This window comes from Aedes aegypti, chromosome 1 (assembly GCF_002204515.2).
Source record: "Aedes aegypti strain LVP_AGWG chromosome 1, AaegL5.0 Primary Assembly, whole genome shotgun sequence".
Taxonomy (NCBI): domain Eukaryota; kingdom Metazoa; phylum Arthropoda; class Insecta; order Diptera; family Culicidae; genus Aedes; species Aedes aegypti.
In genome coordinates this window covers 216,037,248-216,109,336 of record NC_035107.1, presented here as the reverse complement: position 1 = coordinate 216,109,336, position 72,089 = coordinate 216,037,248, and positions in this window count along the sequence as shown.

Sequence of the window (72,089 nt, the reverse complement as noted above, 5' to 3'; positions counted from 1 at the left end):
CGCAAAACTGAACTGTCCTGCTTGGGCTTTACGAAGCACTAGCCAGCAAGATGCTCCAATACAGGAAAAAAAAAATCTCCAGCGACGAAAACACGCGCGAAACCGTGAGCTAAATCTATCGGACGACGCAAAATCGAACTGTCCTGCTTGGGCTTCACGAAGCACTACCCAGCAAGACGCTCCAAAACAGGAAAAAAAAAACCCAGCGACGAAAACATGCGCGAAACCGTGAGCCAAATCTATCGGACGACGTAAAATCGAACTGTCCTGCTTGGGCTTCACGAAGCACTACCCAGCAAGACGCTCCAAAACAGGAAAAAAATCTCCGGCGACGAAAACATGCGCGAAACCGTGAGCCAAATCTATCGGACGACGCAAAACCGAACTGTCCTGTTTGGGCTTCACGAAGCATACCGCAACTCGCGTACCTGCAGAAATAAAATAGACCCCTTTGTGCGGTCCTTAGCCTCTTGCCCAGCAACTCCTATCCCTACCTCCTCGTGGTACTGGCCGGGGTACGAGTAACCTTGGGGAAGATCGGGTAACCAACCCCCGGTGGGAACTTTGGTCGTATGCTGACAGGGAAGGGGGGGGGGGGTTGCTTTTGCAAACCTGGAGCGTCTGTACTCCATGTTAGGAGCGGCTTACAACAGCGTCTGTTCCCCATGTCAGGGGCGGCTGATCATCGTCCGAGTGCCAGAGAAGGACTCTAGGCTAAACTGCGCACTATGGCCCTCCGAACATTTAGGGGGAATGGTCCTCCGGAAATCTAGGGGGTTGGTGTCAGGCCTAGCAAGCCAACCGTAAAAACACATCAGCACAGGAACGTCAACGAGAGAATACGGACCGGAACAATCGGCAAAGACCACAGCGACGAAAATGGACTAGCGATTGGAAACTCGGTACGTGGAACTGCAAATCTCTCAACTTCATTGGAAGTACTCGCATACTCTCCGATGTACTGAAGACCCGCGGTTTCGACATCGTAGCGCTGCAGGAGGTGTGCTGGACAGAAAACATGCATTGGTGCGAACGTTTTGAGGTAATCATACCATCTACCAGAGCTGCGGCAACACACGTGAGCTGGGAACAGCTTTTATAGTGATGGGTGATATGCAAAGGCGCGTGATCGGGTGGTGGCCGATTAATGAACGGATGTGCAAGTTAAGAATCAAAGGCCGATTCTTTAACTTCAGCATAATCAACGTGCATAGCCCACACTCCGGAAGCACTGATGATGACAAGGACGCATTTTACGCGCAGCTCGAACGCGAGTACGACCGCTGCCCAAGCCACGACGTTAAGATCATCATAGGAGATTTGAACGCTCAGGTTGGCCAGGAGGAGGAGTTCAGACCGACGATTGGAAAGTTCAGCGCCCACCGGCTGACGAACGGGAACGGCCTACGACTGATAGATTTTGCCGCCTCCAAGAACATGGCAATTCGTAGCACCTATTTCCAGCACAGCCTCCCGTATCGGTACACCTGGAGATCACCACAGCAGACAGAATCGCAAATCGACCACGTTCTGATCGATGGACGGCACTTCTCCGACATAACCGACGTCAGAACCTATCGTGGCGCTAACATTGACTCCGACCACTACCTGGTGATGGTTAAACTGCGCCCAAAACTATCCGTCATCAATGATGTACGGTACCGACGCCCGCCCCGGTACAATCTCGAGCGGCTGAAACAACCGGATGTCGCCAATGCGTACACGCAGCATCTTGAGGCAGCGTTGCCGGATGAGGGCGAGCTCGATAAGGCCCCTCTTGAGGACTGCTGGAGGACAGTCAAAGCAGCCATTAACAACGCTGCCGAAAGCGTTGTCGGATATGTGGAGCTCAAGAAACGATTGGTTCGACGAGGAGTGCCAGGAGGTTTTAGAGGAGAAGAATGCAGCGCGGGCTGCAATGCTGCAGCATGGTACGCGGCAAAACGTGGAACGATACAGACTGAAGCGGAAACAGCAAACCCGCCTATTCCGGAACAAAAAGCGCCGCCTGGAAGAGGTGGAATGCCAAGAGATGGAGTTGCTGTACCGTTCTCAAGAAACGCGGAAGTTCTATCAGAAGCTCAACACATCCCGCAAAGGCTCCGTGCCGCGAGCTGAGATGTGCCGGGATAAGGATGGGAGCATCTTGACGGACGGACGCGAGGTGATCGTGTGGTGAAACGCTGCCATCTTATGCTGGAACGAATGATTCGATGTGTATGGGGATGACTCGCTGGGTGTTTGTAGGCTTCCTGTAGATTTCGAAATTGTAAGATGAACTTTCTTCCCTGGTGACATATAGATCTAAAAATGGTAGTTTTCCATCCTTCTCCTCCTCGTGGGTGAACTTGATATCCTTGTGTTGATTGTATCCAAAATTTTAGCCAGATTGTTCCACTTGATAACGCTGAAAATGTCGTCGACATATCTCCACAATTTATCCGGTAATACTCCTTGTTTCTTTAAGTTTTCTTCAAAATTCGCCATTCGAAATTTCCTCGAAATTGAAAGTAGTTTTCGTCCATGCTTGCCAACCTCATGTACGTCCTAACCTTTCCTTTCCATGCTGCATCCGTCCTTTGGGGTAATAACCAGTCCTCGAGAAGATTCAGGGAATCCTTTACTGGAACGCTGGGGAAAAGATCATCCTCGATGTATCCTGACTCTAATAGTTTCTGGGAGAACTCCTGGGTGTTTTTAACTGACCTAGTGGGGAATGGATTTGGCATACTCTGGAATTCATTGACTAATCATTTTGCCAGTTTATGAGTGGGGGATCCGTCGGCCGAAATGATTTCTCACATTTCCTTTCCCGGCTTGTGAATCCTCGGTAGTCCTTTAATCCGTGGAAGAATGGGGTTTGACTGTTTGAAACGAGCCTCGCTTCGACCTTCAGGGTTTTGTCCGTGAGCTTGATGAGTCCGGATAGTGGATCAACTCTCAAATGTCGGTAGGGGCCTTCGTTGTCTACGCTGTGTATGATGACTTTGCTGAAGCTTCGATAAAGTACCATACGTTGTTGCAGTTGAAAAACTCAAAAGAATGGGATTCCCAGACTGGATAACGAAATGGTTTTTTTCTTATCTCACTGGACGCAGTTCTTCTGTTAAATTTGGTGGACACTCTCAGTTCCGTTCCAGATTGGATCCGGAATACCTCAAGGCAGTATCCTAGGACCCTTGCTGTTTGTGCTATTCGTCAACGATCTTTGCACGATGCTTAAATCTCCAAAATCTTTGTATGCTGATGATCTGAAGTTCTACCGGGTAATCACTACGTTAGTAGATTGCTTTGCGCTACAAATCGACATTGACATTCTTTTGAAATGGTGCGATTCTAATGGAAAGGGAGTCAACTTCAATAAGTGCTGTGTGATTTCATTTTCCCGATCAAGCACACCGGTAACTTTCGATTACAGGATAGCAACAACAAGTTTGAACCGTACACACACGGTCAAGGACTTGGGGATTCTGATCGACAGCAAACTGGTTTACAGAACATATATCTGCAGTAACAGCTAAGGCTTACGCTATGTTGGGGTTCCTTAAACTCAACACGAAAGAGTTCAGAGCTGTGTACTGCCTAAAGACGCTATATTGTTCGCATGTGCGTAGTGTTTTGGAATATGGCGTACAAGTATGGGCCCCATACCATGAAGACATCCAGCGATTAGAACGGATTCAAAGGCATTTTGTGCGGTACGCTTTAAGAGGTCTGAATTGGAGAGATAGGGCCAACTTGCCACCTTACGAAAATCGATGCTTACTGATAAATTTGCCCACCTTTTTCAAGCAGACTAATCTTTCTCCAGCGCATGCTCGTGTTCGATATCTTGACTGATCGCATTGATTGTGCTGATTTGCTAAATAAACTCCGTTTCAAGGCTCTACCCCATTTGGCATAGGAAGTCGTCACTGAATTTTTTAGTGACTATCTCGGGGATGGGATTCGATCCCAGGTCCTCGGCGTGAGAGGCGTGTGTTCTAACCACTACACCAGGTCCGTCCCCTCATTGGTGTTTTTTTTTCTGACGGCTTAGAAACCAAATATAAAGTACTGTTGATGTTCTAAAGAAGGTCAATCTCAAGAGAGATACTTTTTCTTAAATGCTAAAAAATCAGTTGATAATGGTTAATAATTCAGTGGGGCTTGAAAATCGTTGAACGGCTGAAAATATTGCCCAATTTTATAACAGTACGTGTATTCCTAATGACGTGATCTAAAATTAGCGAGCCTTTGGGCATTCAACAATTGGCGAATCAATTGGAAATTATACCTTCTTTCAAACATAAACTGTTCTTTTTAGTTTGCTGCGTAACGAATCGTAGGCACGTCAGGATCGAAGTTTATTACATCGATTGCCTTGGTATCGTGTTGATTCGAATTGCCCGGACGCTTCGAATCATGGACACTGGCCTTAATTCACACAAAAATCTTTTTTTCGGCTACATTTATGCACGGATAATGTAGAAGAAGTTGCAATTATGGTGTTTAGACAAAAAAAAACACTTCTTTTTATTTCTCTGGGCCTGTTGTTTGTTAAATTTCGGTTGGGTCTAGGATCGAAACCTTGAAATTCCTACGCCCAGAGAGACAGCAACACACACCTGGGACCCTACATATCGAACTCATCAGCAAATGGGCTGGGACCAAGGACTTTTTTTCCCTTCCAAAAGAAGACGCGATCAGGGAGTTAATGGCTCAGAAAATCCCGACGGCGTCGACGAGAATCGATACCCGACCAACTGGGATGAGAATCAATCACGCTTACCACTACGCCATCAACACCGCTACCAGAAAGTAGTCTAAAAACACCTAGAAACAGGCTACTACCCGGCATTCAAAATGTCTAACAATTAGAAGCAGCACGATTTAAAAGTAAACCCCACCAACGCGTAATTTTCATTTCTGTAAAATTTGAAACAATACGGCTGCACTTTTTGCAGGTTCTGCCACTTCAACTTCTACTCTAGATCTAACGTATACGTGAAATTAAAAAAAAAATCCAAGTGAGTACTCAGCCGTACATGGAATTTCATAACTTATGGGAGTCATTTTTTTCATTAGATCAAATTGTACGCAACGGTGTTTGCGTTTCAACACACTCAAACTTGACATTTTTCTAATGATGCTATACTGAAATTGATTATCCCATATGCTTGGATCTCCATCTACACGATACCTCTCCAGCTGATGTGACTTTACATTGCTGATGTTTTTGTCATCTGCCTCAAATGCACACTTCGTGACAACGACTCTTTCTTAATGTGTTTCCTTGTACTTCACATTATTCATTCAAACTAAAAATCATGGTCAATATTTTCCCCTTCTTCCAGTAAACTTTACTTGTCTTAGACAAATATTTCAAGCACCAGTCTTCGAAGATCATCTTTCTACTCTCAGATCCAAACAAGCATGCTTTGAATTCATCTCAGTTTGCAGGATCGTTGTGAATCTTGTTTTTTTCCGATCTTAGTTAGCGGGATTTGTTTTGGGATTCAATCCCAGGATGGAATCCTCATGAATGAATTCCCGACTAGAGGCTTGTAACAAAAATATAGTAAAATTTTATCAAAATATGATATGCATATCCTTTTATGATATAATTTTGTTAGGCTCCGTTATCCATAGAACATAATAAAACAGAAATATAACATAATGTGTTTTATTTCCCTTTAAGATATTTTTTTGTTCATTTTTAACAACTTTATAACAAAATGAATAGATAGTTATGCATTTCAATAATATACAATATTATCGTACATCGAACAGTATTATAATTTTGATACTTTGTATCAAACATCATAACTTGGTTTGATATGTTTTTGATAGAATTAAAACACATTTTGTTATGTTTATGTTACTATTCATACACTTTTTGTTATAATTTCAGTTATTTTAACAACATCCTGCATCAAATTTGTAACAACCTATGTTCGAAAAAAACTTATAACATAATAACATATACTGATATAATTTTGTTATGTACCCTTAGTCGGGTTGTCATTCTCTTTCAGCAAACAGGTGTCATTTTAGGTTTTTCACGAAGAAAAATATCCTCCATAGACCTCCTATTCTCCAGCAACTCCGCTTTCATGGGGAAAGGAACAGATAAACCTTGATTATTCCGCCTGATGGACGACCGATGTTTAAACATGATGAAATGTTGAACCCCAAAAATGTCTAAACGAACTGTCCAGCAGTAATATCCTTGTTTTCAACAAGCCATTTTAGGAGTTTTTCATGGGAATTCAAATGAAAATGGCTCGATGAGCGATCTTATTATATTTTCATAGCTAAGGCGTTAAAAACTGTAAGATCCTGTAAAAATTACATACCATTGTTGAGCGTTAGCACTTTACAGGAAAAAAAAATTAAAAAATGAGTAAAATGGACCGTTCCGAATAATTTACATTACTAGTACTGTGTTTTGCATACAAGTAATGTGCACTATTTTTTATATTATTTTTTCGTTGTTCATTAAATTCCAAACAACTCTTCCCTTTTAACTTTCATGAAAAACGAAGGGTCGTTTTGCTTAGTTACTCAATTTGTGTTCAAAGTTTTCTAACAAGAAGTTTAAAAAAGGCCAACGCGCCGAGAAGGAAATTGACGAGAGCATTACAAATCAATATTATTTCTACACACATCACATTTTTATTATTATTATTATTATTTTTTTCATTATTTCACAGATAATTCTTTCCAATCATTTGTAAATTCGTGAATTTCCGAGGCCTGACCCTTTTTTTGCTTCAAGCATATGATCTTCGGTTGATTTACTGTAAAGGAAAAAATATGAATTTTGAATGGCCTCAACTTTTACTGCGACAGGCATAATATACTGTACCAAACATTAATCGATACCGTTGGACATGCCATACCCGCCCCGCAGCTACAGCTGTAAAACATAAGGGGAAAATGTGAGCATAAAAACTATAAAAATCATTTGAATAGAAATACACTGAGACGAGACTCGCGAAGACGGTTTTCTTTTTCTGTGATTGCTGAGTTTTTTTCTTATTCCACTTTGTGTTGATACCAATTATGCGCATGCTGTTCTAATTCTCACATGAACCTCTCAGCAAAAAATGATTGAGTTTGCATAACATCGAATCATAAATAGCCGTTTGAGCGAAATTTCATGTCAGCAAACGTAGCAGACATTAGAAATAATTAATCTTCTGCTTAGATTTATCAGCAACTTTGGAAAAACCTGCTCTGCCGACTGAGGTTTTCAATAACAGTTTACTTTGAACACAATACTTTTCACTTTTTCAGCCATAAAAACGGTGGGCTGCATTTGACGTTTCGTGAGAGGGGAATCTGGGCTGCATATGACGTTGATATTTTTCCTCTTCGCGAGTCTCTCAGGAAATGCATACTTGGTCAAACGTGTGTCCTGTCACAGATATGTTTTTAATTTTTCGATAAATTATCAAGGTTAACTCGATTCATTTCAATAATATTCATCAATCAAGGATCCAATCCTGGAATCCAATACTCCCATACAAGGCGCATGATTCAATGCATGCCTGGATTGAACTATAATGTGCGCACGCAATCGATCTTGTTCTGTGGGTTTCAAATCTCGGCAGCTCTTGGAGTGAGATATTTTGAAGACTGTCAAGCACCAAAATAATCGTTTTGAAATGTGAGATAAAAAAATATTTTGATTAATTATGCCAAATGGCCGTTATGCCAAATGGCTATTATGCCAAATGGCCATTATGCCAAATGGCATTATGCCAAACGGCATTATGCCAAATGGCTTTATGCCAAATGGGGTAGAGCCTCGTTTCAACGCCCCTCTAAGATCAATTCGTGAACCTGAATTCTTTGAATTCTTTGAATTCACAATCCTCTAGAGGTTTGTTGTACCCGTTTCAACGAAGTAGCTGATATTTTTGATTTTGAAATGTTCAAAAATGTGTTCAAGTTAAGGATTAGTTCATAAGTTACTTTCGTGCGATGTTTTTTTATATCGAAGATAAATAAATAAGTAAATAAGTATAAGTGCAGTGCAGTAGTAGAAATTTTCAATCAATTGATTCAATTAATTTTAAATAATCAGATTTATCTGCTTTGACGAAAATCATTTGCTTCAATGTTTAACGCTACTTTCATGGAAATTGTTTGGAACGTTTAGAAAAAGTTTTTATTTTGGTGATGGTTGGATAATTCCTACGTACCCCGCCCAGTAAACGCATGGTCGTAAATGATGTGGTATAAGACTACAAATGTGGAGGCGATATACGTGCATTTTGCATGCAGCTTGATGGCGCATGTACGTATATCGCCTCCACATTTATACTGTTATGTGCTATCGTATACGAGTTAGTGTTTACTGGGCGGGTATACACATATTTTGGGGCAAGTTAGATCATAGATATTTTCATATGAAATGGAAACACGATACCTTTTTATTGCTTATAATAATACTTTAAATTGTAGCCTACTGATGGTAATTCGATTTATAACACAGTTTTTTTGCGAGTTAATATCTTTAACTTTCTAGAAGAATACCCCCTAAAACACCATCTTCATAGTCAACATAATTTTTCCTCCGAATTTTGCGATCTGGCCCAATGTGCGTTGTTGAATTGCTGCTTGTTGGAGGTTGTTACGCGAATCTCTTCTTCGAGTGCTCGGAACAGCGACGGTGCGCGATCTTCGGGTCGCTTCTTTTTTTACGGGCGCTATTATAGTTCAGAAGGCACTAGCAGGGGTTTTATTTTTTTCTCTTCTATGCATCTAATATTTAGTATGAACGTGTATTTTCAGTTGCTTCTTTACGCCCCTGTCGTTTCGTCTCCCGTCCTAATCATCATCAACGAAATCGTCGGATATTGCAGATTTGTTTGGATCTTCACAGTATGTTTTAGGTAATAACTCGATGATGTTTTGTTTGCACGATGTACCTACATGAAACTGCATTTGCACGATGGAAACATTTCAAGTTGGTATAACAACAATGGAAAAGTTGGCTTTTGGGGAAGCGACTTTTGAATGTCAATGAATGTAAATCGAAACGGGGTCGTGTAAAACACTTTTTTGGGACATTTGAATCTTGATTTAATGATAGTTCGAATTTCCATTTCAAAAAGCTTACTTTTGTTGAATTTATGGTTTTGATGGCTCATTCTTAAAGTTGGTGTAATTTGAGAGTTTTTACTAAAATTTGGGATTATTTTAAGTTAAATTTTGTAAACATTAAGAAAAATATTCCACTTTTGAATATTAAGAAATAATATCCAAACTTTTGCAATCTACTACAGATGATATGCAGGTTTCGTTCTTTGGCAGGCAGGCCTGTGTTATCCACAAACAAAGGTTTATGACATTCGTGAATAGACTCAGGTAAGCAAGATGTGAAAATATTGAACAATTTTGGTCCCAAAATGCTGTCTTGAGGAGGAACATCAGATCTTACAGGATGTCTGTCAGAATTGGAGTTCTGATATTTATTCTGAAGTGTACGATTTGACAGACAACTTTTAAGTATTTTAACAATGTATGTTGGCAAATAAAAGTTTTTCAATTTTATAATCAAGCCTTCACGTCACACGCTGTTGAATGCTTTTTGAAGTCCGGAAGAGCAAGACCAGTAGAATAGCCTTCAGATTTGTTGGAACAAATCAAATTTGTTACACGTTAAAGTTGATGAGTGGTCGAATTTCCATATCGGAATTAGAACTGTTCATTGACGAAAATTGAATTTTCGTTGATGTGGACCATCGTTCTGTTCAAAATGACCTTTACAAAAAGTTTACTGATGGAGCTGATTGGCCGATAGCAAGAAGCTCGTGCAGGATATTTGTCTGATTTTAAAATTGGTACAACATTGGCATTTTTCATTTGTTAGGAAAATATGCCATATGAAAACATTTGTTAAAAGTATCGACTAAGAATGATAAGCTACTTCCCGAAAGTTTCTTGATGAGGATGTAGATAATTCCATCATCGCCAGGGGCTCTTATATTTTTGATTTTTTTCAAATAATAGTTCTTACTACTTCCAAATCAGTCTCCAAGGAATTTTCGAAAGCGTTCTCTTGATTGAGAATGTTTTCGAAGTCCTGAGTAACTTGATTTTCTATTGGACTAGTGAGTCCTAAATTAGAATTGTGCACGATATCAACCTGCATAGCAAGTTTTTGAGCTTTTTCGCAATTATTAGTTGTTTATTAGTTATAATTTGTTTTCCTTTGTCAATGCCGGTATTGGCTTCAGGGTTTCTTTTTTGAAATTTTAGGTAATTCCCAGAAGCTTAGAGCCAGGGACCTATTGAGAAATCTTATTTTCAAAATTTTTGTTTCTTAAATCTGCAAAACATTTCTTGATTTCTTTCTGCAAATCCTGCCATATAATTTTCATAGCAGGATCGCGAGTGCGTTGAAATTGCCTCCTCCTCACGTTTCTAAGGCGTATCAAGAGTTTAAGATCATCGTCTATGTGGTAGATTTGCATATCTTACAGTAGGCCGTGTAATTGAAAGTGATCATTATCATACAAGTTTTCAACATAGAAACATCACATTGGCGACGAGTGAACCCAGTTTCGATTGAAGTTCACCAAAATTCGGATTGCACATCAAGGGAAGAATATTTCAAGAGAACAGTAGTAGCCTGAAACTGCCTGAACCTCTGATCCGTCGACGACAAAATAGTTCGATATGCAATGTATTTAATGCAACAATTGGAAAATGGATTGTTATAAGTATATGAGAGTAAGTTTCCTAAAAAAAACTTCGCCTTAGAAGGGAAGTTGCCTTAGCGGCGGATTCGATCCGTCGGGTCAGGCTGTTAAAAAAAGTTCGCCTCAACAGGGAACTTAGGGAAATTAAATTGCTCGCCTTAGAAGGGAGCAGCCGTAGCGACAGTTTCGAACTGTCGGGTCCGGTGGAAGAGGAAGTTAAGTGCTCACCTTAGAAGGGAGCAACCGTAGGTCCGTAGCGACGGATACGATCCGTTGGGTCCGGCCAAAATTGAAATGCTCGCCTTAGAAGGGAGCTGCCGAAGCGACAGTTTCGAACTGTCGGGTCCGGCGGAAGTTGAAAATATGCTCACCTTAGAAGGGAGCAGTTTAAATGACAGTTTTGATTTTTTCAGGAAAGTGCTCACTTTAGTAGGGAGCAGCCTACTATTGTCGAGTGGTCGTGAAAATGTATGGCCTATTGGGAAATTGGCAAAACTATTCAGAGACTTTGGTTTGCAGCAATAAAACAAAATAGAAAATGTGAAACAATGAATAAAGGGATATTTGAGCAAGCTTTACGGTGAACATTGACAATTGATAAGTAACGAATACAATCTGGAGCCTTCAGTTAATAAAACGTAGGAAGAATGAAGAATCCCTACTGAATCCACAGCGAAACTGTTTCAAAGATGTTTATTTAGCTACTAATCCGGATCCAAAGTAGCCGCAATATAGAAATTAATTGGAACAACTCTTGGAGAACATCGTGAAGTATTTCGCAGCGACTGGAACTCTAGGTACCCCTTCACGTACTTTGAGAGGAACTGATAAGTGCAAATTGTCGAGTCCTATGAGAAGTATCAGTTGAACATTTTTAAATTCTTCCACGGGCAGCTCTCGTAAGTACTAGGAGATATTGCTATCCCACGGTTTGCGTTGGAAGATTCAGACTGTTGAATGTATGTGTTTTTTTAGAAAGCGTTGAAGACCACGAACCAGAGCTAGCCATTTCGATTTCATTTTGTTAAGAGGTGGATCATAGTTCACCTGCTTAATCTGAAACCTTTCCAAGATTTGTCAGCTGAGCGATTGGTTTGCTGTCACATGAATGTACATTTCCTATTGAAGGAAAGGAGATGTGGTAAATTTGCATATCTTACAGTAGGCCGTGTAATTGAAAGTGATCATTATCATACAAGTTGTCAACATAGAAACATCACAGTCTATAATCACGGATTCGAATTTTACTTCACATTTTGGTACCGCAATGCTCCTGGCTTCAACAATGCAATTTGTTGAAGCTTCGAGAGCATTGTCAATATCAAGTTTAGTTTCTAAAGAAATGTTAACATCAAGATTAAAGTCAATATATGTTTCATATATATTCCAGTCGGTTCGAAAATAATTGAAAGTAGAGCTATTATGATTGAGAATCGCTTCATGGGATATTTGAAATGTAACAGGGACATGATCAGAATCAAAATCAGCATGAGTAACTAATTGGCTACAAAGATGACTAGAGTCGGTTAAGACCAAGTCAATCGTAGATGGATTTCTAGATGAGGAAAAACATGTAGGGCTGTCTGGGTATTGGATTGAGAAATATCCTGAAAAGCACTCATCAAATAAAATTCTGCCGTTGGATATACTATGAGAATTATTCCATGACCGATGTTTGGCATTAAAGTCACCAATGACAAAATTTTGACTTTTTGCAAGTCAATTTACGCAAGTCAGTTTGGAGCAAATCAACTTGCTGTCCAGAGCATTGAAAAGGCAAATAGGCAGCTGTGAAAGTATATTTACCAAGCTGTGTTCAAACTGAAATACCCGAAGTTTCAAAAACTTTAGTTTCAAATGACGAACACAGTTGATGTTTTATTAGCCTATGAATGATGATTGCAACTCCCCCACATGCCCCATCAAGTCGATCATTACGATAAACAAAAAAGTTAGGATCTCTTTTGAGTCTAGATCCAGGTTTCAAATACGGCAGGTTTTTTTCCATTTGATTTGAAACAATTAGAACGGTTATTCATAGCTTGAAAAGGGGAGGAGATCAAGTTACATGCTACGATTTCGGCATAGGATTTTCCTTGGGTAGATACATTCGAAATTAAAAGACTCGAACTGCTACCCAACGGAATAACATTAGTTTGTGAATGAGCATGATTATAATCTTACTGATGGGTATGATTCATAATCAAGCGATTGTTAACTGAAAAATGAGCATTGTTCAATACTCTACTAAGGGAATTCCGGAGACTACCGTTATCGTAACGGACATTACCACACATCTGCCTGGCATGAGCCTCGACGACTTGCCTACGCGAAGGGCAAGTCCAACAATTTGACTTATGATTGCCCCCGCAATTCGCGCATATGAACTTATCGGTATCTTCCTTCACTGGACAGACGTCCTTAGCGTGAGAAGAACCTCCTCTAATCATGCATTTAGCATACATGCGGCAATGTTTTGTTCCATGACCATACTTTTGGCACCGACGGCACTGAGTGGGGCTCTGGTAATTTCCTCCAGGTTTCTGGAAATGTTCCCATGTCACACGGATATCGAACATAAGTCTTGCTTTTTCTAAAGCTTCAATATTTAGATATTTTTTTTATTAAAGTGAACAAGATAATATTCTTGAGAAAGCCCATTCCGAACAATGCCAGATTGGGTTCTCTATTTCATAATGATTACTTGAACTGGGGAAAATCCAAGTAAATCATTTATTCCATTTTTGATCTCTTCAGGTGACTTATATTCACTTGAGAGACCTTTCTAGACAACTTTGAACAAACGTTCAGTCGTCATAAGTAAACAATTTGTGCTTCTTCTCTTCAAGATGTTTCAGAATAAGTTCGCGATCTTTAAGAGTTTCCGGCAAAACGCGACAGTCTCCTTTCTTTGCTATTTGGAAGGAAACCTTGATTCCCCTAATGGAGTTCAAGGTCTTCTGCCTAAATCTCCCAAATTCGGAACAACTGACCACGATAGGCGGCACTCTTTGCTTCCTGACTTGAATCAACGAGCCTGGGCTAGGGGCTGCTTCGATTTGGTGTTCGGAAAATTTGTCTAGAGCATCGAACTGATTGCTCATTTCGATACAATTATTCATTTCACTCTTGGAAGAAAGTTCGCATTCCGGAGAAACGTCCTTTCTTCCATTCTTGCCACGTTTAGTGACAGTTTTAAATCCCAATTTTTTGGAAGGAAATAGTGAATTCAGAGATTCACTCTTTCTTTTGTTTGTTGTTGACACCATGTTTAATGAATAAACGAAAGAAGACGTGACCTTCGAGAGGTTTTTTTTCCAAGACGGTGTCCAAGAAGGATTACCACCGCTAGCTTTCGCCAACGGGTCCAACGAAAAATCGAAAGCACGGGTCCAAACAAGGATCGTAAAGGGATCAATACAGTCGCCTCTCCACATCTCGATATCTCGAGATAGGGAGAGATCGAGACAAATAACATTAACTTAATGAACACTAGATTGAAAATCACTCCGTTACTAGGAAAATAACAAACAAACAAACTTCATTTCGAGTTTCCAAATTGTTCTAAATCATTTAAATCTGGTCTAGTAACCCGTTGATAATATTTATATCAACATATCGAGAGAAAATTGGGAACGGAAAATCAACAGGAACCTATCGAGATATGGAGAGCGAAATCGTATGCAGAATGAAGGGACCGAAGCAATCATCGACATAGGGAGAGATATCGAGATGTAGAACATCGAGATGTGGAGAATCGACTGTAGTAGAAAAAATAGTACTAAAAAGTACTGTTTTAGTAGCACTGAAAAGTACCGTTTAAAATTTTAGCACTGAAAATCACTGTTATTTTAGCACTGAAAAGTGCTGTTTTATTGCTTTAGGTAGTTTTTTCAAGGAAACATCCAAGAGCAGAGAAAATTCGTGTTCACACAGCACGAAGGTACGATGCGCACAGATATTGAACCAATGATTTTCAGAAATGCTAGACCATGAACTGGAACCCTTTGAGGGGAAATTTGAGATTTATCCGTGTATGATAATAATGTGAGTCTAGGTATGCGTGTAAATTTCCCGAGAGATTTGGATTCACACTGCAATGCAGATTCGGTACTGAGCGACGTTGAATCAACAAAAGTTAAGTAAGTATGTATACATACATACCTACATACTTCTGACCCATAACGTAAATGACGGTTTCAATGAATTCTCTAATTTGTCAGATGTAAATTGATCAAACACACAGAATAAACTTTGCCGCTGAAACAGCTACCGTCATTATGTAGTTGAAAGCAATCAAACCCCCAGCTGCTCGCCGTTGGAAAATTGAATTTATAAACACCAACAAGCATTCAACTGCATACCCCAAGATCCATTGTGTCCGGATATTTTTCCGGTGCGTTACAACACCCGTAACGCCTTCGACAGTACAAATCAACGGCCCGCCGCGCCGCTACGCTACAGAATGATCATTAACTGCCATTAATTACCACCGTGGCTCCGTTGGTCGCCCCCGAGACCGATACATGAGAAGCCCACTTTTCAGGGTGAGTGGCTTGGTACGAGAGAGTGTGTGTCTAGCTAGAGGGTGGCAGAGGAAATCTCGACAATTCATTGTTCTGCCCGGCTTCGGCATTATAGACGCTCCTAAATACCCACAGACAAGTAAGTCACACATTACCTGCATGGATGCAGACGACGACGACGACGACCACGACCACGAGAAGGGCGTGCTGCTGCTAAAGGTATGCGATATGCATTTTTCTTGTCGGTTCGAAACGAAACGATTGAGATTGGAATCCTATTCTTGGCACTTTTAATTCACTTCGGCAACTTCTTCTTGTAGGCATTTCATCCCCACTGAGACAGAGTCTACTTCTTTTTTTATTCCTTCGATGGGGGTGACAATGGGTCTAGGGGGTGAGATTGGGTCAAAACGGAAAAATATGTTTTGTGAAATATTTCAGCTAATAACGCTGATATTACTAAAATTAATAAATCCTATGTTAGGGAACATATTATTACACATAATTCATAACAATATACATTTTTAGAAATAGTCGTTTATGTTTACTACATCAATAAACTTGCATGTTGAAACTAGATAAAATTTACAACATTAAATTTCTCCTGTACAAAGTATCACGCATGTACTCCAGCCTCTATCGTTGTATTAGTAGAATGTTGAAAGTCTTTTCATTATACATCACAGGTATTTTCCGGAATCTGTTTGATTTTCCCACAAAAAAATTATTTTTTTTCGGTACGATGCCTAAAACATTGAAAATGGGGGTGAGATTGGGTCAAGCAAGAACGATAGTAAATGAAATTCCAAGTCCACTTTTTTGACATTTTACGGTGACGGGTGTTCTCTTTTTTCATTAAGATGTGTTTATTCTCTTTCTATATACAGCATCTCTGAAACATCAAACAAGTCTACTTGAGTATTTCGTGCATTGAATAACAATACAACGCATTTTGACAACTTCTCAAACCAGCAATTGTGTTTCGTGCGCAGCAACATCGTAATTTTTTTATCAAAAGGGTGTTTTTTTTTCTAAATTTGATTATCTATCAGTGTTTTCATATTATAGAAAAATCTCACGGAAGTACAAATCAGTTGGATCGCTGAAATACTGGGATTATGACGTCAACTTCTGCCTGAAATTTATTGATCGTGGAATTTTGCACCGAAATTTAACTATTTGCGAAGGTTTAAAATAATCACTGTTTCAGTACACCTTTGGGGAAACTGAATGGGCTTTATAGCAATGGGGATGAGACTTTGAAGACAATTTGAGGGAAAACCAAGAAAATTTACGTAAACTTGACAATAAATGTTGGGTTTACATATTTTTTCTCATAGCTCTTCAATTTTCTGTATAATTTTTCTTTTAAGTGGGTTTATCATACTTGTGAAACATCTTAGATATCTTTTTGTCTTGTTTGCATCGTTTTTTATCAATATTTTTCAGTTGTGAATGGTTTTGAAATCATATTCTCAAAAACAAGTTATTTTAATTACAGTGACCCAATGTCACCCCCTCTATGGGGTGAGATTGGGTCATTTTTCATTCACTTGTGGTGCCGCTGTGAATAAATATTTGTCTTTAATTTTTTGAACAGTTGTTAATGTACCATCAAAGTACATGCACACCAAATTTGAAGTTTATTGGAATTAAATTGCGATAGTTATTCAAAAAATAAATCGCACATATCCCTTTTTGACCCATTGTCACCCCCAACGACGGTTCTTTATCAGTATCATTCAGAATCAATTGCCACCCAACACGCAGCAACAAAGACATTATAATCTTCTAATCCTGTTGCAACAATATTATTCTACCACAACAGTTTATCACCACTTAAACAGAATATGAAAATGTTCGCGGCGATTTTCTAGGCCGCGCATTGCAATTTTCGAGAACATTATAATTTTCGAGAAGCAAAACTATCATCCTATATATCATTTGCCGTATCAGTTCATAATTTTTACAGGTGAATTGATTTCACCTGCTTATAAGAGTAAAAAAACGCTTTGAATTTCTACGGTTATTGACTGTGAACTCGCCATGTTTGTATTCGTATATCGCGTGGCAGGTACGATGGTACTCTATGCCCATTATGAATATTGTTGTACATCAGTGATACTAGTAAATATAAATTTTCACTGCGGAAAATATTCATTGTTTGTCTAATCCAGTATTTTTCTCAAGAATTCTTCCACAGAACTCACCAATAATAGTTCTTTGTAATTCTTTCACGAATTTGTCAGGTGATTTCTTCATGAATTGTTTTCGTACTTGTCTTGTGAATTCTCCAAGAAATCCTTTACTAGTTTCCACTGAGTTCATGCTGGGATTCCCATGGAAAATATTTTCCTGAATTAGTAGTTAAAATTCAACAGATTTTTCCCTGAATATATTGATCAAGCAGATTAAGCAGATTTACTAAAGTCTTTTGCAATTCATTCACGGTCTTCTCGAAAAAAAAAACTCCTGAGACTCCACCAAGTGTTCTTTTGAATTCTAAGAAATCACTCATATCTTTTTCGAATGTTTATTTAGGGATTCTTCCTTAAATAATATCTAGAAGTTTATCCACTATGCATATTTGGTTCAAAAACTACACATCCCAATACTTTTTAAGGATTTCTTCTCAAATTACTCTACGAATCACTCCATAACCATATCCTATCTATATCAAATTTAAAGAGTTTTGGAAGAACATCTTGAAAAAAAAAACAAGATAGTATTAGGATTTGGAAATTGAAATTCTTGTCGGAAAATTCAAGAATCCACCATAGAATTTCTTTTTTTTTGACGGAATTCCTGATCATGTACCTCACGGAAAAGCTTAGGTGGTTTTATTTTTTATCCGCCTTTTACAATGGACAATAATTACTGAATTACAATTATTGCGGAAGGTATTTGTATCTAGCATATTAGAAAATGTTTTGCGTGAACTTCGAAGTTTCATGATACTATGGCGAACGGATAAATGAAAAAATAAAAAAAACAATTTCTTGCTACTTGCAGAAATTCAAAACAAACTTTTTTGGAAGGACTATATTTAACTATTGTTATAGAACTGCAGAAGTAGAATTTTGGCCATATCTTTTCAGCACGATAAACTACATGAAAAATTGTATGTTTTCGTGAAAGCCTGATTCAGCGCGCAAACTTTTCTTTCAGAGAGTTTTGTGATATCTCCTACCAGGACATGACCAAGACATGTATGAACAAAATTCTCCAGAAGGTCTGAATTGGACCAACCCTGTTCCAATTCGGACCACCCTATATTTTATCATTTAAATTCCGATTTTTTGGTATCAAAGCAAATTGAACTTCTTCGGTTAGTACAAGCATAAAAAATAAACTGCGTGACAAATTGTGATCGATTGATGATGGTACAACATTGAGTGCAGTTAACTCTCCCTAACTCAATTATGAACGGACCATCGTGTATGGAAGGTATCGAGACGAAGAACTCATATTTTTCGACGTTAGCTACGGCTTAGGGCATTATACTATTTAAATTGAGAAAATGTCGAACCCTTTCTTAAGCAACCAATAACGTTCAAGCAGTTTTCCACGAGTTTTTTGCGTTGAAACTATAAAATCAGACCGATTCCTGCTGAGAAGAATGAGCGACTTCATTTTGCCGTCAGACAGTGAACACGGTCGGCGAGCAAGTCTCGAGTGCGTTTCGCATTCTCAGCTCAGTTTACAATAAGGCTGGTCAATTAGAGTGATGCAAATTTTGAAATTTTGGCTCCCCTATGCTTAAACGATTTTTATTATGGTAAATATCACTCTCCCAAAATTTGAAATTAATCGGAATAAATTTGACTGTGCACACGCCATTTGAAGTTTGTATGGAGATTACTGTGAAAAAACGCTCACCTTTTGTGTTTAGCCCTCTATTTCTCCGTCATAATATTTTATGGAAAAGTGAACAATCTCTACTCATGTGAAATCTTTGCAGCTACAACTTTGCTGAAGACCACATTTCGATTGGACGTCAGGATAAATTGCTATTCATAATCATAAAGTAAGTTTGCATTTTACATGCTTAACTAACTGCTCGGCAGGCAACAGTGGTGCTCCTGGCGGGTAGAATAGATCAAAGTAATCCAGGCTACTATGTTCTACAGCAAAAAAGCAGTGTTGCTCTGAAAGTAATTGAATGATCACCTCAGCATGGTTTAGACTTTGGAATCAAGAATAATAAATTATTCCTACATCCCAGCAAAATGTGGTCTTCGGCAAAGTTGTAGCTGCGAAGATTTAACTTGGGAAGAGTGTGTTCACTTTTTTATATATTATTATGGCGAGCAGATAGAGGACAGTACACAAAAGGTTTGTCTTTTCCATAGTAATTTCCATATAAACTTCAAACGGCGTGTGCACAACCAATTTTCTTCCAAATCAATTCAAATTTTAGGAGAATAATTTTCATCATAATTGACATCGTTTAAGCATAGGGGAGCAGAAACTTCAAAATTTGCATCAGTCTACTGGTTCATTGTAGGGGAAGATGGCCCAATACGTACTGATGGGGTAAAATGGCCCGACTGTTTTTAATGTGGTAGCTAGCAAATATTGTAAACTTACTGTTAAGAATGGCCTTCAAATGTGGATCGTATTACAAGAAAACGAAACAAATCCTTAAAGTGGCATTTTGGACCATTTGACCCTACTGTGTAGCCAGAGTAGGGGCTGAACCCGCCTTGGTTTACAATGGGACACGTATGAAACAACACGTATATCGGAGCCGCCACAACTAAAGGCGCTCTCTTGAGTGCACCAGCCACCAGCATTATCGTTTTCGTCGCTACCAGCCAGTGCTCTGCTGTCATTGCCATGCAGGACGCTCATTATGTGCCACAGAGCTCTTGATGATCAAGCTGCTGCTAATCCAGTGACCGGATTGTGAAATCGCTCAAGATTTCTAAATTAAGTCGCGCTTACAGAATTGGCCCTGCAGGAATCAGTGCGCTAATGCAAGATTTGTACGACATGACTGAAGAAAATCAGCCAAAGCCGCTCGTAGAAGCGCCCATCGTCATCGCCACCGCAAACCTCATCAGGCGAGAAGGATTTCAACATGTGCGCCGTTAAAATCCAGAGCCTTCAAAATGTGTATCCGCGTTAATCAAATCAAACAGTTCAATCGCAACATATATGTACTAAAAAGTTAATTGTGTAATATATCCTAATGTGTATATCACATATTTCCTATAACCTCTTGATTCATCTCATAGCATCATACAATGGGGCTTTGCACAAAAATCAGTCTTTCTCTTTCACTCTTCCGTAAAATTAATAAACAACAAGGACAGTTAACGTCAAAATCTCATACAGAATCAAAACAGTGCAGAGACCCATATCTGATTTGTTATGAATAATTGACAATACGGCAAATTGAAATTTACGGTAGCGATGACGATATCGATGACTGGGGCACTTCTCCGAACGGAAAGCTCCTCGCTGTTCTTAAATTCACAAATCATTATAATCTGAATTATAACTAAAGGAAGGTTGCAATTATGACAATTGACTAAAACAGAAATGCAGCAAATCACATGGCGTAGTTAACTTCATGCGGTCGTGTCTTGTGCACAACCCTCTCTGATTTTTCAATTTGGGAACTTTTTATTATTTTGAAAAAAAAAAAAAAAACATTGGAAAGAATCATTTCAACGTTGAATACAGTAAAATTTCAACAGATTGAAAATTAGCATGAAAATATCAGGTCAAAGAGGTGAACTTGTATGGGAATCTCAAACACATAGCATCGGTAGGTCAAGTTGGAGAAATGTCGTCAGAGTATGCTTGTATTGAAGGAACTGCGTTTTCCATCGAGTTATGGAAATAATATATATAGATATAATTTAATATGGAAAATACAGAATATCAAGTAAAGCAAAGTTAACAGCACTCGTGAACGTTTTTTGTATCGTATTGTCAAACTATTTTATTAGACTTTTACGTGGTGGAGCTCTTAGAATAGACTGAGTGTCCGTTGAAAATCAAAAGCTCCATATTAAACCATATCAAAAGGTCCGGTTTGGACCAACACACATTTTTTAAAAATTTAAAACTAGTTGAGCAAAAACAGTACATAGACATATCCTAACCATATGGTCAGATAAAAGCTTAGGCTGAGGAGATAACACAGAAATATTGGAGATTTATTATCGCTAACAGAAGCATGGGAATACTGCTAATTAACAGTACAGCAGAGCACTTCAAAACACAAAACGAATATAATAAGCAAAAAGAAAATATCTGAATGGCGTCAAACTTATTGTGTTACTTCCGAGCCAGACGGTGGGTACAAAAACGATAAACACTATATTTACAGCCCAACTAGGGTTGTCATGTCTATTACGGCTTAAACCAGCCGACGCTGTTTTGGAAATACCTGAAGGTCGTAGACACAAAAGTCAATTTGGACAAATTGAGATGTAAAATTGTGAAAAATATTTGAATCATTCTGATGGGCTTCGATCCCACGACTCCCAATACGCTAGACTACGCGCGTTAACCAACAACGCCACAGAACGGGTAACGATTTACAGTATCGTCCGTATTGAGAAATGCTAGAACAGAGTCCGAATTGTACCAGGTTCTTCTACGTATAAGAATCATGCAATTTTCCAAAGCTTCTTTATTTTTTCCGTTTAGATTCTTTAAATGTTACTTTTTGGAGTATGAAGAGATTTTCTGTATGAAGTTGTTCAAGAGAGCGTCATGTGAAGGAAAGAGAAATGACAAAACGTTGAAGCTGGTAAAAACAACAGATTTATAACGGAACAATTAAAGATGAGAGATTATCAACAACAAATTTCATCAAATTTCCTTTGAAGTTTCGAAAGCGAAGGAATGTCTCTTCCAAGAACACTTTTCGTAGATAATTCCTGTATAATCCAGGATATGAATCAGAATTTACAAAAAAAAAACATAGGGGATTTTACAACGCAGTTTGTGATGTATTTTGAAAATATTTCTAAAGGACTTCGCGAAAGAATTTGTAATACTTTATTGGGAAAACTATGTAAAAGAATAATAAATGAGAGATAAATGGTTTTTGTGGAAAAATTGTGAACGAAAAGTTTGAACTTTTGAAAGGTTGAGTATTTTTTTCAGTGAACTCCGGGGGATATAGGGTAAATATCCCAATAGTGGAGGTACTAAGCACTGTTCAACTTCATTTAACCCCTCAAAATTCAAGTAGCGCAATGAATGTACATATTATTGATGTAACGGGAAATAACGAATATTCACTTAATGAGAAAACTGATTTCATCGCAATTATCAGAGAGAATTAAGAATTATTAGAGAGAAATTAAGAAGTAATTAACGTTGAAAGTATGAACAAATCTCACAATAATTGCTGAAGCCAGACAACCATCGACACCCATCGTTAGAACTCTACTTATATGCCACTGATCGCTAGTATATGCTAAAACTAAAGGGTGATCCTTTTGATTTTCTCCATTTGGTGGACCCCTCGTACGCCAACTAGCTAAACAGTTTGCGAGAAAGCCTATTTTTTTTATAAATCTTAGGTTTTTCTCCTAGCAATATGTCTCATATTTCCCTTGGAACACAAACCAAATTTAGTGGCATCGTATAGCGGAAAAATGTTGCTTTCATTTGAAGCTTGAACATTTTTGACGGTCATTTTGAACTTGGCCATTATTTTGAATATTGTTAGAAAAACCATCAAAATTGCATTATAAAAGGAAATTCCTTTATAACAACCTGTTTTTATACCTAACTAAGCTGATAAGGAGGCTCGGTTCCAGTAGGAATGTAACGCCACGAGAAAAACAAGAAGAAGGTGCGCTTATGGTGAAAAAAAAAAGTTTTCTAATAAGAATTTAACTTTCAAAAATCAGATTGAGGGAATTTAAGCCAAATGTAACAAATATGTAAAATGTCTCTATCCCCTTATTAAAAGGAATTAAAAACTTTGTCTTAAGAACAAGCTTTTGATATTCAAACAAGTTTTCAGGCCAGCCATGTTGTATGCTGTACCAATATGGACTAGCTGTTGTAATACCAGGAAGAAAGCTCTGCAGAGAATTCAAAATAAAATTTTGAAAATGATTCTGAGGCTTCCTCCCTGGTATAGTACCAATGAGTTACATAGAATATCCAATGTTGAAACATTGGAACAAATGTCAAATAAAATAATTAATAATTTCAGGCAAAAATCGTTACAATCTTCTATTGCCACGATTAATGCATTATTGGAGAGGTTCACTATTTTAAGAAGTTTTAAAATCCAATCTCCCACATCTTGCTTACCATCCTTACTATAAAAATAGTGTTCTGTGAAATTTTCAGCTTTCTAGGAGGTGATTTAAAGGTGGCCCAAATACAATATAGGTTTATATGGGAATTACTATGGAAAAAAATCGAAAAATGTTCCAAACACGTTAGAGCTGGAATGTAAGTGCAAACTAGTCATCCCATAGTGAAAGCTCATTCTTCAAACCATAATGAAGAAATATGCTGAAAAGTGCATCTCGACCCGATGGATAGGAGAAAAGATATTCGTGAGTTTGTTTGCTATTATTGAGCTTCATATGAGATTTCAGGCGTATAAACATCTATAAAGTTACCAAATAAAATTAGCTCAAAAAGGATTTGTTTTTTCAGCACATGCTTCATTAAGGCTTGAAGAATGAGTTTTCACTATGGGTTGATAAGTTACCCGACTAAGGGTACATAACAAAATTATATTAGCATATGTTATTATGTTATAATTTTTTCCGAACATAGGTTGTTACAAACATGATGCAGGATGTTGTTAAAATAACTGAAATTATAACAAAAAGTGTATGAATAGTAACATAAACATAACAAAATGTGTTTTGATTCTAACAAAAACATATCAAACCAAGTTATAATGTTTGATACAAAGTATCAAAATTATAATACTGTTCGATATACGATAATATTATATATCATTGAAATGCATAACTATCTATTTATTTTGTTATAAAGTGCTCAAAAATGAACAAAAAAATATCTTGAAGGGAAATAAAACATATTTTGTTTTATTTCTGTTTTATTATGTTCTATGGATAACGGAGCCTAACAAAATTATATCATAATATGATATGGATATCATATTCTCATAAAATTTTGTTATATTTTTGTTACAAGCCTCTAGTCGGGTAGTACTTACATTACAGTACTAACATGTTTGAAACATTTTTCAAAGTTTTCCCATAGTAATTTACATATAAACCTACATTGTCTTTTGGGCCACCTTTAAATCACCACATAGAAAGCTGAAAATTTCACAGAACACTATTTTTATAGTAAGGATGGTAAGGAAGATATGGGAGATTGAATTTTCAAACATTTTTAAATGTTGAATCACCCTTATGCGTTATATATTTAGGTTAAGCTAGGTTAAGTAAATTCAAAGCTTTTTTCTCTTATAAGCAAATGAAATGTAATATGTTTTTAACAAAATGTTAATAAAATCTTAAATTTGTCTTATCAAATTAGGATGATAGTGTTGTCTAATAACACAGAACACCTAGATAAACGAAAGGAATGAAATGTTTGAAATGATACTAATGAAGGATTTAAAAAACATTGTTTTCTAACAAACTTCTAACGAAAAGTTTTTTCATGCTATTTTTAATATAAAATGGAAGCGAAATCAGAAGATAGAATTCAGTGATGGAAAAATATATGACCGATTTTGTTGGACTTTACTTATAAGCCATAGCCAGGCTGAAATTCCTTGAATAGTCTGTTATTAATCATCCTTATTTTTCGTCAAAAATCTCAGCTATCTCTTGCCTAAAATCAATAAAAGAACATTAATTTTGCCATTTTTTTCATTTATTTTTGTTGAACATTATACGAGTTGTTGTTAATGTATGGATTTAATTAGAGAATTCTTATAAGGGCAATCATAATTATACCTCGAGCATGGCGATGGCACCCTACAAATAACATGGGAAATCATAATGCAGTGCAATATGCTAAAACATTTGAAACAGTATTGTTTGCATTATTAAGAAAATACGAATTTTAAAAACTAATTTTCAGGATACTGACGCGTTTTAGTATTACTGTATTTTTCGTAAGGAAGCTGGTTCCAGCGGTAAGCAATTAAACGACAGAACCGCTAATTGAAGTCAGAACCACCACTCTGATGCTGTATACATCAAGCGAGGTTTTCCCACTAATTGTTATGAAAAATTGAAGAACGTTAATACTGAAGAATATTTCATTAATTCAGAAGATCTTTCTTCACGTTACAATCCTGTTCCTACGCCAATGGCTTCTATTTCCAAGACTCATATTAAGGCTCCTGCTGGTTGCTTATCTTAACCTTTTCAACCTATAAAAAACATACAGAACATTCGATCCCAAGGTAATCTTTGGTCAATCAGTGAGACATTATTAGGACATTTTTTATTATGCAATGATATGTTAAATCGACATCAGGTTACCATTCAGAAAGTAATAATAAAACATTCATGCTCATAGTCTTGAGCAATGATAAAGGTCGTTTTAAAGAAGTATTATAGGCAACTCTCCCATATTCGATATTTCGTATCTCGATATCGAGTTAGAGAATCATAGTAAAACTTGGCTTTCATGACTACCTCGATGATCCCTTGGATCGCAGTTGCATTGGTTTTGTGTTCAGTGACTCAATACCTCCCTAACCAGATGGTCTCTTCAATATCGAGTTGAGGAGAGTTGACTGTAATAGTCTCAAAATAGTATTGATAAACTAACTATCAAATCTTTTGGCACAGTGTCTCACATTATATTGTGTAATAAATTATGAACCTAAAACATATTTCTCTAACCATTCGGCTAAGGAAGGCCCCACCGGAAACCTGCTACATCTGAAAAAAAGTCTCTATAGAGACTCTTTATATATTTACCTGTAGTTTCGTAATTGAACAAATAATCTGAATCGTTCTCATATTGTTGGATATGTATTCTCGTAGGCTATGAATAGAGATTCTCAAATCATCTACTTATTCAAACCCGGCTCCGGAGACCCGGAACATCCGAAACTTACTTTCATCGCAGTTTTGTACATGTAATTCATATCGGTACTAATCGGTATTAATTGGAATTAATTTTATCTGTAATAAGGAACCAATTGTGCGCCGGATCCCCTGAAAAATTTGGTCCAATATGGTCCACGCGGAACCGGTTCCTGGAAAAAGATATGTTAAAATTTAGCTTGTTTAGTCTGAATTCGTGTCGCTGCTTTAGATAACATCCCATTAATGTTGTGCGATAGAACTGTACAAATTCATCGTTTTTCCATCAGAAACTAGATGATATCCATAAGGTATTTCGGATCAATGTTTCGCTCCGAATTATAGTTGGATTCATTAGACAAAAATGCCAAGAAACTCAATACAAAACTTTAAGCAAATTGAACTCACTATCCTTAGCGTGGTGAGATAACCGAGAAATTTTGGACGTGGCTCTCACTCTCGAAACCCGTGTTCAAGTTCCAATTGAGCTTTTACATCCTTTTTGTCAATTCCTTAATCCGATTCTATGGGTTGCTAAGCCCCAATTTGTAACTGGTGCTGACTGGTTTTGTACGTTTAAAGAGGATGTAATTGAACATCTTAATTGAAAGGAGTTTAATATGCAGGTAAATTGACGAGATATTACAATTTATATTTGGCTGTGTAAGGTACATAATAGTACTTTGCAATAATTTATGGTTGGAATTCAACCGAAAAACTTGCATTTTCCTCTTTTGCGGCCTAATACAAATGCCACAAAATGATGTTTTAAGATTTTTTGTAATTTTTCCCCTAGGAAAAGTCACTCTTTTTTTTACTGCCAAATTGCAAGTGGAACATGCTCAGAAAAATATAATTTAATATTAACCGCCGTAAGTTTTAAGCATATAGCAATAATCGGACGTAATTCGATCGTAATTGATCAACAAAAAAGTGAAAAAAAGGTTCAATAGCAAAATTTACTTCCATTGGCGTGGCGAGATGATCTCTCAAATCGGTTGCATCGTTTGCCAGACACCGATTTTGTGTACTTTACAGAAACGCCTAACAAAACTTATTTATTGGGCTGCTTGAAAATACTAGGAAATCATTTTCTGCATTCTCGTCTTCTGTAAAACAGTTTACAGTGAAAAAAAAAACACATTCAAGAAATTTTGGTTAAAACTCATGGAGAATGATTAAACACATATATCGATAGAACATTTCCTTGCACGTAACAGTAAACGTCAAAAATTAAAGATTTTGCTAATATTTGCTGAGTTATATTAAATTTTAGAGCTGCTTAGTGGAATACCTATAAATAAATGGAAAATCGAATTTAGTACTATACTATACTATATGATACCAGTAGAGTTTGTAACATTTGACAGATATAATCTCTAGTGGGATTACATGGTATAGTACTTAATTCAGTACTAAATGGTCCTAAATTTTAATTTATCTATTTGTTGAGCGTTTTTTGTTTGATTTTTTTCACAGGAATTGTCTTAGGGGAAGGGGTGGTAAAATGAATACCTTAAGGAAATCATCTTGTTTCTGATAGAAAAACGAGGAATTTGTAAAGTTCTATCGCACAGCATCAAAAATAGGGATATAATCTATAGCAGCGACATGGATTCAGACTAAAATATCTAAATTTTCACATATTTCCATCGCTATCAAAAAGCGATGCAAATGTTCATTTTACCTGCACTATGTGGGTAAAATGAACAGCGGTTGGTGGTAAAATGAACACCACGTAAAAAATGTGAGCAAAACAAATAGTTCTGAAAATTTTCATTGCCCCACCGGAAGTACATCCATTAATGATTGTAACTCATTCAAAAAGAATTCTAAAGGTATCAGATTTGGCATTATATCATAACGATATTCACCTCACTGAAAAACCTCAAGTCTTCCGATCTAAAAGTTAAGTCAGTTCTAATTTTCAAACGTGGTTTTCTGAAATCTTAGTTTTCGTTGACATTTTCACTCTAATTGACCTCGGTATCAACTCGAACACTCAGATTCATGCTCTAAATCGCTCGTGTGCGATAAAAATTCATCGAAATATGTTTTTTCTCTATAAAAGGCAGGGTGTTCATTTTACCACCCCTGTTCATATTACCACCACTTCCCCTACGATATTCCGTTTTATTTCGTCTGTTTTTAAAAACAGTTCAACAAAATTGGAAAAAAATCGCCTCATTGGAAACCGTGTATGGTATTGTGTTGCTATGTATTGGTATTACGAAACCAATAGAAATATCACATACCCTTAGCCACTGCAATACTAAAAGAAGTTACTAACTTGGTACATTACTAGAGATATTTCCACGAGACATTAGTCAGTCATTTAGCAGCCGGCGTGCAGCGGCTAGGGAGTAGGATATTGTGTTGACGAGTCGAGCCCGAACGACGCCGAGTGGCGGGATAGGCACTTTACCGGTATCACCACACAGGGCCCCAGTCATGCCACACCGCCCCCTTTCGGACCCAGCCGATCGGGTTACACTGAAATGCTCCACCGATGCTGGCTGACTCCTCCGGTGGGAGTGTGGGAAAAAATTGACTTCAAACCGCAAACTCCGCAATCAACAAGCGACGACAAACGATGACGACGACGAAGACGACGATTCACGGCGGCGGCGTGGTGCAGTACCTAACCTATCACTACACCGAACATGGCAGAATATGGTAATAACAGCAGTTTAGCACAGCATGGTTAAGCAATTGTGGCTGTCTTCATCAATTTGAGCTTTTGTTTCAACAGTTCCCACCCATCGGCACCGGATGGTAGAATCGTTCTGGGTAGAAAGGAGTGGGATGATAGCTCTCTCAGCAATTTCTAGAAATAGCCACGGAGAGCGTTGCATGATGAATTCAATTGAAGTGGTCTAAATTATGTTAAAGCTTTGGAAAATGAAAAACTTATGGTGGTTGTCCATGTGACTTAGAAATATTTCAAGAAGCCTGGAGATAATTTCTAAATCTTTTTCAGTGCTGCAGAAGTCAACAGTGAGGTCATGGTACCATACCTTTCCAGTAAAGCAATAAGAATGCCAAATGCATGAGTTTTTTTTTATTGTTTTTTATTACATAAAAATTGAATTGCCAACTTTCTTATTTGTAGAAGTTATAGTTTAGGGAGAGATCCCCAATACCGGACACTTAAGCCACTTAACTCATAATTGAAATTATGTAGGTTTTATGTGATCCCCAGATAACCAGAAATCGCATTAAAGTTCACGTTATAACTCGTTCATTCATACTAATTACATCAAACCCGCAAAACACCGTGAATTAAATCGTCAGATTTATGAGTTTCCTCACATAAAACACTTTTTTCTGAGTTCATTTCTACATTACAATATTCTCATGTTTGGAAAATATTTTAAGGTGAATTGATGCAGAACTGTATAGCTTCTTAACAAAAAGTGTAAGTAGTTACAAGACAATCGATTTACGCAGGAAAAGTGTTGATATTGAGGATAATTCCAGTGAACCTTAAATGCAGGCTGTTGGTATGGGATGCATGGTCAATTATTGTAATTTTACTTAAAATTTTGGCCTTTTGTATATTTTCAAACACACGTATGCAACTAATTATATTATATTGCAGATTTTAGATTCGAGTGATGTGCCTCTAATTAGTTTTTCATGTGTATTGTCAACCCAAACGCTTCTGTCCGGATTTCGATTCAAAACCGTCCGGCTTTTTGGTACATGTGTCCGGATTTAAGAACACGACGTGCTTTATTAAATAAACGTTTAACATGTACCGTGATGAATCAAAATCCGGACGGGACCAATATCCGGACACTCTGGTGGAATTCAATTATTTCAATGTTAAATATCCTTTAAAAATGTGAGAATATTATTCCTACGATTGATGTTAACTACTGTTGACCATTGTAACGTGAATTGACATCAAGTTAGCCTTGTAAAACAACGGTAATGACAAAAACAGAAGTCAGTTTCACTCAAGGAGAAGGTCACTCTACGCACTTCATTCGGCACAGCTGTGCCTTCAGTGCGCCAAAGTGTGCCAAGCGTGCCAAACGTGCTATAATACTACAATCAATGAACTGAAATTATGGAAAAACGTTCTCAGCAAGCATTGACATTTCATTTTTGTTTTGGGTTGCCTCTCAAATTTTGCATTACTTTCCCATCAGGGTTTTTTTATGTTGCGGTTGTTTTCCGGGATACAGTTTACATACATTATCATAGGGAAAATTAACGAAAAAACCAAGTCAAGTAAATGTAAGACTTCAATGGGAAGGTTTAGAAAATGGTGCGCATAAATTCTAGGACAACATGGGACAGAAATTCGTGTGGGCCGTTTTCTAAATCTTAATATTGAAGTCTTACATATAGGGAAAGTGTACCAGTTATGGCCATAGTGGTTCCCTATTTGGCCATATTTGAAATTTCGATGACTTTCACATTTTTAATCATTTTGAATGTTTTAACATCAAGATATATCGTATATCTTACAGCTAAAACACACAAATCTTTTCAAAATGTGGAGACATTCAAGTTATTACGTATGGCCAAATAGGGAACCACTATGGCCATAACTGGTACACCTACCCTACTTGGATTTTCGTTAATTTAGAAAACTACCGCCCCAAACTGCAGCACGCAGCGTCAACGATTATGTACGGGATCGTAGTGGAAGGCAGGGGGATGCGAAGATTTGGGAGAACATTACGATGAAAGCGCAATGCAGTAAGACGTATGTCATTCACTGACGCTTTGTTTGTATCTTGCAATGTAATATAATATATTAAATATATTATTTATTGTGAATTTAGTATAAGACATGAGCCACAGCCGATTCCATCATCTTCAGATCGTTTTGGCTCTGCTGGTATGGTGCCACTCTAGGTTCGTTCGTTCTGAAATAAAAAAAATATAATTGTAAACTCACTATATTTAATAGTGTTAGGAGGTTAGATTTAAACCCGAAGTTGAAGTTTTCGACAGATAACAAACAACTCAGAAAACGCAATGATTGCTGAGATGGAAATTTCAGTTCACTGCAATTTTATAGCAACCTACTTTGGTAAGGTGTGCCAGTCAGTGCGCCGAAATGTGCCATTGCTGCGCAAGGCACACTGCGTAGAGTGACCACCCCCTTGGTTTCACTCGGATGCGTTTATTTTCAACATTAAAGAAAACCGAAGGAATTCTACTCAATGCGCCATCGCAACTCGACAATTAATCACGCGTTTTTTACGTGCTAATCATTTGTGATACATGTTCTGTAGTGATTCGTTTGTGTTTTTTCTTGATAAATTCAATAGTTTTGAAGAATTTACAGAAAATACACATAATTTAGTGCTAGAAGAAGACTGTCCGGATACTTATACGTGTGTGTGTATTTTTTAAGTTTAATGTGAAAAAGAGCTGTATTTATTTGAATGTCCTGAATTTGATGCAACGATGTCCGGATTTTGATTCATGTGTCCGGATTTGTGGACAAGACATGGTGCAGATTTATCTTAATTTTTACGGTATTTTAAATAAATTCATTGCAAATATTGTGAAAATTATCAAGTTCTATCCTTATAGTTATCGTCCAAAAGCAATACACAATAAAGCAACGATTACCCAATTATATACAAGCATTTGAATATGCGTATCACCTTAGGCGTCCGGGTATTGATGCAGCATGGTAATACTTGTATTTTAAACGATATTTTTTTATTCCTGATTCAAAGTTTTGACGTGTACCTATGTGAATAACAATAACACTTGCATAAGTAGACTCTACTTCAAAGATCAACAAACTGGTTATTGCAAAATCCCATGCCACCTAGAAACATGAAAAGCCGCTAATCTACTAGAGAAGATTTGAATAACATCATTTAGCTAACTAACTTCGATTGCACTCCGAGAGTTCATTACTGCGCCATCCCCTTGGGTCCATCTCGGTCATGCATTCCACTCGGTTCCACTGCGCTGGGGGCACCACGACTCGCGGTCCGTAGTAATCAATCATCGCTCGCATATGCGAGTTATGACTTATTCTGGCTCTTAACTAACGCAATGTGCTCACACTGGAAGCACCGTGCAATTTACGACGAAAGATTCTGGCGATGGCCTTCAAAATTTGAATTGCTAATCGAGCAGCTCTCGTCAGCCTGAAATTAGCGGTAGCCAGTGGCAATGAGCGATGAGTTCTGGCAGATATCCTAATTAAAAAAGCGATTATTTTTGACTTAACGGATTGAATTGAAGTTTGAATGTTGGAAATTCAAACATTGTAATAGTTTCAGCCTTCAAGCTTCTACTAATTCCTACAGAATAAAAAAAAAGTATCCTTCCAGAAACTAGAAAAGCGTCCTTTCGAAAGCTGGAAAAGCTTCCGTTCAGAAGCTGGAAAAGCTTTTCTTCAGAAGCTAGAAAAAGCTTCTCTACATAAGCTAGAGAAGGCTTTCTCCAGAAGCTAGAAAAAGCTTCTCTACATAAGCTAGAGAAACTTCTCTTTAGAAACTGGAACGCTTCTTTCCAGAAGCTGGAAAGCATTTCAAAGTTGGAAAGCTTCTTTACGGAAGCTGGAAAGCTTCTTTCCAGAAGCCTAATTGCTTCTTCTCAGAAGCTGAAAAGCTTCTTTCTAGAAGCTGAATAGCTTCTTTGCACTAGCCTGAAACTTCTTTCTAGAAGCTAGAAAGCTTCGTTCTAGAAGTTAAGAAACTTCTTTCTAGAAGCTGGAAAGCTTCTTTCCAAAAGCTGGAAATCTTCTTTCCAGAAGCTGGAAAGCTTCTTTCCAGAAGCTGGAAAGCTTCTTTCCAGAAGCTGGAAAGCTTCTTTCCAGAAGCTGGAAAGCTTCTTTCCAGAAGCTTGAAAGCTTCTTTCCAGAAGCTGGAAAGCTTCTTTCCAGAAGCTGGAAAGCTTCTTTCCAGAAGCTGGAAAGCTTCTTTCCAGAAGCTGGAAAGCATCTTTCCAGAAGCTGAAAAGCATCTTTCCAGAAGCTGGAAAGCTTCTTTCCAGAAGCTGGAAAGCTTCTTTCCAGAAGCTGGAAAGCTTCTTTCCAGAAGCTGGAAAGCTTCTTTCCAGAAGCTGGAAAGCTTCTTTCCAGAAGCTGGAAAGCTTCTTTCCAGAAGCTGGAAAGCTTCTTTCCAGAAGCTGGAAAGCTTCTTTCCAGAAGCTGGAAAGCTTCTTTCCAGAAGCTGGAAAGCTTCTTTCCAGAAGCTGGAAAGCTTCTTTCCAGAAGCTGGAAAGCTTCTTTCCAGAAGCTGGAAAGCTTCTTTCCAGAAGCTGGAAAGCTTCTTTCCAGAAGCTGGAAAGCTTCTTTCCAGAAGCTGGAAAGCTTCTTTCCAGAAGCTGGAAAGCTTCTTTCCAGAAGCTGGAAAGCTTCTTTCCAGAAGCTGGAAAGCTTCTTTCCAGAAGCTGGAAAGCTTCTTTCCAGAAGCTGGAAAGCTTCTTTCCAGAAGCTGGAAAGCTTCTTTCCAGAAGCTGGAAAGCTTCTTTCCAGAAGCTGGAAAGCTTCTTTCCAGAAGCTGGAAAGCTTCTTTCCAGAAGCTGGAAAGCTTCTTTCCAGAAGCTGGAAAGCTTCTTTCCAGAAGCTGGAAAGCTTCTTTCCAGAAGCTGGAGAGCTTCTTTCCAGAAGCTGGAGAGCTTCTTTCCAGAAGCTGGAAAGCTTCTTTCCAGAAGCTGGAAAGCTTCTTTCCAGAAGCTGGAAAGCTTCTTTCCAGAAGCTGGAAAGCTTCTTTCCAGAAGCTGGAAAGCTTCTTTCCAGAAGCTGGAAAGCTTCTTTCCAGAAGCTGGAAAGCTTCTTTCCAGAAGCTGGAAAGCTTCTTTCCAGAAGCTGGAAAGCTTCTTTCCAGAAGCTGGAAAGCTTCTTTCCAGAAGCTGGAAAGCTTCTTTCCAGAAGCTGGAAAGCTTCTTTCCAGAAGCTGGAGAGCTTCTTTCCAGAAGCTGGAGAGCTTCTTTCCAGAAGCTGGAAAGCTTCTTTCCAGAAGCTGGAAAGCTTCTTTCCAGAAGCTGGAAAGCTTCTTTCCAGAAGCTGGAAAGCTTCTTTCCAGAAGCTGGAAAGCTTCTTTCCAGAAGCTGGAAAGCTTCTTTCCAGAAGCTGGAAAGCTTCTTTCCAGAAGCTGGAAAGCTTCTTTCCAGAAGCTGGAAAGCTTCTTTCCAGAAGCTGGAAAGCTTCTTTCCAGAAGCTGGAAAGCTTCTTTCCAGAAGCTGGAAAGATTTTTTCCAGAAGCTGGAAAGATTCTGTGAAGCTCTGAATCGATGTTGGCAAGCGGGAGCCCCACGAAAAACCTTTCATTCCATTCTGACGTTACTATAGGAGTGAGGCTTCAAAGTTGTGCCATGCCTACTAGATCGTTTGATGTTCGATCCGCTGCTACATTCTCGGATATCTTTCAACAGGCTTTTGATTGTCAGCCATCATAACAGGGTTGGAAGACAAGATCTATGACAATGTTCATTCAGTACCACACATCCTCCCTCTTCTCAGGAAAAAAAAAGTTTTAAGTTATGAGTTTTCATATCGTTTTCGTCATCACGAAAGCTTTTGGGAATTCAGGATATATCTTCCACATCGCTAAGAACTTCCCCGATGTATACTGTCTCAAATCTCAACTGTTCACTTGTACATGCGACTTGGAAACATTTTTCCGCTGTAGGATACGATGTTGAAATTATTGATCGGTTGAATGTCTTTCCATTCATTAGAAACGGCAAGCTAATTCTATGCAATGACATCTCTAAGACGAACCAATTTTGGTCAAAATATTGCTATTAATAAACTGACATATGTATGTTGAACAGAGTAACATCAGCGTTTGACTCTCATCTTGTTGTACATTCAAACTACCGTACTTTCACGGAAATACTCACTCGAAGACTTGTTTGGCTGTTGTTAATTGTTTTGATATAACATACCTTGATCTACTAAGTTACTAGACATCATTGGGCTTACATATATTATTCTATAGATACATTTTCGACCGCCAGTCGCGCATGCATGTGAGCATCACTTTTATTAGGAACTAATTTGTGACCACCAGTCGCGATAGCAAGTGTACACCACCATTGCTTAGAACAAATATACGACCACCAGTCGAGCTTACAACATCAATAATACTTGCTAAGAACAAGTATACGACCACCAGTCGAGTTAACAACATTAATAGCAGTTACTAAGAACAAGTATGCGACCACCAGTCGCGGTAGCAAGTGTACACCACCATTGCTTAGAACAAATATACGACCACCAGTCGAGCTTACAACATCAATAATACTTGCTAAGAACAAGTATACGACCACCAGTCGAGTTAACAACATCAATAGCAGTTATTAAGAACAAATACGCGACCACCAGTCGCGGTAGCAAGTGTACACCACCATTGCTTAGAACAAATATACGACCACCAGTCGAGCTTACAACATCATTAATACTTGCTAAGAACAAGCATACGACCACCAGTCGAGTTAACAACATTAATAGCAGTTACTAAGAACAAGTATGCGACCATCAGTCGCGGTAGCAAGTGTACACCACCATTGCTTAGAATAAATATACGACCACCAGTCGAGCTAACAACATCAATTATAATAATTGCTAGGAACAAGTATACGACCACCAGTCGAGTTAACAACATCAATAGCAGTTACTAAGAACAAGCATACGACCAACAGTCGAGTTAACAACATTAATAGCAGTTACTAAGAACAAGCATGCGACCACCAGTCGCGGTAGCAAGTGTACACCACAATGGAACAAGTATGCGACCACCAGTCGAGTTAACAACATCAATAATATTGATTGATAGGAACAAGTTTGCGACCAACAGTCGCGTTAAGGACATATTTTGCAACCATTTGTCGCGTTAGACATTACTTTTATATTGCAACCATCAGTCGCTTTTAGGGACATTTTTTTTATTGCAAACTCCAATCGCGGCAAGAATATTTATTTTTATTGCAATTACCTGTCACGTTAAGGACATTTTTTTTTGCATTGCAAACACCAGTTGTGTTAAGGACATTTTTTCCATTGCAACTACCAGTCGCGTTAAGGACATTTTTTGCATTGATACATGTTTTTTTAACATGGCATTTATTTAGAAATAATAATGAATGATTCAGTATGCTTCACACTTAACTTGTAAACATTACTGGATACACAATGTACTTAAGCAAATAGGAAAGAAAACAATCATGTGCACTATTGGGCAAATTTGACCAAAACATCGATAATACTGAATCGATTCAAATTCGATACGTCGAATCGTTTCGTTTATTTAATCGAATCCTTTGTATCCATTTTTTTAAATCGATCCGATTTTTCCAATCGTAAGCAAATTAAAAGAACAACGGCTCAAATTAAGACCAAATTGAATTAGGATTTCATGTAGTGCCAACATAAAAAAATCGATTAATTGGAACGAAAAATCTACTTTTGGAACATCAATTCAAAATCGCCCATGGCTAGGAACATTTGCACACACTAACATTCATTTTTCACTCTATCTTACTTGATTAAAACTATTTTATTTTCATTTGAAAGCAGGAGAGATAAAATATAGAAATGTGCGTATTATCACAGAAGAAACGATAAAATGATCACATACAAACAAAGCGAAATTTTATTATTGTTTATATAGAAATTTGCAGAGTTGATGAATGTTACGGGCGTTTTTTTTGTACGATTGATATAACTAAATGATAAGTTATACAAATTAATTAACATTCAAGAAAACCACTAATAGAACTTTACCACTTCACTTCTCTTTTGCATTATTATATTGCTGTTTGCATTTGAGATGCAAATCTTGTCTAAACGTCCTCCAAATGCGGCAACACAAAACAATCAAAGGACACCTAGCAACGATTACATAAATCACCGCCGCCCTAGCAAGAAAAATCCATCTTTGACATCGCATTACTTGTGGAAAATCTTACCGCATTTGGTGTTCCCGCATTTGATATTTGCATTTCAAACGCACCCAGCAATACAAATTATACTTATTATACATATTATTATACATTTTGCACGGATATGTTCAACTGACTTCTGCAAAAAAAATAGTTCAGTTCCTAACGTTATTCTTCTTCCGTTCAACTTATGCAGAAAATAGGTCCTTGATAAAAGCAGAATGCGCACTTCATAACTAAGATAAATCAGCTCGAAATAACATAATCTTTGAATCGGATAAAACAGATGAAACACTTTCTCCATTTTTTTTTACATTCAAATATTTTCATCGAAGTTATCTTTTTGAATTCAAAAGCAAAACAAAATATTCACTTCAAAGCCTGCAGTTGAGGTGATGCTGGTGTTCAATAAGAACAACAACAAGCACAGAGAGAAACATTGCTGCTTCAACGAGTAGTGAAGCGGTTAATACATATTCATGTCATATTTCCTCTTCAATCAGTTTTCTCTTGTTCATAGAAAAATACCACATTGCTGTTTACTTACAGATATACGCCTTTTTTATCAGATTCAAACTTCACTCCACAATCACTCTGAACACATATTTTCACACGCGGTTTAAGAAGCACTCGACACAAACACATTTTCTAGTGGACACTCCCGCTTGTTAACGAATCCAGGCTCTCCAGGAATATTATTTAAAATTCTGGCAGGATCGCCAAATGTGAAGCTCTGAATCGATGTTGGCAAGCGGGAGCCCCACGAAAAACCTTTCATTCCATTCTGACGTTACTATAGGAGTGAGGCGTCAAAGTTGTGCCATGCCTACTAGATCGTTTGATGTTCGATCCGCTGCTACATTCTCGGATATCTTTCAACAGGCTTTTGATTGTCAGCCATCATAACAGGGTTGGAAGACAAGATCTATGACAATGTTCATTCAGTACCACACAGATTCTTTCCAGAAGTTGGAAAGATTCTTTCCAGAAGCTGGAAAGCTTCATTCCAGAAGCTGGAAAGCATCTTTCAAGAAGCTGAGAAGCATCTTTCCAGAAGCTGGAAAGCATCTTTCCAGAAGCTGGAAAGCATCTTTCCAGAAGCTGGAAAGCATCTTTCCAGAAGCTGGAAAGCATCTTTCCAGAAGCTGGAAAGCATCTTTCCAGAAGCTGAAAAGATTCTTTCCAGAAGCTGGAAAGCTTCTTTCCAGAAGCTGGAAAGCTTCTTTCCAGAAGCTGGAAAGCTTCTTTCCAGAAGCTGGAAAGCTTCTTTCCAGAAGCTGGAAAGCTTCTTTCCAGAAGCTGGAAAGCTTCTTTCCAGAAGCTGGAAAGCTTCTTTCCAGAAGCTGGAAAGCTTCTTTCCAGAAGCTGGAAAGATTCTTTCCAGAAGCTGGAAAGCATCTTTCCAGAAGCTGGAAAGCTTCTTTCCAGAAGCTGGAAAGCTTCTTTCCAGAAGCTGGAAAGCTTCTTTCCAGAAGCTGGAAAGCTTCTTTCCAGAAGCTGGAAAGCTTCTTTCCAGAAACTGGAAAGCTTCTTTCCAGAAACTGGAAAGCTTCTTTCCAGAAGCTGGAAAGCTTCTTTCCAGATGCTGGAAAGCTTCTTTCCAGAAGCTGGAAAGCTTCTTTCCAGAAGCTGGAAAGCTTCTTTCCAGAAGCTGGAAAGCTTCTTTCCAGAAGCTGGAAAGCTTCTTTCCAGAAGCTGGAAAGCTTCCTTCCAGAAGCTGGAAAGCTTCTTTCCAGAAGCTGGAAAGCTTCTTTCCAGAAGCTGGAAAGCTTCTTTCCAGAAGCTGGAAAGCTTTTTTCAAGAAGCTGGAAAGCTTTTTTCAAGAAGCTGGAAAGCTTCTTTCCAGAAGCTGGAAAGCTTCTTTCCAGAAGCTGGAAAGCTTCTTTCCAGAAGCTGGAAAGCTTCTTTCCAGAAGCTGGAAAGCTTCTTTCCAGAAGCTGGAAAGCTTCTTTCCAGAAGCTGGAAAGCTTCTTTCCAGAAGCTGGAAAGCTTCTTTCCAGAAGCTGGAAAGCTTCTTTCCAGAAGCTGGAAAGCTTCTTTCCAGAAGCTGGAAAGCTTCTTTCCAGAAGCTGGAAAGCTTCTTTCCAGAAGCTGGAAAGCTTCTTTCCAGAAGCTGGAAAGCTTCTTTCCAGAAGCTGGAAAGCTTCTTTCCATAAGCTGGAAAGCTTCTTTCCATAAGCTGGAGAGCTTCTTTCCAGAAGCTGGAGAGCTTCTTTCCAGAAGCTGGAAAGCTTCTTTCCAGAAGCTGGAAAGCTTCTTTCCAGAAGCTGGAAAGCTTCTTTCCAGAAGCTGGAAAGCTTCTTTCCAGAAGCTGGAAAGCTTCTTTCCAGAAGCTGGAAAGCTTCTTTCCAGAAGCTGGAAAGCTTCTTTCCAGAAGCTGGAAAGCTTCTTTCCAGAAGCTGGAAAGCTTCTTTCCAGAAGCTGGAAAGCTTCTTTCCAGAAGCTGGAAAGCTTCTTTCCAGAAGCTGGAAAGCTTCTTTCCAGAAGCTGGAAAGCTTCTTTCCAGAAGCTGGAAAGCTTCTTTCCAGAAGCTGGAAAGCTTCTTTCCAGAAGCTGGAAAGCTTCTTTCCAGAAGCTGGAAAGCTTTTTTCAAGAAGCTGGAAAGCTTTTTTCAAGAAGCTGGAAAACTTCTTTCCAGAAGCTGAAAAGCTTCTTTCCAGAAGCTGGAAAGATTCTTTCCAGAAGCTGGAAAGATTCTTTCCAGAAGCTGGAAAGATTCTTTCCAGAAGCTGGAAAGCATCTTTCCAGAAACTGGAAAGCATCTTTCCAGAAACTGGAAAGCATCTTTCCAGAAACTGGAAAGCATCTTTCCAGAAGCTGGAAAGCTTCTTTCCAGAAGCTGGAAAGCATCTTTCCAGAAGCTGGAAAGCTTCTTTCCAGAAGCTGGAAAGCTTCTTTCCAGAAGCTGGAAAGCTTCTTTCCAGAAGCTGGAAAGCTTCTTTCCAGAAGCTGGAAAGCTTCTTTCCAGAAGCTGGAAAGCTTCTTTCCAGAAGCTGGAAAGCTTCTTTCCAGAAGCTGGAAAGCTTCTTTCCAGAAGCTGGAAAGCTTCTTTCCAGAAGCTGGAAAGCTTCTTTCCAGAAGCTGGAAAGCTTCTTTCCAGAAGCTGGAAAGCTTCTTTCCAGAAGCTGGAAAGCTTCTTTCCAGAAGCTGGAAAGCTTCTTTCCAGAAGCTGGAAAGCTTCTTTCCAGAAGCTGGAAAGCTTCTTTCCAGAAGCTGGAAAGCTTCTTTCCAGAAGCTGGAAAGCTTCTTTCCAGAAGCTGGAAAGCTTCTTTCCAGAAGCTGGAAAGCTTCTTTCCAGAAGCTGGAAAGCTTCTTTCCAGAAGCTGGAAAGCTTCTTTCCAGAAGCTGGAAAGCTTCTTTCCAGAAGCTGGAAAGCTTCTTTCCAGAAGCTGGAAAGCTTCTTTCCAGAAGCTGGAAAGCTTCTTTCCAGAAGCTGGAAAGCTTCTTTCCAGAAGCTGGAAAGCTTCTTTCCAGAAGCTGGAAAGCTTCTTTCCAGAAGCTGGAAAGCTTCTTTCCAGAAGCTGGAAAGCTTCTTTCCAGAAGCTGGAAAGCTTCTTTCCAGAAGCTGGAAAGCTTCTTTCCAGAAGCTGGAAAGCTTCTTTCCAGAACAGAAGCTGGAAAGCTTCTTTCCAGAAGCTGGAAAGCTTCTTTCCAGAAGCTGGAAAGCTTCTTTCCAGAAGCTGGAAAGCTTCTTTCCAGAAGCTGGAAAGCTTCTTTCCAGAAGCTGGAAAGCTTCTTTCCAGAAGCTGGAAAGCTTCTTTCCAGAAGCTGGAAAGCTTCTTTCCAGAAGCTGGAAAGCTTCTTTCCAGAAGCTGGAAAGCTTCTTTCCAGAAGCTGGAAAGCTTCTTTCCAGAAGCTGGAAAGCTTCTTTCCAGAAGCTGGAAAGCTTCTTTCCAGAAGCTGGAAAGCTTCTTTCCAGAAGCTGGAAAGCTTCTTTCCAGAAGCTGGAAAGCTTCTTTCCAGAAGTTGGAAAGCTTCTTTCCTTTCTTCCTTCCAGAAGTTAGAAAAGCTTTCTTCCTAGAGCTGTAAAAGCTTCTTTTCAGAAGCTTCAAAAGCTTCTTTTCAGAAGCTTCAAAAGCTTCTTTTCAGAAGCTTCAAAAGCTTCTTTTCAGAAGCTGCAAAAGCTTCCTTCCACACGCTGGAAAAGCTTCTTTCCAGAAGCTGGAAAGCTTCTTTCCAGAAGCTGGAAAGCTTCTTTCCAGAAGCTGGAAAGCTTCTTTCCAGAAGCTGGAAAGCTTCTTTCCAGAAGCTGGAAAGCTTCTTTCCAGAAGCTGGAAAGCTTCTTTCCAGAAGCTGGAAAGCTTCTTTCCAGAAGCTGGAAAGCTTCTTTCCAGAAGCTGGAAAGCTTCTTTCCAGAAGCTGGAAAGCTTCTTTCCAGAAGCTGGAAAGCTTCTTTCCAGAAGCTGGAAAGCTTCTTTCCAGAAGCTGGAAAGCTTCTTTCCAGAAGCTGGAAAGCTTCTTTCCAGAAGCTGGAAAGCTTCTTTCCAGAAGCTGGAAAGCTTCTTTCCAGAAGCTGGAAAGCTTCTTTCCAGAAGCTGGAAAGCTTCTTTCCAGAAGCTGGAAAGCTTCTTTCCAGAAGCTGGAAAGCTTCTTTCCAGAAGCTGGAAAGCTTCTTTCCAGAAGCTGGAAAGCTTCTTTCCAGAAGCTGGAAAGCTTCTTTCCAGAAGCTGGAAAGCTTCTTTCCAGAAGCTGGAAAGCTTCTTTCCAGAAGCTGGAAAGCTTCTTTCCAGAAGCTGGAAAGCTTCTTTCCAGAAGTTGGAAAGCTTCTTTCCTTTCTTCCTTCCAGAAGTTAGAAAAGCTTTCTTCCTAGAGCTGTAAAAGCTTCTTTTCAGAAGCTTCAAAAGCTTCTTTTCAGAAGCTTCAAAAGCTTCTTTTCAGAAGCTGCAAAAGCTTCCTTCCACACGCTGGAAAAGCTTCTTTCTAGAAGCTGAAAAAGCTTCCTTTCAGAAGCTGGAATAGCTTCTTTCCAGAAGCTGGAAAAGCTTTCTTTTAAAAAATACCTTCTAGAAGATGGGAAACCAACCTTCCAGAAGCTTCAAAAGCTTCCTTCTAAAAGCTGCTAAAAATCCTTCCAGAAGCTGGAAATGCTTTGTTCCAGAAGCTAGATAAGCTACTTTTCAGAAGCTGGAAAAACTTCTTTCCAGAAGCTGGAAAAGCTTTTTATGAAAAACTGGAAAAGCTTCCTTCAAGAAGCTGGAAAGCTTTTTTACAGAAGCTGGAAAAGCTTTCTTCCAGAAGCTGAAAAAGCTGTCCTCCAGAAGCTGGAAGAATTTTCTTCCAATAGCTGGAAAAGCTGTCATCAAGAAGCTCCTTCCTTCCAGAATCTGCAAAAGCTTCCTTCCAAAATCTGCTTTCCGGAAGCTGGGAAACTTCCTGTCAGAAGCTTCAAATTTTTTCTTCCAGAAGCTAGAAAGCTTCCTTCCAGAAGCTGGAAAACTTTTTCTAAATGCTGGCATGCTTCTTTCCACAAAACTGGGATGCTTGGAAAATTCCCTACCAAATCATTCAATTTCGCTGTTTCAACTGATGAAATTTTATTGTCATACCTTAAACTGCCGTCATCTCCTTTGCTGACTCCAACTAGAGCAGATGGATGATTTGCTAAAAAATCACTATTTGACGCCTCTAACAGTAACCCATTACAGTATTGCAAGTTTCAAATCTAAGCAACGTGAATTGCAAAGTATGGTCTCTTAAGATCGAGTTGACCGCCCCCTTGCAACCGATCAGTAAAAAAACAGTGATTCGTCTGCTTTTGTTTTAGTTTATTAGTCCGAAACATTTGAAGAGATTGATCGCTAAAACGTCTTGCCCAGATAGATACTTTGTTTGGCAAATAACGTTGGGCAGTATCGTTTCGAACAGTTTTTGTTTCAGCAGCTCGATCATCTTTCTCTCTCTCTGTGCGTCCAAGCCCTGTCCTATGACACGACGTAACATGGCCGTAATTTTTTGTGTCTACGAAATGCAATATTTTTTGTAGGTCTTAAAGTTTTGAACCGAAACGAAGAGGGCTACCGCGAATTTTGCGCAAAGTGGGAATTTTTTGTTCGGAAAAAAACAGCGATGAGGTTTCGTATAGATACTGGCACAGTGCCAGCAGCCGAAAATGAATCAATTTAAGCCAGGTTTTATGCCATTCGCCGGAAATGTGTGAAATTTTGGATGCCTTCTCACGCGATAACCCACATTTCGGTCACGGGTAAACGTTACGTATGTTTTTTTTTGTCTTAGGATGAGTTGCCATATCGTAACCGAAACTTTGCGGCGAAAGGTCTTCTTTCACGAAGGCGGGGTTGAAACGAAAACCACTTTTTTCTGGAATGATGTTAGATGAACGGATTGTAACTGAAGCGAGATTCGAGTCGAACGAAAACGCGCATGATCAGATCAAGCGAGGAGATTCTTCAATAGACGGTTCAAGGCAGTTGGCTAACGCGCTGAAGTTCGTATCAAAGATCACCCAGTAACACAATAACCGTCGAATTGTGCTTTGGCTTCAATGAGATGCATGGGCATGCCGTCAGCGCCGATGATATCATGTTTGTACCCACCCATGCAATCGAGCCACACCATCCATCCGGTTGCACGGTGCTTCCCAGACCCGTTCTTATCAGAAAATATTATCATCAGAAATCTAAATTCAATCACATTATATCCCGAAAGAAAGTTGAAGTCTCATTTTGCATGCTTAGTGGCTTAGATCGGATTCTCTGGAAACCCAATCATAATGTCAATCATTAAATCTTACAAACCTTTTTTTGATTAAACTTTACTTATCTTTTAAAAACTCTTCCATGCTGAAGAATTGGGCACATTATACCTATAGCTAGTACAATATATGTTGAATTTGTACTTGCACTAGTAAGGATTGTGGGTTTGCGTTTCATGAAAAAAAATTAGGGTGTTGATCGTATTTTTGACTCTCTATGGAGTGATACTTGGTACTGGATTCTTGTACGAATTTATTAAATTCACTGCGAATCCAAATCAATGAACATGCCAATACATTCTCGACCCTTAAAGTATATATTTTAGATAACCGGCGTTTACATTTGAGGTAAAGACAAAGCTTAAGATACTGTTTTTTTAACATGTTGGATCAATATGCTAATGAAAACCCAAAGCATTTTTTTTCGCAATTTGGAAAAAGTTTCCGTTTACACTCGAAGAATGTCTAATGGCTTCAATTTCTATGTGTTACTTGTTGTAACGGTTGCACAAACGGCTGAAGAAAATGTAAAACAATCCTTTCTATCCAAATGTCTTGCGAACTGAGTTGTTATTTTGATTTAAACTGGGAAATTTGTTGTAAAACGGTCCAGAAAGTTCAAAATATATAGGTTTCTAAATTATATTGGTTACCCTGCCGCAAATATACTTCACTAACTGCTTCCTCTATACTCTAATTTCGTTCATTTTATACACGTCTTATTTCTAATTACAATGTTAAAAAAATCAATTTTACTGTAACCCAGATTAAGACTCGATCAAAACAATCGAAAACACATTGAACATCTTGAAGAAGATGAACAGATGGCAGCACAGAACCACAAGTTGAAGTTATAAAAGTCTAGCGTAACATTTGAAAAGGGTCTAACGGCAAAATGTGCGCAAGATCGATTTCGTATTACTTGTGTGTACCCATGAGAGTATTCTCATGAGAATGCAATACTCGTTTTTAGAAGTGATTTTATTTACATGTTAAGGGGGTTTATCAACAAAAAAAAAAAAAACCTAAATGACCTAACTGGACATAAAATAGTCTACCTAATAATTTCCATCGTCAACAGATTACCTTTTTGACAATAGGGCAACGGTCGTATTTTGGATCCCCTAAGGAAGTGATTTTACTTTTTGGTCCTAATTAATTAATTGCACAGCGTAACTAAGTCAAAGAACATGCCAAAATGTGGAGGAAAACATCCTCTACGAGATAAAAATACCCATACGGTCATGTGTGATCCAAAAAAACGTCGAAAATAATTGAATTGTGAAGCACTGTTTTTCGTTATTTTGGACACATTTTGGACCCTCAAAGTATATATTTTGGACCTCCGGCATTTTTTATTGTTTGACGACAAATTCTATAACACTGGTTGTGTAATATGCTTGCCCATAGTATAATCAATCGATTAACAATCGAAAACCAAAGAAAATCTGCGCTTTTGGTTCAGAAATTTGAAAAAAGTTTTTGTTTACATTTGAAAAATTTCTGACGGTTTCATTTTTTGTGTGTAACGTGTTGTAACGGTTGCATGGATGAACCGATTAAATTAAATACATTTCAGGTAAAATAAACAAATTTTAAATTTACAAACGGTTGATGCAAGTGCAAAAAAAGTCCTATCTTTTTAAATGGCATGCAAATTGAATTGGTCTTTCGATTTAAACTGGGAAATTTGCAGGAAAATGCCCCAGAAGGTCCAAAATATATAGTGGTCCAAAATATATTGGTTACCCTATTTGGTTTTTATCATTTGTTACAATATTTGCCATTAAATTGTGTGTTTCGCATATATAATGTTAATGGATTATGCAAATCACTTTAATAATAAATAGATTTAACAATTTGCTTAAAAGCCTAATTGAAACAATCTAAATCAATGTGTCAAGCTGTAAGGGGCTAACTGATCCCATGTTCAATCAAACGGCCAAACATATTAACGTACGACTCAAAAAAGTGCCAAGCTGGCAATGATTTTTGAATTAAAACCTTTTCACGTTATGGGCCACGTAATAAGCTACAGACACTGAAAACATGCTTCGTTTTATATAACGAAATTATTTGTTTAAGGGGACACGGGAGACCGTGTTATTTTCCCTATCTTTCGTCTCACTCTAACAATAATCATCAAAACTTTGTGGAAGCAAATCTCGAGTTTTAGTGAACCGATGAAGCTGAAAATTTATCGGGTTGTGCACTACATATATAGAATCATAGTGATACTTTTTCGCATCGATATATGGAGTGGTTCTTGGGATTTGCTTCTTGAAATGGATAGGGTGATTATGATGACGTCCCGTGCGGCCTTAAAGAGCGTGTGATCTTTTGATTCATTTGCATGTTCTTTTGGAACCATCGACGGAATCAATATCGTGTCCGGTTCACATTGTGCGAGTGAGTACGGATATTCGTGTTTAATCGTAGATGGATTGCCAACTGGTGAGCTCATTTCATGTCAAAGATTACACATTTTTAAAGTTGCAACATTATGTTTATGGTCGATGTATTAATAGATGTATTAATCTCTAATTGATCTAGCAGAGTCACAGGGATTAACAATCATGAAGATTGCGTACTTTTGGTACTTAAACTTTGTGGTCCCATATTAAGGGTTTCCCGGTGGCCATTCCGGTGCTCCAAAAGGACCAGAATAATCATCCATTCATTTTTCTGGCAAAATACATCCAAACATAAAAAATCGTAAAGAAATGAACACAATTTATTTGGTTTTGGGGCACAAATCCGAGTACCGTCAAACGGGGTAACATGCTACAATTTTCAACTTCAAAGCTATATAGATGATTTATTTGAGGATACAGATGAGACAAAAACCATCTGGTACCCTAATCGCCACGTAGAGAATACCACGCGGTATTAATTTTATCAGTATTTGATTTTCTAGGATCAGGAGAGACAAAAAATATACATTTTTAAAACTAACTCTGATGTGGGGTAACATGCAACACACAGTACTACCTAAAGTAAACCATTAAAAATTTAATCTATATCGTGTTATTATGATCATTTAATAATTTTCTGCAGTAAAAGCATGACAATAATCAGAAACAGGCTACTCTACTCTTAGCAAACTAATTATTATTAATGAAATTATGAGTAATAAATCAATTTCATTGAAAACTCTATTGACATTGCAGAGGGTGTCCACACGGGGAAATTTAAGCGTATCATAAGTCTTGAAGTTATTGGAAAGCCATTGAAACGTTTTAATGCAACTTTTCTACAAATACAATGGTATTTTAGGTTATACTTCACATAACTTATTTGTTATACATATTTAAATCAAAGCAACGTATCACAAAACGTTTTAAAATAGTGTCTGTTGTTGTTGTGACAGAACTTTCATCATATTTCATGCAGAAAGTTTCCAGTGGCAGATCTGCAAGTAAATTTTTATACAGATTTTTAAAATATATTATTTTCACCTCCAGCAAACCAACCAAAAAATAAACAATACCCAAACTCTGCCAAAATCTACTGTTGTACATCTAAGGTCAATAAATGGCGGAATACATTAAAATAATTTAACTCGAAGCTGAACGAAACGACAATTCGGTAACATGTCGAAGTGTTGCAAGTTTCACCCCTGTTGCAAGTTACCCCAATTGACGGTAATTTCATCGAATTGTCCAGATTGGCCACCATCTGGGACTCCAGGAACCGGTTCCACATGGACCATACTGAACTGATTTTTTCAGGGGATCTTCTTCTTCTTTCTGGCTTTACGTCTCCACTGGGACAGAGCCTGCTTCTCAGCTTAGGTGTTCTTATGAGCACTTCCACATTTATTAACTGAGAGCTTACTATGCCAAAGACCATTTTTGCATGTTGTATATCGTGTGGCATGTACGAAGATACTCTATGCCCTGGGAAGTCGAGAAAATTTCCAACCCGAAAAGATCCTCGACCGGTGAGATTCAAACCCACGACCCTCAGCTTGGTCTTGCTGAATAGCTTTGCGTTTACCGCTACGGCTATCTGGGCCCAATTTCAGGGGATGTGCGCCGGTAATTGGTTCCTTATTACAGCGAAATTTTAAGCCAAAATATCCATCAACCGAATAGTACCGATGTGAATTATATATATAAAACTGTGATGGAAACTTACTTTCTCATCGTAATAGGCTGTTTTTCATCACGTCAATCTGTCATGAAACGGCCTACTTTCCTGCACTGAATTATGCAGGGCGAGAATAGTCATTACACTACTGAAACCAGTGCTGTAATGATTCATTACACAACGCTTTCTCTTTACGCAACTGTTTTGAGTTGCGTAATGAATCATTATACAACAAATTTCCAGAAATTCTAAAATAATGGTGAATGCATTCTGATATATTTTTGATACCCTCAAGTGGTCTTCCACGAAACTGCAAAAAATGTTGTACGTAACTCGTTGCAGAACTCTATTTTTACAGCACTCGTCGTAATTATCCTACTCGGCAAGCCTCGTTGGATAGATTTACGACTCGTGCTGTAAAAATCATCATTCTGCAACTTGTTCCGTAAACTACTATTTCGGATGTTCCGGGTTTCCGGAACTGGGTATGAATAACTAAGTGATTTGGGAATATTTATTCACAGTCCACGTGAATACCTATTCAACAATATGAAGACGGTTCAGATTACTTGTTTAGTTACGAATCTACAGGTTGTTTGTTTTATTCATTTTCAGTTATTCAGTTTTCAGTGTTGTTAGCAATCACGGTAATCGAAACGTTTTCGTTGATATTCGACAGCCTTTGCCACGAGCATTCATGACACGAGCAATTAAACGAATGTATGAAAGAAAAATGTCATTTGAATGCAGCTGAACACGATTACCAGAAAATTTGTTTATATGTTATCATATTTCATAATTAGAGTTGCTTTCATTGGATGTGTGCCACATTCGACATAACAAGCAAGATTGAACTATTTTTTTAGTTTTGTATTAGACATTTTCAAAATCTATGCAACATTAACGATTTATGAAAATGTCATCGCGCCAGAAACGACGAAACGACTTTCACATTACAGTTTTTGTGTTTCTCGATGTTCGATTTTAGCAAAATAAATTTGCTACCTTACCAAAATCGATCAGTATCCTAAATTTGTTAGATTTTTTATTAAATTTATGCAGTCATTATCAACAATTTGTAAAATATAATCAAAGTTGTAGGATGAGTTTTCAATTCAATTCACAATGAATTGAAAAATGAAAAATGAAACATGAAAAGACCGTTCAATTTTGGCATCATGAACTTTTTGGACGTGTAGCCAAATCAAACGAACACTATAATAAAAATTTGATAAAAGGACATTTTTTATAATTTATTCTTATCTTTATTAACGACATTTTTGACCCGGGAAATTTTTTTGTCAAAACAATTTTTCTCAAAATATTAAAGACTTAAGGTGTAAAGTGTCTCTAATAAAAAAAATAATAAAGACCAACTCTAATGTATATTCAGCAATCTTGGTCATTCCGTCAATTGACTTTGATATCGTGGATAAAAAAGAACAGTGAAAAATATATGTTAAAATTTAAATTATGCTCAACATGTTGTAAAAAAAAATGATACAAACATAATTTGGATCGATCCTTTCAAAGTAAAGCATTTAGTATAGAAAATCGAGAGTGTTTCACATGTATTGTCGAATACTGTAAATAAATCTGTGGTGCTTATATTTTCTAAAACTAAATTTTCTTAAACTAATAATTCAACCATTGAATTATTCGTTCAACGTTTAGTATTCTTAATTCTTTATTTTCCATTTTTGATTTTACAATGTTATACCAAAGTATGTTTAAATATATGTTTGTTACAGTGCCGTGTCAAATTGTACATGCCTTGTTTCAAATTAATTTTTCGTGAAGGTTTTTATTTTTTAGCTCTGGGCTAGTTCATCTCGGGACCAACGGCTTTACTTCTCTTCCGAAGGACGTCGTCACTATAACTTTTACGTCATAAGTGACTATCTCGAGGATGGGATTCGATCCCAGGTCCTCGGTGTGAAAGGCGTGTGCTCTAACCACTACACCAGGTCCTACCCCATTTAGATTTCAAAACTCAGAATTTGTCAAAAAACAGAATTAACAATTTTCGTTTGTATGATGTGTATTTTTAAGTACCATGCAATGATTAAAAACATTTTATGCTTAGAATAAATCTACTTTACTGGGTTAATTTGTTACTCAATATTGAAATAGAAAGCTTATGGCATCATTTTACTTGAGTTATGTACTTCAAATGAAAATTCATATTTGTGTAAGAGCTGTTACGTGACGTAACAGCCATAACAATGTTATTTATAATAAAAATTGCGTCTTCAAGGCTTTGAAGGGAAAACATTTCAACCAGACCGATGAATTTGTTTTGAATTTTAAGCTTATTGAAAAATACCTGTATACATATTTATAGCTTACCTGTCACTTTGGCTGTGAACCGTTTCACCAATTCGTTTAACTATTAGTTAAAATTTGACATTTCGATGGTTATTTCCCCTCAAATGATTAAATTGAACTTTACGGTCGACCCATTTGAGCTTTGACAGTCGAGTAGTTATTTCAGAACAAAGTTGACAGATGGTTAGTTATTCTCAAATTCACGAGAGCAGAAAATAACTTTCGAACTGTCAAGTTTAACCATGCTTCAGAGCAGGGTTATTTTCAACCGGAGGGTAGATGACTATCGAGCTGTCAAATTTTAACTAAAAGTTAAACGAAACCGTTAAACGGTTCGCACCCTTACATGGCATATCAGGAAGTGCTGGCAAAAATACAGCAAAAATAGTTATTGAACCTGGTTTTACAATGCTTAACAAAGTATTGTTGTGCGAATATGAAGATTTTTTTGAAGTTGAACTTTTGGATTTGTGGCCTATGGGGAAATAACTGTGTACCAGTGTGGGGCAAAAGTTTGCAGAGTAATAATCGATATTTTTGTGATAGGAATACTTTTACCAGCCATAAAGTGATGTTTGCACAAAAATACAATTTTGGTCGTAAATTAATCAAAAATAGGGATAATCATAATGAGTGGCATGAATAAAATGTGATTAGCTTTACTACATATAGTCTCTACTCAAAAACAAAATCCACAGAGTTTTCTACATTTTTGGTATGAATCAACAACCTTTCAAAAATGTAGAACGTATACGTAAGTGAGGCACAGATACTGCACACGGAGTATGAAACAAAGTTAATAACAACAAACTGCAAGATAACTCCAACTTGCCAAAGACAATCAAGGCAGACTTGATGAAAATCGATAGTTTTCGTTTGTTGTGTACATTCAATTTTTCCGGAAAAATATGGAAAAAGGGCCATAGTTTTCTATGTATTCCATTTTATTTTATTTATTTTATCCATTTTATTTTTATTATATTCAATCGGAATAAAAAGTGCTCTCGTGACATTACTTTGATTCTCATTAGATTGTTGTCACGATTGATGTAACGCAAAAATATGTTTTGATCAATTACGCGCTTTCATCATGTTTATCCATTGTTTAAGAGCTGTCAGTCTGAGCCGGGCTCACTTTGACTTGTAGAAATTTCGTATCGGTTTTACTCTTCCAGCTGGGTGCTGCGGTCTGACTCAATAGGAGGGCCATGTACATTTTTGCTATACATATATGTGCTCTAAACGATTCCGCGGCATTCACACAAATTCATGTAGGTGCTGTGTGATGATTTTATGGTGATTATTCATCAATGATTTTTCTCTGTGTAGTTTTCGGCATCGGCTGTGCTTAACGAATTTCGGAACTTTAGCTTGAACTCTGTAAACCATGAAGAAATTTCAAGATGAACAATGAAATTTAAAATCATAAAATTGAAATTGCGGTGGAATTTTGAGGCTCCCAAGCATTATGTGCAATTTCTTGACATCATGATGAATTCAGATGAGGAATATGGAATTCTAAGTATTCCTGTGATATTCTCGTTATTCCGGTATCGGATCAATGGAATTCCTAGAATTAAAATTCAATTGGTGCATTAGAGGTAGGATTATGAAAGGATTTTTCGGAATCTCTAGAAATCTCATAGGCTTTTTTGTAATTGCATTGAAAATTCTTATGAGTCCAGTTTCAGCTAAGTTTCTTATTAAAATCTTGTATTTCATTCGATTCTTAGAAAACTTGTAATCAGTCCCAGTAGATGTTCACCGAAATTCAAAAGGTTATACTAGAATTAAAGACTTCCTCTGAAATTCCAACGGAACTGGAAATCAAAGAAATCTCATAGGTTTTAATAAGAATTCCGAAGAGAATTCCGAAGAAGACCAAAGAATTACACAAAAATTTGCTGGAAACCCAACGAAATCTAATAGATTCTTACAGAAATATCGTCTCAAAGATACCCACAACATTTGAAATGAGAATTAATCAAAATTTCATACATTCCCACCCGAGCTCCAAAGCTCCAGACTTCTAATATTTTCACAAGAACCCTAGAATATCTTCAATAATTTCAGAATTATTATAACAAATCCTAAATGTCTATCGCCACCGGGATTCAATCGAAAATTCCAAATTCCCACGGTAATGTTACCGAAATCTAAGAATTCTTTTCGAAACCATAGAATTTGTAAGGAAATCTCAAAACACCTTTCGAAATGTCAAAAGTTAAATCGTTTTCCCATTATTTTTACTCAAATATAAATTGTATCATTCAATTTCGCAATTTCAAAGCATGTGTACTTCTGAAGCTAACTACCAGTAACATTGTAGTAAATGCTACTTTTATTCATACCAACGCCAACACCTTATTTGTAGTATGTTCGAAAAGTGTAGTATCCAGCTAAAAACATGTTGTGAATTTAAGTTTACTTTCATGCACATATTTGGAACATCAAAATAAACTGTAATGTCAACAATCGATATCTTATTTTTAAATCGAATTTACTTTAATTTCACTCGATCATGTAAAATTCAAACATCTTTAGTTGATAATTCAACGTGTTGCTGTAATAATAGATGAGTCTGGTTTATATTTACTATATTCTGCAGTTTACACTACAATAAAATTTAAATATTTTTCTCTGTGTAAAGTAAAATGACACAAACATGTTCCACTTGTGTTCCACTTGCAACACTTACTACAGACAATATAGTAAACTTCACTTTACTACATTTTATTCATATCGCTCAATATGTTTACCCAAAAATTTCCACAAAACTGAGGCAAAACTGAAAATTTTGATTACTTTTTTAGTGACAATATGATAAATTTAAATGATATTAGTACATTGTAGGCAATTTTCAACATTTTACCTCAAATAATAAATGGCTCGTACCTGGAAAAGTGACACCAATACTACACACGCAATATGAAACATACTTCAAGATAATTTCAGTTCGCCAACTACGATCAAGGCAGGCTTGGTGAAAATCACTAATTTCGTTATGTTGCGCACCTTCAATCTTTCCTGGACCACCTTTGAAAAAGGGCCAAATTCCTCTTCGCATTTAATTTCAATTTTTATCGAAAAAGAGTTAAAAGAGTGCATTTTTTACAACTAGTTTTTAGTTTAAATCAAAGATGGTATTGTGACATTGCTTTTGGATGTGAAGAAACTAAATCTTATCTGTATTTTGTCACCTACTATAAAATGCAATAATATGCTTCAATCCATTACATGCTTCTATCATGTTAGTCCATTGTTTTAAAAGGCGGTTTACTCTGATAGTTTGTGATAGCGGAATCTTGGCTCACCTTGACGTACACACATTTTGTATCGGTTTCTTCCTCCCAGTCTCGAACCTTTGCCCTAGTATAGGCCAAAAACTGTTTTTTTTTAACATTTATGCAAAAAGTAATACGCATCATAACATCTTTTTGATGCCTTTATGTATGCCCAAAACACAAAACATCTCAATCGATTTTTACTTTGTTTCATATGATAAAAGTAAGATGGAAAATTAAAATTTTGAATAAAAACAACAAACAGCCATTACCTTTTTTGAATCTCAATTGATTTTGATAAGTTTTGGAATGATTGTCCATTGCTTGAATAGCATTCGAACCACCGACTTTCTTAAAATTTGGTTTGAATTAAATTAGGAATCTCAAATAGATACTTTTGCCCACTTTACTACAATCGAATACATACTTCAAAACAATACCTATAACTTAGTAAAACAGGTCGATGATGTGCCGTGTAAATACCATTGTTCAATTAGAACTTGTAGACTTATACCTTCAAAAGGGCGAAACTTCAACAAGAAACTTGGACTGCATATTAGTCATAGAAATGGAGTAGTGAGCACAGATTCGATACAGATATTTTTATGATTATAACGGCCTGAGAAGCACCGTGTGCTCGTAAGCCTTCCAGGTTCGCCGATTCGATTGCTGCAGCCGAGAAGTGTGAGCATAATTTTCATTGTACCGTGCTGTTGATCATCATCAATAAATATTTACATACAGTCAGGCATCCCGCAAAAACCCCTCGAGGGGCCATTCTTTGGTTCGTGTCGCGATGTACCCTTCTTCCCACGAGACTACGCTTACGTAATCGCGTCAAACTTTGTAATTTTATTTCAATTAATTTTTATAACCTACCATCTTCAACGCCTGAGGCCACAAACGGCAATCAGTTAGTGTATGGCACAAACCGGGGGTCGCATCGTCAACTGCAGCAGTGTGGTATCGCTATGGACCTTCTTTGAGGCATGCGCTGTTGATGCTATCGAAAGAATGCGCCTCGACCTCAACGACTGCTGCGAAGTGACCCATTCTGTGAGCCCATTCAACAAGTCCGGCTCGGTGTCAGTTGGTCATATGAGAAAACATTAAAAAAAGCTATCTGCTCATTGCTGGTTGGGTTGAACTGAGATCAACGTTAAGCTCAAATGGATTAATCAATGACACCGTTTGCCGCTAGCTAAACCTTTTTTGTGATGAAATGCTGGAGTGTGCCATATTGTTGTAGAGTAAACTTTCTCTCACTCTAAAAGTTTCAGCAGTTTCCTCTTAGCTCTTCTCTTCTTTTTGGCATTAGAATAGAGGTTTAGTTAATGTCCTATGAAAATTTCTACAAGAGATTTATTTGCAATTTATACTAGGTTGTCACACTTCTGGGAAAAGATCTCCAGGCTTTTGAGATAAGCTTTTCAGACTTATGGAAAAACTATCTTGGCTCCTGGGAAAAGCATACCAAACTTCTGGGAGGATAGTTTATAAGCTTCAGCTTTCAGGAAGAAGTTTCCCAAACTTTTAGGAGAGGCTCCCTAAGCTTTTGGGAGAAGCTCATCAATGAAGCTTCTCCAAAAGGTTCTACTTGCTTCTGGGAGAACTTCTTCAAACTTTTGGGAGCTCTTTAAACTTCTAGAAAATGTTTTTCCTGTCAAATGCTCTTCTTTCCGAAGCAATTTCTTAAGCACTCGTTCATTATCCGCTAGATTGCGACTGCCTTTTTGAAGCACCTCTTATGAAGAGTGCGCCCTCAGTAGAGCAACTCTTCGTTTTCACCATAGTTGTGACGGAGGTTTATGGAATTTATTTTCTTCCCCGGTGAATAGTTCAAGACAAATATCGATTGTCGAAAAGTTCACCAACAGAAGCACCAACACCTTCGCCATCCCCTACACTGCTCTCGTTTGTTGACCATAGCCGCCGCCGCCGCCGCCCTCACCGAGAAGCCGTCAAGTCCGCCAAGTAAGCAATTTCGAACGATGAGCTAAATGGCAGCACGGCATAGTCCGTGAGCGACTCAAGGAGGCCCCCAAACAATAATCAAATAAATTATGATGATTAACATAAGTTGGTCGTTAAGATGAGGCGGCATTTGCGCGCCTCACGAGCACTGGAAGAAAGCGCCGGGCGAAATTGTATACAATTCTCGCGGAACATTACTAAAGGACCTATGTACAAATGAGAGATTCTCTCCTCTCTCGTTCTCTTTCGATTATAACAGTGGAATACTGAAGATTTTGGGAAGTTTTTCACTATAGATCGAAAGTCAATTTCCTTGACTAGCGTTTCATACAAAAAACGCAACAGAAGAGGTTAATGTGACTCATTTATTGATGAAAGAGAAAGTAAACAAAGAGAGCCTCTCAATGTTAGATAGGTCCTTTAGTAATGTTCCGCGAGAATTAGTTGCCTTGTTTGGGGCGAGCTGCGGCGATTACCGATGCAAACTGCGGCCTGGAGAGAGGTTCTCACTGTTTGACTGCGAGGTCACTAATTCAATCGAAGGTACGGGAGAAAACATCCTGATTGGAGGGTTTCGTAATAGCTGTCAAACACTGGAAGAGATCGTTTAGCGTGAAGAAGATGTTTGGGGAATATTATTAATATTAGGTAACGCTGCTGAAGTCCACAGTAGTAGAATGAGAATTGAAAAAAACTTAAGCTAAATTTAGAATATTGTTTGAGGTGGGAGATTTGAATTAAAATACAAATCCATTTCAAATCTAATCCAAATTCACATTATTTTCCCAATCCCAATACACAATACTCAATTCCCAATTCCCCATTTTCCAATTTCCAATTTCCTATTCCTATTTCCTATTTCCTATTTCCTATTTCCTATTTCCTATTTCCTATTTCCTATTTCCTATTTCCTATTTCCTATTTCCTATTTCCAATTTTCAATTTACAGTTCCACTCTCAATTTCAGATTCAAAATCAGATAAAAATCCCAATCGGATTGAGATTCGTATCCAGATCCCAATCCGATTACAAAGCTACAATCAAAACTAGAACAAGAATCTGATTAGGATTAGGATTGAGATTCAAATTCAGATCCAAATCCAAATTTAGATCCATACCCAAAACTTATTTCAGTTCTGGATCTAATTCTAAATCCAAATAAAGGACTCAATCCAGATTCATAAACAGTTTTAAATTTTCAAAACGAAATTCAAATCCAGTTCCATTCCATCCATTTAAATACAAATCCAGATCCGTATTCAGCTTCAAAACCTTAGACCAAAACTAAGATTCGAATCCAGTTTTATTCTATTCATTCAAATCCAGATTTAAAGACTAGTACAAAATCCAGATCCAAAACATTAGATCAAAATTAGAACGTGAATTCGCATCGAGCTGCTAATTCAGATTAAAAACCACATTGAAATCCAGATTCAAATCCAAATCCAGATCTCAATCCACATCCAAATTCAAATCAAAATCCAGAATCAAATTCAGATCCAACAATCTACATCTTTATTTCAGACTCAAATCCAGTTCAAAATTCAGATCAGAATCATGCTCCATTTTCGGATTCAAATCCACATTTGAATCTAGATCCAAAACTTGATTCAATTTTAGATTTATTTACAGAAACCTAAATTTTAGATCAAAACTTGATTCAAATCCAGTTTCAAATCCATATTCATATCAAAATCCAAAATTATAAATCAGAATCAGGATCTAAATCGAGTTTTAAATTCAGATCCAAATTCAGATTCAATTCAAGACCGAAATGCACATCCAAATCTAGATAAAAACCTAAGTCCAAATCTATATACTTATTCAGAACCAAATCTGAATTCAAAATCTTTAATCAAAATTGGGATTTTAACGGCTGCTTGGGCACGTCAGGAGTTAATCATCAATATTAACCTCCTTTTCCCGAGCAGCCTAGATAGCCGCGTAGTGTCGGTAGCGGTTGTTTCAACTGGCTAAGAATTAACACTACGGACTGCCTGTTCCGGTGGTAAAAGTCCACCTCACAGGTGACCCCTAATTTATGGTGTGATGCGTACCGTGCCTAGGAATGAATGGTTAGGGGGGTCTAAATAAAACCTAACCGCAAACGGAGCCTGTGGGGTACCAGGGCGCCCTCCACAGTATTGAGTCCTTCCTGTGCTACCCGGAGCAATGGTGCAGGTGACCTTGTGTTTCTCCGAGATAATCGGCTGCCCTTCTTCAGCCTCTATCCTGAGGCTTAATAAGGGTGGGATTATGAATATGTTGACATTTAATTTAAATTATCACCTATATGGATTCGCATTATGCGTTTTACACAGTGTATTCTGTGCTCTTCCGCCTTTGGCGACTTTAAATAGATACCGATCTGGTTTTTTCGTTGCTGGTCTTTTTTGTGCTGAGATTGCAAAAAGCTTAATCCTGCCTAGTTTGGGTAGTGGCTACGGTTAGGTTAGCTCAGATCAATCTTCAGCATAAAAGAACAGCAACGATCAATCTTTGCAGACTCATGCAAAATGGTGCAGCCCAAGTGGCGCTAGTTCAGGAACCCTACTTTCGTAGAGGAAACTTCTATCTAGGTAACCTTGTGGACCCAGTTTTTGCTACTTTCAGCAAACTTGAAATGGCAAACTCGCGCTCCATGCCCCGCACATGCGTGCTCGTTAATAAAGCAATCGTTGCTACACTCATTTCTGAGTTGACGACCAGAGATGTATGTGCTGTCACAATTGATGTTTCTGTTGGTGACCTCAACAGGAAATACGTCTATTGTTCGGTATATTTACCACATGATGAACCATCCCCAACGGATGACTTCAAACGAGTTGTCGTACACTGCGTAACAAAAGGCCTTCCGCTGATTGTGGGCAGTGATGCCAATGCTCATCACATCATCTGGGGCAGCTCAGATATCAATTTGAGAGGCTCCAGTCTGATGGAATACTTAAGTAGTACAGACCTTGGATTACTTAACATAGGCAATCGCCCAACCTTCATGGTTTCTAATAGAGAAGAAGTGTTAGACATAACGCTCTGCTCGAATAGAATCAGTCACGAGTTGACGAATTGGCATGTATCAGATGAGGAATCATTATCTGATCATCGCTACATCTTCTTTGAACATTCAAATGTAACTGCGCAGACTTTGCGTTTTAGGAATCCCCGATCAACAAACTGGGAACTCTATATTGAATTGGTTGCGACCAAATTTCATGGATATTCTCCATCCATTGAAAATCCGAGTGATCTGGATGATGCCGTTGATACTACAACATCCTACATTATGGAAGCTTTTGAAGAAGCATGTCCTCTGCGGTCTGTAAAGACTACAAGAGGGACCCCATGGTGGAATTCCGATCTGACTAGACTCAGGAAACAATGTAGAAGGAGTTGGAACAGACGCCGTTCAGCTGGATCAGAGTCGTTCAAGTCGGCTCGCAAGGCTTACAAGAAGGCTCTTCGTTCTGCTGAACGATCCGGCTGGAAAAACCTTTGTACAAATGTTTCCAGTTTGAGTGAAGTCAGTCGGCTGAACAAAATCCTTGCAAAATCTAAGGATTTCCAAGTGAACGAAATTCGCTTACCTAATGGTGATTTTACTTCTTCCGATGAAGAAGTTTTAGAATGTTTATTCAATACACACTTCCCCGGATGTGTGGACATAGCATCTACGGATGAACCAAATGTCTTTTCATGTAGTTACGAGTCTCTGGCCTCGGCTCGCAGTATCGTAACTACTGAATCGATTCAATGGGCACTTAATAGTTTTGCTCCTTTCAAATCTCCAGGAGCGGATGGGATTTATCCTGTTCTGCTCCAAAAGGGGTTTGAGTTTATCAAACATGTTTTGAAAAAGCTACTTGTAAGCAGTTTTGCTACCGGGTATATTCCCAAATCCTGGCGTGATATTACTGTAAAGTTTATCCCGAAAGGAGGACGTGCGTCGTATGAAGAAGCGAAGAGTTTTAGACCAATCAGTCTGACCTCTTTTCTTCTGAAATGTCTGGAACGCATTATCGATCATCACATCCGTGATGTTTATTTGGCAAACATGCCTCTTCATGTGAATCAACATGCTTACCAATCTGGAAAGTCCACTGTGACTCTTTTACACAAAGTTGTATACGATATCGAGAAAGCATTCGCTCAGAAGCAATCCTGCTTGGGTGTTTTCTTGGATATTGAGGGTGCCTTTGATAACGTGTCTTTCGATGCCATATTGGAAGCAGCACGAAACCATGGGCTACCTACAATGATTACCAATTGGATTCATCAAATGCTCAAAAACCGACATCTCTTCTCGACATTGCGTCAAGCAGCGATTCGAAAATTGAGTATTTGCGGATGCCCCCAAGGGGGAGTCTTGTCACCACTTTTGTGGAATCTCGTAGCAGATACGCTATTGAGGCAACTCAATAATAGCGGTTTTCCAACATATGGATTTGCCGACGACTATCTAGCTCTGATAGTTGGTATGTGCATAAGCACCCTATTCGACCTGATGCAAAGTGCTCTTCAGGTAGTCGAGAGTTGGTGTCGCCAATATGGCCTTTCGGTTAACCCGAATAAAACATCTATTGTTCTATTTACGGAAAGACGAAACCGCGATGGAATTCGACCTTTACGTCTTTTTGGCACTGAGATTAATGTGACTGATCAAGTAAAGTATGTCGGAGTCATTCTAGATTCCAAACTTTCATGGACACCTCACATTGATTTCAGAGTCAAAAAAGCTTGCATGGCCTTCGGTCAATGCCGGCGAACCTTTGGTAAAACTTGGGGCCTCAAACCCAAATATATCAAATGGATTTACACAACAGTTGTTCGACCAATATTGGCATATGGATGTCTTGTGTGGTGGCAAAAGGGCGAAGTGAGAATAATCCAATCAAAATTGGGCCATCTCCAAAGGATGTGCTTGATGGCGATGTCTGGTGCGTTCTCTACAACTCCCACAGCAGCGCTCGAGGCCCTTTTCGACGTTGCGCCACTACACATATATCTTAAACAAGAAGCACTTTCTTGCTCTTACCGTTTATGGGTACTGGATCTACTGGAGAAAAATCCAGTGAATCGTAGATCTACACACACTTCGTTGTTTCCACTTTTGGTGAATTGGGACAAAATTGTCCTTGCTCCAAGTGATCTCACAATTGCTTGTCACTTTCCTTACAGGACATTTATCACACAATTCCCTTCACGGGAAGAGTGGACGTCTGGCTATTTGGAAAGAAGTATATCAAACAATATAGTATGTTACACTGATGGCTCCCTTCTTGAAGGTAGAGCTGGTGCAGGAGTATATTCTCGTGAGCTAAGGCTGAATCAGTTTTACTCACTTGGTAGAAACTGCACCGTTTTTCAGGCGGAAATATTTGCTCTTATGTGTGGAGTGCAATCAGCACTTCAACAGCGCGTAATGGGTAAAGTCATATACTTCTGTTCAGATAGTCAAGCTGCTATAAAAGCTCTCGCTTCGGCCAACTCAAGGTCGAAGCTTGTTATCGCATGTCGAACTCAAATTGAGGAACTGAATTCAGTCAACTCTGTAAACCTTGTATGGGTACCTGGCCACTCTTCCATCGTTGGAAATGAATTGGCTGATGAGCTAGCTCGCGATGGAGCATCGCATGACTTCATTGGCCCTGAGCCGGCTATTCCAATTTCTAAGTGCTGGGTGAAGCTTCAGATAAACTCTTGGGCGGCAACTCAGCACAAGCAATATTGGAATAGTTTGGAGTCATGTCGTCAAACAAAATTGTACATTACTGAGCCATCCCCAAGGGTGGCGAAGTATTTAACAAATCTGTCAAAGCAGAATTGCAGTCTCTTGGTCAGAGCGTTGACAGGCCACTGCCGACTCAACTATCACATGGCAAATATTCAGCGTGCTGACTCATTTGTGTGTGATAGTTGTGACTCCGATTATGGAACTTCGTATCACCTGATATGTAACTGTCCAGTTTTTGCGCAAATGCGATTCCAATTACTTGGTAAACACTTATTAAGTGAAACTGAATTCAGAAGCCTGAATCTTCAGGACATTCTGTTATTCTTAACCCGCTGTGGTAATGAGCTATAGGCTCTCTTTACGCTCATGCGTTTTGCAGTGCCCTTTTTAGGGCGCTGTTCGAACCCATTGTGGTATGGAGCTACATGCTCTCATTTCGCTTATGCGATCTTCCCTCTTCAAGGGACCCCACTCCTATTTCCTCCCATCTTTCCCTTCCCTTTCCTCTCCCATCGGGTAGATGATGAAATAGGCTCAAATATGGCGATGGCACAAATCTCCCAACTGGTGGGGAACGTGCCTTTGGAGCCGGCCTTCTGATACCTTCTGATACCTGAAGTCCAAATCTATATACTTATTCAGAACCAAATCTGAATTCAAAATCTTTAATCAAAATTGGGATTTGGTTCCTTTCCGAAATTATGATATAATATAAGATCCAAATTTTCAGATCAAAATTCGGATACAATCCGTTTTTAAATCCAGAATCAGATCTAAATTCAGATAAAAATCCAGATCTAACTGAAATCAAGATATGAATACTGATCTATATTCAGAACTAAATCTTTTTCAAAATCCTGATAAAAAAAAAACAAAATTCAGATCCAAATACCAATCTGAATCACGACCCAAATATTTATCCATATTCAAATACAACTGCAATTCAGAATCTAATTTCAAATTTAGTTTTTAAATCAAGATTAAAATCCAGATTAAAATCAAAATCTGAAAGTTTCCAAATCCAAATTGAGCTCGAAGTTAAGTTTCAATACAAACATCCAAACGAAGATAAACACAAAGATCCAAACAAATATATTCATATCCATATATTTTATTTTAGATCTAAACTCATATTCGATTTCAGTTCCTTATCGAGAATTTTTGATCAAAATCAAGATCTAAGTCCACAATCAAATCTAAACCCAAATCCGAAACCAATTTCAGTTACAAATCCATGTTAATATCAAGATACAATTGCAGATCCAAACACTGATCTCAATCTTGATCCAAATTAAGATTAAAATATGGATTCAAACCTAGATTCCAAATTTTAGATAAAAAACATATTCGATTCCAGTTCTAAATCCAGAATAAAACATATCCAGATCTAAAAATTAAAACCAAAACCCACTTCTGAATCCAGATTCAATTCCAGATCAAAATATTTGAATGTATATACAGTTGCAAATACAGTTTTAAATATAGATTAGGATTTAAATCCACATGAAAATCCAGATCCAACCCCTAATCCCGATTCAAATCTAGATTCAGCCTCAAATACTGATTTTAATCTAGATCCAAAGCTTGAACCAATTTCGGATATATATCCAGATCAAAATTATAGAACCAAAGCCAATCAAAGTTTAGCTCAAAATAATGTTTTATATAGAGTAAGGTGGGGCAAAAGTTCGACCTTAGTGGTATAATAAAAGTTACCAGAAAAACAATAGCAGTTGAAACCAAATAAATACCATACAGTGAACCTTCAGCATACTGGCTATTATTTTAAAGAACGAACTTGTGTCAAACAATTTACCAACTTTTAGTTATAACAGTTTTAAAATTGATTGTCTTAATAGAACTTTTGCCTCGCCGGTAGGGCAAGAGTTCAAGTCTAGTGTGGGGCAAAAGTTCGCTGGCTAAAACACAAAATATTGATGCTTTTATGACAGGCATGTTTTATAACAGCCGTAATCTTATATTTTCCAACAAATACAAACTAAATTTCCATAAACAAAATTGCTCAAAACAGGGTTAATTGTAATACAGTCAGGGATTGAATCCTGAGAAAATTGAGAGAATCTCTCACGTATCGCTCTCTGTAACTATCATAACATGCTGCACATTATGAGAGACTGTTTATCGTATACTGCTACAACTTTGATCAGATTGGGGGGATAGTAGTGCATGATAAAACCCCTCTAAACATGCTCCAAGCCTGGCGGGCACTATTGCTATTGGAAGCTCGTTGATTTTTTATCGTGCCAGTAAAGAAAAATCCCTATCCCCAACGGTAAACAAGCGAGAAAAATGGATTTTATCATAGCTCTCTCTTTGGGGCTCTCGCTCGCTGCTTCCATTTATCAGACTTGTTACACCTTGCGATACAATGACGATCGTGGACCGCAACAGATGGGATGTTTTTCTTTGCTTGCTTTGATCGTGCTTCATACTCAAATGAGAGCGAATTCTGCAATGCCTGTATACAGTAATGTCCCGATTTTGTCAGCCCCATGTTGCATTTAGGGTTAACAAAATCAAACAAATTTGTTTGATGTTTACAGCGTTTTTTTAATATTTTTGTATTAACCGTTATAATATACAAGATCCCTAACGTAACTGCGTTCTGTGACAACTGCAATACAAAATGAATTCATACTTCAAAATAATCGTATAGACGTGGCCAATGTCATACCTGACTTTTTTTCATTATGGTTATACCTAATATTTCCTCATTAAAATAATGTTTATTTTCAAGGCTGACAAAATCGGGTCAAAAGGGTGCTAAAATCGGGGGTAGATTTTCGGTAACGGGGGCTGACAAATTTCGGTTACATTTTTTGCACGATCAGGCAAATTTCGCGAAATTTGTAGATAATATGTGGATTTTAGGAAATTTGCATTTTTTTCCGTGAGTTTATACATGACTCGAACTTTTGCACCGCCCATTCGAGCTTTTGCCTCACTGGGCCAAAAATTGTTTCCCAGCATTTATGCAAAAACTAATACACCTCAAAGCATACTTATGATAGGCCTAGAAACGCCCTTACATAAAATATTGAAAAAGATTTTATCTCTATTTGGTTTCATGCAACGAAAGTTTAACCAAAAATTACAATATTCACGTCGAAAAACAACAAATAGCCATGAATTTATCAAATCTCAATCGATTTTTTATGAAATTTAGAGTGAAAGTATCTTAAGGACCGTTCAAATATTACGTAACGCAACAGGGGGAGAGAGGGGGTCTTCCATAGAGTTATGGTCCATACAAAAATTTAAAATTTTCCATAAAAAAGCTGTTATGTGGGGGAAGGAAAAAATTGGTAAATTTTGCGTTACGTAATATTTGAATAAACCCTTTTAATTGAGCTAGAAATTTTAAAAAGAAACTCTTTCCCCACTCGAATTTTTGCCCCACTTTACTCTAATAATCCAGACAAAGAGTGCTATATCTTACCTATAAATTCGCAAATAACACACCAGGTAATCATAAGCGCTAGTAATGAGCCCTAAACCAGTATCATAGATGCATACATGCACTACAAATACTGACACGCCTAATTTCCATCACAAGTAAACCTTACGTACTTATTACTGCATCATTAATGCTTCTAAGCTTGATGCATAGAGGCATAGAGTAAGCACTATATTGGCTCTATATTCACATGTAGGGCATGTTTCAATGGCATTCAGTGTTTTGACAGTTATTTTAGGATTCTCTTTTCGTTCATCCACTTAATTACCTCGTGTCACGCTACTTGACAGCGCACGTAAATGCTTTCTGGCTACGCACGCGAAATTACAGAAAATTTGCCCCTAAACCCGAGCGAAAACAACTGACGTTTCTCACTTGGTCTAATATTACCATTTATGGTGCAGAAAAGTACGGTTATGTCTTTGCACTATAATAGCACGCTATTTTGCCTTTTCTGGCATTATTATAGCATTATGTGCGTTTATTAAGATGACATGCATTTAATGATTGCCCTATATGCGCATATATTGCTGTTATCGTGCTGCCTGATTACTCGATTACTGCCCGACCAATGATCTACAACAGCATTGTTATAGAAATTGTTACTCAGATAACACGTCTTTTCTAACAAACAGTGTTTTAATTTTGACTGGTTAGTATTTAAAAAAAAAAAATAAAAATATCAACAAAATATCAAAAATATAACTCAATTTGTTAAAATTAAACAAAAATATGGCTCGTGTCATTTTTCATAGCAAAATTATATCACAATTTGTTATTTTCTCAACATGAAATAAACCTAATATTTAATGTTCAAACAATTGCTTTCATATCTCCAATGAGAAATTGTGTTATAATTGTGTTATGAATTAAGCATAAGCATAAGCATTGATGACCGTACAATTCGTAGTTGCTACTCCGTTATTGACCAGAATAATCGAAGTTGCACAAGGAACCAAGAGATGTAGCTTGGGAGTATAAAATATAAAAAAAAAAATAAAATATAAAAAAATAAATATAAAGAATGTTTATTAGTTTTAAGTCAAGACTGACAGAAGAAATAACAAATAACTTACTTATTTCACTCCAAATTTCGACCATTTCGATTAAGCACCTACAAAGATATACCTATTTGCATGCCAAGTACCAATTGATCCATACGTGTTGGAGGAAAAAAAATCAAAGAAAATGAATACACAGTCATCTTTTTATTATGTGTTTCCAAATAATTTCCTTAAAGAAAAGACCTTCGATCGGCTGAATTCGATCCCATGTCGCTTACCTTGACTTTGCTGAATAGCTGTGCGTTAACTGCTACGATTATTTGCCCTCAATTCATCTTATCCCGGGTGATAAATGACTGGACATTGCGTACCATTGGCACTTTGCGTACCTGCAGGTATAAAAAAGACCCCATTTGTGGTCCTTGGCCTCTTGTCCAGTAACTCCAATCCCTACCTCCCCGCGGTGCCGTCTCGGGTACAAGTAGCCACAGGAAAGACTGGGTAACCAACACTGGTGGGACCTCGGTCATATGTTAAAGGGATGGCGAGCTCCTGTCTTCTGAGGCTATAGCTCATCAGAGCGTTTGTTCTCCATGTTAGGAGCGGCTGATCATCGTCTCAAAGCCAGCGTGGAACCGGAGAGACAGGGGGTCCGTGCAGGCCTTACAAGCCAGCCGTAAGAAGCATCAGTACAGGAAGCATACAATGTAAATTCATACCGGAACAATCGGCATAGACCCAGGCATCGAAAACGGATCAATGATTGGCAACTCGGATGATTGGAACTGTAAGTCTCTCAATTTCTTGGGAAGTACCGTAATCCGAGGGCAAATTGATCACTGGGGTGAGTTTGATCAGGCGGTACCAAAAAACATTTCCTCCCAAGCATGCTGAAGATTTCGTTGGCACCACAGACATTCTATGTTTTCTAGTTTATAGATGCCTAATGATGATTTTGAACTATTTAATTTTTATTAGGGTCAGTTTTGCATAAAAATTTTCACTCTTTTTGAAGATGAAAGCAATACAGTTGGAAATGTCGGTGCTAAACAATCCACTGGAGCTATGTCTACATTTTCACTTTGAGTATTCAAAATGTTGTGTAAGCTTAAGTATGAACTACACAGAAAGAAAAATCCATGTAAATTTCAGCGTAAAATCATGCACATGAAGGGAATGCCAGATATATCGCAAATTTACATGACTCATCGAGTAAAATTATATCAACATCAGGTGAATTTATGCGAATTGTCGCGTAATCGGTTTGAGTCAATGCCAGATTACACTATGTATAGCGGAAACTTACATGATGTTATTATAATTTTACACGATGTGTCGTGTAAATTTGCGACATATCTGGCATTCCCTTCATGTGCATGATTTTACGCTGAAATTTACATGGATTTTTCTTTCTGTGTACTGAACTCATTTTTGATATCATACAGTATAGCAAGTTAAGTTTTTTGCTCACAAAACCGTTTATATACGCATATTAGACAGATTTTCAATGTTTAATTTTGCGTTAGCGTTAGCGTAGTTACGGTATACTTCGTAGATTGGATACTAGCAACATTCATGTTTTTTCTTTTGATAATCTCATCTAGAATGCCTCTAGGGAATAAGCCTTGATCCAATCTTAAATAAGAATACCAAAACCATGAGTATTGCTATTCCCGGCCACGACCATCTTTACCGTAACTTGGGATTGGGGAAGGAAATGTTGATGTAGCACTTACTTAATGAGAGGCCTCCGACTCAGCGACACCCTCATAAGTGCTACGGAGTTGGGGGTTGGGAGGGGTATTAGGTCATCAGGATTCGCCTGAAAAGCTAGCGATAGACCCAAAGTAGTTTTTGTTTAATTGTTTTTGATTTAATCTCTTGAATGCCGGCAATCGAAAGAGGACAAATGTTTGATTTACAGTATAAAGAATGTTGTTTCACGTCAAAATAGCCGATCACGCGTTCAACGGTAATAACAATCCGCTTTCTACCTAGTAAAAAGCAGAATAGATCCCTTCAGGGTCATCTAAATAAGAAAAAAAAAACTTTGTTATGATTCACATGGAACTGTCATTTACATGAACATACAACCGACCAAAATGCACTCACATTGCATAGCCTATTCCACGATAAGCGACCGGTTGAAACGAGTAAATTGCCGCACTTCAAATAAGCGCTTGGTCGTTCATAGAAGTTAATATTCAATGTTATCTTCTTTTCCAAGCAGCCTAGATAGCCGTGTAGTGTCGGTAGTGGTTGTCTCAACTGGCTAAGAATAACACTACGGATTGCCTGATCCTGTAGTAAAAATCTACTAATCAGGTAACCCCAATCCCAAGGTGTGATGCGACCCGTGCTGATGGATGAATGGTTGAGGGGGTTTAAAATATGCTCAATCGCTAACGGAGCCTGGAGAGCACCAGGGCGAACTCTCCAGTATGTAGCTCTTACTGCATTAGGGCGGGGCAATGATGCAGCGGACCGTCTTTCCCCAGCGACTCGTGGGACCAAAAAATGAGTGCAAATAATCAAACTAAAATAAAAGGTGTCGACTGCCTCCCTCAGTTCGAAAAAGGCCTCTCCCAGTCGGACGAAACGGAAACAGAGAATGCTTTTGGTAAGCTTGGACTGACCGAAGATGAGCTTCTCAGTAGTTCGCATGAAAACATGGAAACCGACCCCCCTCTTAACACTCCCCAACGACCCAGGACTCCATCCTTCGGTTGAACCAATGGACGACGAAGAGGATGGAATTACAGTCACAATAAACTTGACAGGATCGCAGCCATCAATCACAGGATCGAACGTCACCTCGGGTTCTATTGATGGGAAGACCGATCAACATCCAACAGATGACGCGAACAAACAAAAACCTACTGGCACCAAAAAGATCACTCGGAGCCAAAGGAAGCAGCTAAAAGCACTACGACAAAGTGGCTTAAGCCGCCCTGAGGCCCTATCCAGAATCACGGGGGGTGAGGCTATAGTGTCAACTCCTTCGAAACGCACTCGGCAGGACCTTGACAAGTCTACAAATGCTGAAGAAGAACATAAGCAGAAACGGATGAAACAACACCTGAATCCGAGAAAGCGCGTTGGGCAACAGGAAACCAACAGCTCAACAGCCTCGACGATCAACAAACCCCCACCAGAAGATAAAAAAACAGACGAGTCTAAGCTACGGTGAAATTACCAGTCGCAGGAGAGTCGGAATAATCCCAAAAGACTTCCCCACGACCCAACTGTCAACGACTCAGCTGGGCGTTCTCCAGGAGGCACTGCTGCTTCGGGTTGAACAACAACGGAACGCGACAATGAAGCCCAAGTTCTCTAACCTTATCTACAAGTCTGGCCATATGGTTCTTATTTGTAAGGATCAGGAGACTGCGGAATGGGTAAAGGAGATAACACCTGCATTAAATCCCCTGGAAGGCGTTGAGTTGGTTGCAATGGATGAGGATAAGATTCAACGTCCAGCACTGATTCGAGCCTTCTTCCCTCAAAGCGCACAATACACCGATGATCGTATCAAAGCTCTCATCGAGAGTCAGAACGATCTGATAACCAACAACTGGCGTGTCATGCAACGGCTCACTCCTAACAACAAGCATGTGGTGTGGGTCTTTAATGTAGATGGACCGTCCATGGAAAAAACTCATTCAATCCAAGTTCATCCTCAACTACCGCTTTGGAGAAATACAGTTGAGGAAAGTAAAGAGCACAACCCCAAACTCCAATGACAATCCAACTGGACAGCCGACCCAAGAGAAATCTGAGGAGGCCTCTAGTAGCATCCCACAACCAACTCCCACCATACAGGCTAGCTTGTCTTCCTCTGATGGAAAAGATGCATGTTTGACCTCACTTCCTGGCCTAAGCGGTGTCATCTCAATGGCTCCCAATAAGGGCAGTGGAAATGTCAAAAGCGTAAAATTGACCACAGGGGATAAACCAGCAGGCCTAGGTAAGGGAAAGGATAAAAACCAAAATTTAAGACATCCCCCAAAATCAAAAGTTGATGATCCGCAACATCCAAGGAAGGACGGCAAACGTCCGGAAAAAGCGGAACGCCTCAGCAATGATTAAAATCCTCCAAGTGAATCTCCATCATGCTCAGTGCGCAACAGATGTGCTTTGCAGGAGATTCACAAAAGAACACCTTTCCGTGGCACTGATTCAAGAGCCATGGGTCAACAAAACTCGAATACAAGGTATTCAACTAAACTCGTGTAGGTTGGTATATGATGACAGCCAGCTCTCTCCCAGAGCAGCTATTCTAATACGCAATGATACTAAATGTTTTCCAATTACAGAATTCATCAAAAGGGACATCGTGGCGGTCAGGATGGAGGTTTCTACTGCTAGGGGCAGTACTGAGATCATTATGGTTTCGGCGTATTTCCCTGGCGACGCAGAAGACATTCCTCCTCCAGAGATGGCTGCTCTTGTCTCTTACAGTCAAAAACACAACATCCCCTTCGTCATCGGTTGTGACGCCAATGCTCATCACCTTGTATGGGGAAGTACAAACACATATCAGAGGTGAGCATCTTTTGCAGTTTCTTTCCTCCAAAAATATTGACATATGCAATGTCGGTGATAAGCCTACATTTGAAAACATCTTACGACAAGAAGTCCTTGATCTGACTTTATGCAGTCAATCCATCTCGGACAAAATAAAAAACTGGCATGTTTCTAATGAAATATCTATGTCAGACCATAAACATATAGTCTTCGAGTGGGAAGGGGGTCTAATGATTCAAAAGTCGTTTAAAGATCCCAAGAAAACTGATTGGGAAACCTACTCAGCTATTCTCCGTTCTGAAGACTATATAATAGAGCCGAATATTCAGACTATTATGCAGTTAGAAGCAGCTTCGGATTCTATTAAAAACAAAATTCTAAATGCTTATCAAGAGAGCTGTCCGATCAAAACAGTTAGTTCGAACAGAGATGTTCCATGGTGGAACTTCAACCTTGATAAACTCAGGAAAACTGCTCGGAAGGAATTCAACCGAGCCAAACGCACTTCTGATTGGAGTCTATACCGAAAGGCTCTGACAGAGTATAATAAAGAAATGAGACGAGCAAAACGGAAATCATGGGTTCTCATGTGTGAAAGCATTGAGAAAACTCCCGTAGCTGCTCGACTTCATAAAACTCTTTCGAAGGATCACTCCAATGGATTGGGAAGTCTTCAAAGGACTGACGGTTCACTCACTGTGGAACCTCGTGAAACACTGAGTGAAATGCTAAGAGTTCACTTTCCTGATTCAATCCCACAAACGAGTCTAAATGCTGAAGGTGCCAGACTTGACGTCTCAGTTCCACACGGGTTCCTATCAGGGGACTCAGGAGCAAAAAGGAACGCAATAAAGGTTGCCAAAGAAGCTTTTACTCGCGATAGGGTTGTTAGGGCAGTGAGATCTTTCGAGCCATTCAAATCTGCTGGCATGGATGGAATCTTCCCAGCGCTTATCCAAAAAGAGGACAAGACACTGATTCCACACATGGTAGAGATTTTTAAGGCAAGTTTAGTTCTGGGACACATTCCAAATGATTGGCGTCAAGTTCGAGTTGTCTTTATTCCAAAAGCAGGAAAAAAGGACAAAACCAACCCTAAAGCATTCCGACCGATAAGCCTATCCTCGGTAATGCTTAAAATCATGGAGAAGGTATTATGCGAGTATATAGATTCTAAATTTATGAAAATTATGCCTCTTTCTAAATCCCAATTTGCTTATCAAAGCGGAAAATCAACGGTCTCAGCACTGCACACGCTAGTGAACAAGATCGAGAAAACCTTTAATGCATAAGAAATCGCTCTTATAGCATTTCTTGATATTGAGGGCGCGTTCGATAACGCTTCTTATTCGTCTATAGGTTCGGCAATGTTGAGGAGAAACTTCGACCCATGCATTGCAACCTGGGTACATGCTATGCTAGCAAATCGACAGATCTCATCTGAGCTGAGTGATTCGCGCATTACTGTAATGGCTACAAGGGGATGCCCTCAAAGGTGAGTACTCTCTCCCTTATTGTGGTCATTAGTGGTGGACGAACTGCTAGATAGCTTAGAAAGAAGGGGTTTTGAAGTTGTTGGATACGCAGATGACGTAGTCATTATTGTACGAGGCAAATTTGACAGCGTTATTTCATCAAGGATGCAAATTGCTCTCAATCACACACTCTCTTGGTGTCAAAAAGAGAAACTAGGAATAAACCCTTCAAAAACAACAATTGTACCGTTCACAAAAAGACGAAAGGTACAACTCCACCCTCTTTTCTTGAATCAAATACAATTAGTTTACTCAAATGAGGTCAAGTATCTTGGCATCACACTTGACGCAAAACTAAATTGGAA